This window comes from Oncorhynchus nerka, linkage group LG15 (genome assembly GCF_034236695.1).
Source record: "Oncorhynchus nerka isolate Pitt River linkage group LG15, Oner_Uvic_2.0, whole genome shotgun sequence".
NCBI lineage: Eukaryota > Metazoa > Chordata > Actinopteri > Salmoniformes > Salmonidae > Oncorhynchus > Oncorhynchus nerka.
The window spans coordinates 12,607,967-12,679,224 of NC_088410.1; the positions used below are offsets into that span (position 1 = coordinate 12,607,967).

General features: G+C 46.4%; 2 protein-coding genes and 2 long non-coding RNA genes across 8 annotated transcripts in view; all 4 read left to right on the top strand.

Moving 5' to 3' along the window:
• The window catches only part of akap8l (A kinase (PRKA) anchor protein 8-like), a 19,242-nt gene extending 6,704 nt beyond the window's left edge, over positions 1-12,538 (top strand). For 2 of the 5 annotated variants that reach the window (XM_065001021.1, XM_065001023.1), the window contains exons 5-13: positions 332-458; positions 553-584; positions 1,123-1,153; positions 4,005-4,161; positions 6,235-6,376; positions 6,598-6,703; positions 9,489-9,619; positions 11,249-11,344; positions 11,474-12,538. In XM_065001021.1, the coding sequence (XP_064857093.1) occupies positions 332-458; positions 553-584; positions 1,123-1,153; positions 4,005-4,161; positions 6,235-6,376; positions 6,598-6,703; positions 9,489-9,619; positions 11,249-11,344; positions 11,474-11,995 (1,344 nt within the window). In that variant the 3' untranslated portion in view covers positions 11,996-12,538. The remainder of the gene's footprint in view (positions 1-331; positions 459-552; positions 585-1,122; positions 1,154-4,004; positions 4,162-6,234; positions 6,377-6,597; positions 6,704-9,488; positions 9,620-11,248; positions 11,345-11,473) is intronic. The other 3 variants (XM_065001024.1, XM_065001022.1, XM_065001025.1) reach the window with 3 other exon arrangements.
• LOC135560034 (uncharacterized) lies at positions 7,116-8,770 on the top strand. Its single transcript, XR_010458650.1, has 2 exons — positions 7,116-7,334; positions 7,777-8,770. It is a non-coding gene; the product is annotated as an uncharacterized LOC135560034 (long non-coding RNA).
• A 13,237-nt stretch (positions 12,539-25,775) lies between the features above and the next one.
• On the top strand, positions 25,776-55,713 carry LOC115127586 (bromodomain-containing protein 4-like). The gene is made up of 18 exons (XM_065002194.1): positions 25,776-25,828; positions 26,130-26,355; positions 35,400-35,567; positions 37,717-37,809; positions 38,611-38,748; positions 38,829-38,961; positions 39,884-40,206; positions 40,767-41,006; positions 44,872-45,030; positions 46,395-46,523; positions 47,548-47,823; positions 48,287-48,507; positions 48,950-49,050; positions 49,169-49,429; positions 50,785-50,877; positions 52,181-52,594; positions 53,769-54,850; positions 55,623-55,713. Exons 1-18 carry the CDS (start codon positions 25,776-25,778, stop codon positions 55,629-55,631), a joined length of 4,119 nt encoding a protein of 1,372 aa, XP_064858266.1. The 3' UTR covers positions 55,632-55,713.
• An 11,318-nt stretch (positions 55,714-67,031) lies between these two features.
• LOC135560030 (uncharacterized) lies at positions 67,032-70,909 on the top strand. Its single transcript, XR_010458646.1, has 2 exons — positions 67,032-67,374; positions 68,386-70,909. It is a non-coding gene; the product is annotated as an uncharacterized LOC135560030 (long non-coding RNA).
• The last annotated feature ends 349 nt before the right edge of the window (positions 70,910-71,258 follow it).

The window sequence follows — 71,258 nt, forward strand, 5'->3', positions numbered from 1 at the left end:
GCAGAGATCTGGACCAAACTCCATTATAATGTCCGTTCTCTGGGTTTTAATCTTCTGTTTTTATTTTGCCTGGTTCTGCCCCTGAAGGAGGCCTTATGGTAATAGTGTAGATATGTCAGGGAGTCCACTGAAAGTTCCTTTTGAGAATCTATTGAAAAGTCTATTATAGTAATGGTGAAGGGATCCAAGTTAAAGATGGAAAAAAAGTTATTATTAGTCTCCTGATAGTCCCAAAATGTTTTGCATGTCAGCAATCCCGTTTTGAAGATATTTGACTTTGAAGAAGCAGTGTCACTGGCCACGTCACCAATGTGATGATGATGTCCCCCAGCAGCAGCAGCAGCCTGGTGGTGGTCAGCGTGACGGTCAGAAGAAGAGAAAACAGACTCTGACCGCAGCAGATGAACCAGAGTCCAAGATGAACAAGACAGAGAGCGCAGGTGGAGAGACCGCTGAAGGTACCACACACACACAGAACAGACGACAATGTCCACACACAGTAACTACCCCTATGCACTGTCTGACCGGACTGTCTTTCTGTCTCTCTGACAGAACCAGCAGAGAACAACGGTGAAGAAAATGAGGTGAGGAGCTGCTGTGACTTAACCAACACATCTGTGTGTGTGTGACCATGTGTGTGTGACCATGTGTGTGTGTGACCATGTGTGTGTGTGACCGTGTGTGTGTGTGTGACCGTGTGTGTGACCGTGTGTGTGTGTGACCATGTGTGTGTGTGTGTGACCATGTGTGTGTGTGTGTGTGTGTGTGTGTGACCGTGTGTGTGTGTGTGTGTGTGTGACCGTGTGTGTGTGACCGTGTGTGTGTGTGACCATGTGTGTGTGTGTGACCGTGTGTGTGTGTGTGTGTGTGTGTGTGTGACCATGTGTGTGTGTGTGTGACCATGTGTGTGTGTGTGTGTGTGACCATGTGTGTGTGTGTGTGTGTGACCATGTGTGTGTGTGTGTGTGACCATGTGTGTGTGTGTGACCGTGTGTGTGTGTGTGTGTGTGTGTGTGTGTGTGTGTGTGTGTGACGTGTGTGTGTGTGTGTGTGTGTGTGTGACCGTGTGTGTGTGTGTGACCGTGTGTGTGTCAGTACTCATTTAGTTTCTCTCCTCTCCAGGCAACCAAAGCCCCAGCTGATGGAGAGAAAGGTAAGATGGATTCATCTCCTCTGTTATTAGACCTCCTACTATCCTCTCTTCATCAACTGGCCCCTGTTCTCCTCCTCTTCCTCCTCCCTTCATCATCAGGCCCCTGTTCTCCTCCTCTTCCTCCTCCCTTCATCATCAGGCCCCTGTTCTCCTCCTCTTCCTCCTCCCTTCATCATCAGGCCCCTGTTCTCCTCCTCTTCCTCCTCCCTTCATCATCAGGCCCCTGTTCTCCTCCCCTTCCTCCTCTCATCATCAACTGGCCCCTGTTCTCCTCCCCTTCCTCCTCCCATCATCAACTGGCCCCTGTTCTCCTCCTCTTCCTCCTCCCATCATCAACTGGCCCCTGTTCTCCTCCTCTCTTCATCAACTGGCCCCTGTTCTCCTCCTCTCTTCATCAACTGGCCCCTGTTCTCCTCCTCTCTTCATCAACTGGCCCCTGTTCTCCTCCTCTCTTCATCAACTGGCCCCTGTTCTCCTCTCAACTGGCCCCTGTTCTCCTCCTCTCTTCATCAACTGGCCCCTGTTCTCCTCCTCTCTTCATCAACTGGCCCCTGTTCTCCTCCTCTCTTCATCAACTGGCCCCTGTTCTCCTCCTCCCTTCATCAACTGGCCCCTGTTCTCCTCCTCACAAAACGACTATCAATTGTCTCCATGAACTTGCCCAGTGATTTTAAAGTAATGATAATTAGTGGACATTTAGAAAACATTGTAATGAGATGGGACAGTAGCCTGCTACGGTGCGTTTCCATTGAACTGTGTTGTCATAGAAACAAACAACACATTCCCATCTAGTGTCTTGGAGGTGTTTCCATGATCTATTTAGTCTGCCCTCCCACCTATCTGTTTCATGTCTCAGGTGGGAGGGCAGACAGGCTACCTGTCTGTTTCATGTCTCAGGTGGGAGGGCAGACAGGCTACCTGTCTGTTTCATGTCTCAGGTGGGAGGGCAGACAGGCTACCTGTCTGTTTCATGTCTCAGGTGGGAGGGCAGACCTGTTTCATGTCTCAGGTGGGAGGGCAGGCTACCTGTCTGTTTCATGTCTCAGGTGGGAGGGCAGACAGGCTACCTGTCTGTTTCATGTCTCAGGTGGGAGGGCAGACAGGCTACCTGTCTGTTTCATGTCTCAGGTGGGAGGTCAGACAGGCTACCTGTCTGTTTCATGTCTCAGGTGGGAGGTCAGACAGGCTACCTGTCTGTTTCATGTCTCTCAGGTGGGAGGTCAGACAGGCTACCTGTCTGTTTCATGTCTCTCAGGTGGGAGGGCAGACAGGCTACCTGTCTGTTTCATGTCTCTCAGGTGGGAGGGCAGACAGGCTACCTGTCTGTTTCATGTCTCTCAGGTGGGAGGGCAGACAGGCTACCTGTCTGTTTCATGTCTCTCAGGTGGGAGGGCAGACAGGCTACCTGTCTGTTTCATGTCTCTCAGGTGGGAGGGCAGACAGGCTACCTGTCTGTTTCATGTCTCTCAGGTGGGAGGGCAGACAGGCTACCTGTCTGTTTCATGACTCTCAGGTGGCCTGTGAAAGCCAGCATGGACAGAATGCAATAATTGACTAATGAGCCATATTCTAATAATTCTCATATGCCAAAGTGTTGCCATGGTGAAACTTGCACTACTGTAGATCTGGAATAATTGGATGGTGAAACAGGAAGACCAGAGATGCCTCGTCCCTGATTGGCAGATGAGTGGCAACCCTGATTAGAAGCACCTGCTGCTCATTGGTTGTTCCCTACAAATGCTGTTTTGAAGATTTCTTCTTCTTTTTTTTACCGACACACTGAAGAAGGCTGCAAAAGCGGGAACGTCTGTGTACGCTATCCTTGATGCAGTGAAAATAATAGAAATTGGAACATTTAAGTACGCTTGATTTAACAAGTGTTTAGAATTAAATGTGGCGTCTAGCTTCTAGTTTGCTACGTGATGACATCACATACCTTAAATTATACTTGTGGGAAAGTTTCCTTTTCCGCTGTAAAGAAAGTTGGACTACAGAGAGATTGTTGAGCAGAGAACATTTCTCCTTTCGCTGCCGTTTCTGTATTTGATATTTTGTTTTTGCCAAATGAACCTGGGTCAATGCAAACCTACCGACAGTCTCTCTTTCCTGCTCCGCTCTTCTTTTATTCAAGCTGGGTGACGTTTCACAACTCTAGATGTCATTTTCAATAGACTGCCCCTCTCCTTGCTTCCCTCCCTTGCCTGCTTCCCTGTTACCTCCTCCCCCTCCTCTCTTTCCCAGTCTCCCCCTCCTCTCTTTCCCCGTCTCTCCTCCTCTCTTTCCCCGTCTCCCCTCCTCGCTTTCCGCGTCTCCCCCTCCTCTCTCTCCCCGTCTCCCCCTCCTCGCTTTCCCCGTCTCCCCCTCCTCGCTTTCCCCGTCTCCCCCTCCCTCTTTCCCCGTCTCCCCCTCCTCTCTTTCCCCGTCTCCCCCTCCTCTCTTTCCCCGTCTCCCCCTCCTCTCTTTCCCCCGTCTCCCCCTCCTCTCTTTCCCCGTCTCCCCCTCCTCTCTTTCCCCCGTCTCCCCCCTCCTCTCTTTCCCCGTCTCCCCCTCCTCTCTTTCCCCGTCTCCCCCTCCTCTCTTCCCCCGTCTCCCCCTCCTCTCTTTCCCCCGTCTCCCCCTCCTCTCTTTTCTCCCCTCTCTCCCCCTCCCCCTCTCTTTCCCCGTCTCCCCCTCCTCGCTTTCCCCGTCTCCCCCTCCTCGCTTTCCCCGTCTCCCCTCCTCGCTTTCCCCGTCTCCCCTCCTCCTCTCCCCCCTCTCTCCCTCCTCTCTTGCCCCCGTCTCCCCCTCCTCTCCTTGCCCCCGTCTCTCCATCCGTCTTCATCTCCAACTGTAACCTCTCCTCTCTCCCCAGTGGTGTCAATGCAGGAGGAGATCTCTCAGATGAAGAAGAAGCTCCAGACAGGGAAACAGACTCCTCCCCAGGACAAGGTCCCCAAAAACAGGAGGAAGAGGGGCGGCTTCCTGGAAAGGTCAGGGGTCACACTAACACCCAAAAGTCAAACCCAGAGGTCAGTTATTACAAAATACATCTCTTAATTTCTCTTCTGTCTAATTTTCTTCCTTTTCTGTCTCTCCTTTACATATCTTCTCCTCTCTCTCTTCTCTTTCTCAGAGGTCAGAGTTATTATACAGAATCTTCTTTTCCTAAATACAGTGCCTTCAGAGAGGATTCATACCCTTTGACTTTTTCCACATTCTGTTACAAAGTGGGATTAAAATTGATTTAATTTTTTTTTTTAAATTGTCCATTACATGTTAGAATAACCTTTTGTCAACTTGCTTGTTGATCATTGCTAGACAACCATTTTCAGGTCTTGCCATAGATTTGAAAGCAGATTTGTGTCAAAACTGTGACTCAGGAACATTCACAGTCGTCTTGGTAAGCAACTCCAGTGTATATATGGCCTTGTGTTTTAGGTTATTGTCCTGCTGAGAGGTGATTTCCCAGTCTGTTGGAAGCAGACTGAACCAGGTTTCCCTCGAAGATTTTGCCTGTGCTTATCTCTATTCCGTTTCTTTTTATCCAGAAAAATTCCCCAGTCCTTAATACAAGCATACCCATAACATGATGCAGCCACCACTGTGCTTGACAATATGGAGGGTGGTACTCCATAATGTGTTGCATATGTCCCAAACAACATTGTATTCAGGACCTAAAGTGAAATGCTTTGCCACAATTTTTGCAGTATTACTTTAGTGCCTTGTTGCAAACAGGATGCATATTTTTGGAATATTTTAATTCTGTTCAGGCTTCCTTTTCACTTTTTCAGTTAGGTTAATATTATGGAGTAACGTTCGTTGATCCATACCCGGTTTCCTCTTAAGTTCTGTGACTGTAAAAGTCACCATTGGCCTCATGGTGAAATCCCTGAGCGGTTTCCTTCCTCTCCAGAAACGTTAGGAAGGACGCCTGTATCTTAGTAGTGACTGGATGTATTGATACACCTTCCAAAGTGTAATAACTTCACCCTGTTCAAAGGGATATTCAGCATATGCTTTTTAAAATTATTTTTTATCTACCAATCGGTGCCCTTTGAGGCATTGGAAAACCTCCCTGGTCTTTGTGGTTTAAATTTACTGTGCGATTGAGTGACCTTACAGATACTCCTGAACTTAATTGTACATGTGGGGTACAGCGATGAGGTAGTCATTCAAAATCATTTACTGTGCGATTGAGTGAACTTACAGATAATTGTACATGTGGGGTACAGCGATGAGGTCGTCATTCAAAATCATTTACTGTGCAACAGTATTATTACACACGGAGTCCATGCAAATTATTATGTGACTTGTTAAGCACATTTTTACTCCTGAACTTAATTAGGCTTGACATAACAAAGGGGTTGGATACTTATTGACCGAAGACATTTCAGCTTTCATTTTAAATACATTTGTAAAAATGTCATGAGACATCATTCCACTATGACATTATGGGGCATTGTGTGCAGCAGGCCAGTGACAATAATACATGTCATCCGTTTTAAATTCAGGCTGAAATACAATGTGGAACGAGTCAAGTGGTGAAAACTCTCTGAAAACTCAGTGAGGGCAGAATGACCTGTCTACTCTCCCCTCCCGCTCTCTCCCCCCGCTCTCTCCCCCCCGCTCTCTCCCCTCCCTCCCGCTCTCTCCCCTCCCCCCGCTCTCCCCCCCCCTCTCCTCCCGCTCTCTCTCTCCCGCTCTCTCCCCCCGCTCTCTCCCCTCCCTCCCTCCTCTCTCCCCTCCCTCCCCCTCCCTCCCGCTCTCCCTCCCGCTCTCTCCCTCCCTCCCTCCCGCTCTCTTCCCTCCCTCCCGCTCTCTCCCTCCCTCCCTCCCTCCCTCCCCGCTCTCTCTCCTCCCTCCCCTCGCTCTCCCCTCCCCGCTCTCTCCCTCTGTCTCCTCTCCTTCTTTTCCTAAATATTCTCTGAGGGCAGAACGACCTCCTGTAGTCTTTCCTCTGTCTCTGTGAATGGATGGGGGGATAATGCATTACTCAACACTAACCACTTAGCTGTAGTTTCACTCCCCACACCGTCCAACATATCTGCCTCTGATTGGTCCGGCAGGCTTGTGGTCTGACGGTTGTTCTGTGTGGTCGACAGGGTGACGTTTGCGTGCTCGGTGTGTAAGTTCCGTTCATTCTACCACGAGGACATGGCAGCCCACCTGGAGAGCAAGTTCCACAAAGATCACTTCAAGTTCCTGTCCAGTCAGCTGTCCAAACCCACCACAGACTTCTTACAGGTAGACACACACACACAATCAAAGGCGAACACACAGGCATACACACACACACACACGCACACACGCCGACACACACAAAGGCAGACACACACACACACCCAATCAATCAAAGGTGGACACACACAGGCAGACACATGCAGATGGGAACATTCACTCAATCTTCTGTAAGATTCCCGTGTGTTTTGATCGACCCCCCCCCTTACTGTGTGTGTCCACACCAGGAGTACCTGAACAACAAGTATAAGAAGACAGAGCAGAGGACCAGTCAGATGGAGAACCACTGTGCTGCCATCTGTCAAGTCTACAAGGAACAGGACCTCACCAGGCGTAAGGACAGCAGTGTGTTTGTGGTGTCTACCAGGGTTTCCGTTTGTCGCTAATAGCAGGCTATTGTGACATAATGCATTTGAACTTTCCCACCAAAATACCAGTGGATAAACTGGTGATTTAAGATCAGACGGCTGTTTGTTGTTGCTGATTTAAGATCAGACGGCTGTTTGTTGTTGCTGATTTAAGATCAGACGGCTGTTTGTTGTTGCTGATTTAAGATCAGACGGCTGTTTGTTGTTGCTGATTTAAGATCAGACGGCTGTTTGTTGTTGCTGATTTAAGATCAGACGGCTGTTTGTTGTTGCTGATTTAAGATCAGACGGCTGTTTGTTGTTGCTGATTTAAGATCAGACGGCTGTTTGTTGTTGCTGATTTAAGATTGTTGTTGCTGATTTGAAGATCAGACGGCTGTTTGTTGCTGCTGATTTGAAGGTCAGACGTTTGTTTGTTGTTGCTGACTTTTTAAGATCAGACGGCTGTTTGTTGTTGCTGATTTAAGATCAGACGGCTGTTTGTTGTTGCTGATTTAAGATCAGACGGCTGTTTGTTGTTGCTGATTTTAGATCAGACGGCTGTTTGTTGTTGCTGATTTTAGATCAGACGGCTGTTTGTTGCTGCTGATTTGAAGGTCAGACGGCTGTTTGTTGTTGCTGATTTAAGATCAGACGGCTGTTTGTTGTTGCTGATTTTAAGATCAGACGGCTGTTTGTTTGTTGCTGATTTTAAGATCAGACTGTGTTTTAAGTTTGTTTGTTGCTGCTGATTTTAGATAAGATCTGATTTTAGACGGCTGTTTGTTGCTGCTGATTTTAAGATCAGACGGCTGTTTGTTGCTGCTGATTTTAAGATCAGACGGCTGTTTGTTGTTGCTGATTTTAAGATCAGACGGCTGTTTGTTGCTGATTTAAGATCAGACGGCTGTTTGTTGCTGCTGATTTTAAGATCAGACGGTTGCTGATTTTAAGATCAGACGGCTGTTTGTTTGTTTGTTGCTGCTGATTTTAAGATCAGACGGCTGTTTGTTGTTGCTGATTTTAGATCAGACGGCTGTTTGTTGTTGCTGATTTAAGATCAGACGGCTGTTTGTTGCTGCTGGAGTAAAACATGTCCGTTTGATAAGACCAGTTATTGCGCAACAACAAACTACTTTGTAATGAGCTGGAGGCCGTATGAATATTTTGAAAACATGTACTTCATTCATTCTGTGAAATGTGTTTCACTACATATGGAGGCATGTCTTACCTCGCTTCCAAGTAGCCAGAATCCAACCAAACGTAACAGGCAGTTATGTGATAGACTTCCTATTGCCATTGAAACCAGTAGCCCTTTTCTCCTGTTCTATTGGTTTTCAAATCAACTTTCAGGTTTAAAGTTTGGAGAACATTTTCACCTTTAATTTTTTTTTTTGTGTTACATTTATAACACAACATTCCATGTATTCTCGCATTTGCAGACTAGTGTTTATAGAGCTTATTATTCCTCATGTGGTGATTGGATAGACATCATTTAGCCTAATAGTCGGCCTTAGAGTAGACACAGGCAATATATTACATTTGTTTTCTCTTTTCTTTGCACAGGAAAATGTTGGCCTTTTTTTTTCATAAACACATTTCATGCAATTCTACCAGACTTTAGAGACATTAGCAGAGAGACTGGAGACATTAGCGGAGAGACTGGAGACATTAGCGGAGAGACTGGAGACATTAGCGGAGAGACTGGAGACATTAGCGGAGAGACTGGAGACATTGGCGGAGAGACTGGAGACATTGGCGGAGAGACTGGCGACATTGGCGGAGAGACTGGCGACATTGGCGGAGAGACTGGCGACATTGGCGGAGAGACGGGCGACATTGGCGGAGAGACGGGCGACATTAGCGGAGAGACGGGCGACATTAGCGGAGAGACGGGCGACATTAGCGGAGAGACGGGCGACATTAGCGGAGAGACGGGCGACATTAGCGGAGAGACGGGCGACATTAGCGGAGAGACGGGCGACATTAGCGGAGAGACGGGCGACATTAGCGGAGAGACGGGCGACATTAGCGGAGAGACGGGCGACATTAGCGGAGAGACGGGCGACATTAGCGGAGAGACTGTGTTGTGTACGTACTGTGTGTGTGTTGTGTACGTACTGTGTGTGTGTTGTGTACGTACTGTGTGTGTTGTGTACGTACTAGAAGCACAAGCATTTCGCTACACTCGCATTAACATCTGCTAACCATGTGTATGTGACAAAATACAATTTGATTTGTGTTGTGTACGTACTGTGTGTGTGTTGTGTACGTACTGTGTGTGTGTGTGTGTTGTGTACGTACTGTGTGTGTGTGTGTTGTGTACGTACTGTGTGTGTGTGTGTTGTGTACGTACTGTGTGTGTTGTGTACGTACTGTGTGTGTTGTGTACGTACTGTGTGTGTTGTGTACGTACTGTGTGTGTTGTGTACGTACTGTGTGTGTGGTGTACGTACTGTGTGTGTGTGTTGTGTGTGTGTGTGTGTGTGTGTTGTGTATGTACTGTGTGTGTTGTGTACGTACTGTGTGTGTGTGTTGTGTACGTACTGTGTGTGTTGTGTACGTACTAGAAGCACAAGCATTTCGCTACACTCGCATTAACATCTGCTAACCATGTGTATGTGACAAAATACAATTTGATTTGTGTTGTGTACGTACTGTGTGTGTGTGTGTGCTACTCTTCTGTGGAACAGGGTGGATTTGTAAAGGTTTTCTCTGTGTTTTTCTTCTCTGCTGGTCCAACTGTTTCCCTGTTTCTCCCTCTGTAACAGAGTTGGGTATGGAGCACTTCATGAAGAAGGTGGAGGCAGCACACTGTGCAGCCTGTGACCTCTTCATCCCCATGCAGTTCTACGTCATACAGAAACACCTCAAGTCCCCCGACCACAACTTCAACCGCAAGGTCAGTACACGACACAGCTCAGTGTATAGTGACTGATACCAGGTCAGTACACAGCTCAGTGTATAGTGGCTGATACCAGGTCACTACACAGCTCAGTGTATAGTGACTGATGCCAGGTCACTACACAGCTCAGTGTATAGTGACTGATACCAGGTCACGACACAGCTCAGTGTATAGTGACTGATACCAGGTCAGGTCACGACACAGCTCAGTGTATAGTGACTGATGCCCAGGTCAGCTCAGTGTATAGTGACTGACACAGCACAGCTCAGTGTATAGTGACTGATACCAGGTCAGTACACGACACAGCTCAGTGTATAGTGACTGATACCAGGTCAGTACACGACACAGCTCAGTGTATAGTGACTGATACCAGGTCAGTACACGACACAGCTCAGTGTATAGTGGCTGATACCAGGTCAGTACACGACACAGCTCAGTGTATAGTGGCTGATACCAGGTCAGTACACGACACAGCTCAGTGTATAGTGGCTGATACCAGGTCAGTACGACACAGCTCAGTGTATAGTGACTGATACCAGGTCACGACACAGCTCAGTGTATAGTGACTGATACCAGGTCAGTGACTGATACCGACACAGCTCAGTGTATAGTGGCTGATACCAGGTCAGTACACGACACAGCTCAGTGTATAGTGGCTGATACCAGGTCATACCAGGTCACGACACAGCTCAGTGTATAGTGGCTGATACCAGGTCAGTACACGACACAGCTCAGTGTATAGTGGCTGATACCAGGTCAGTACACGACACAGCTCAGTGTATAGTGGCTGATACCAGGTCAGTACACGACACAGCTCAGTGTATAGTGGCTGATACCAGGTCAGTACACGACACAGCTCAGTGTATAGTGGCTGATACCAGGTCAGTACACGACACAGCTCAGTGTATAGTGGCTGATACCAGGTCAGTACACGACACAGCTCAGTGTATAGTGGCTGATACCAGGTCAGTACACGACACAGCTCAGTGTATAGTGGCTGATACCAGGTCAGTACACGACACAGCTCAGTGTATAGTGGCTGATACCAGGTCAGTACACGACACAGCTCAGTGTATAGTGGCTGATACCAGGTCAGTACACGACACAGCTCAGTGTATAGTGGCTGATACCAGGTCAGTACACGACACAGCTCAGTGTATAGTGGCTGATACCAGGTCAGTACACGACACAGCTCAGTGTATAGTGACTGATACCAGGTCAGTACACGACACAGCTCAGTGTATAGTGACTGATACCAGGTCAGTACACGACACAGCTCAGTGTATAGTGGCTGATACCAGGTCAGTACACGACACAGCTCAGTGTATAGTGGCTGATACCAGGTCAGTACACGACACAGCTCAGTGTATAGTGGCTGATACCAGGTCACTACACAGCTCAGTGTATATTGACTGTAGGGCAGGATGAGACCAGGTCACTACACAGCTCAGTGTATATTGACTGTAGGGCAGGATGAGACCAGGTCACTACACAATATAAACCTGCTTGGTTGGATACAGAAGATTTGGAGGAACAAGTACTTTTTTATTACATTTTTTTGCTCTGCCCTCCCTGACCTTTCCCCCACTGACTCCTGTGTGACCTTTGATTCCTGTGTGACCCCAGGGTATGATGGAGCAGTCTAAGAGGGCCAGTCTGTCAGTGGCTCGCAGCATCCTCAACCACAAAATCATCGGAAAGAAGCTGGAGAGTTACCTCAAGGTACACAAACACCCATCTCACACAGAACCCCCCCCCCCACCACCTTAGAAACACTGACTCACTGTGCCTCACGTACTCGTTCACTCACAATCTCTCTCTGACCCTGCCCTTCCTCTCTCCTCTCTGCAGGGTGAGAACCCCTTCCTCGGTAACCAGGACGACCAGGACCCAGAGGACTCTATGATTATGGAGGTGTCAGAGGCTGAGCTGACCAATGAGAGCCTGGCGGAGACCACCAAGGAAGAGGCGGGGCCAGAGACGACGCAGGAGGCCACCGGGGCTGATGGGGTAGAGGAGGAGAAGATGGAGGAGGGGGGAGTGGCGGTAGCAGACGGAGGGGAGGAAGAGGCGCAAGTAGAGAAGCCAGCGGGAGGAGAGGGGGAGACGCAGGGTGAGGAGGAGACGCAGGGTGAGGAGGAGACGCAGGGTGAGGAGGAGACGCAGGGTGAGGGGGAGGCTGAGGGAGAGCTGGAGCAGGTAGGAGAGGAAGAGGAGGAAGGGTTTGAAGTAGGAGATGAGTTTGGAGAGGAGGATGAGGGAGTGGAAGGAGAGCTGGGAGAGGAAGAGGAGGATGAAGGAGTGGGAGGAGAGGATGAGGGTGTGGCGGTAGAGAAGAAAGACGAGGATGCTGACGTGGTCGTCATAGAGTGACCTTTACCCTCAATGACCCTTTGACCTCTGGACCAATTAATACAGCCCTCTCTCCCCTGTCCAGCCAATCCCACTCTACCCCTTCCACAAACAGCCAATCAGATTCATTCATACTTATCGCCCCCCTCCATTCAGAACTGAGACTCACTAATATACTTCTGATACATCTGTTTTCATATATAGTTTCTCTTCTGTGTAAGTAGACTTTTTTTGTTGTGCCTTTTGAATCTGTCGGTCTGCGTTGGGATATTTTGACAATGTTTCAGTGGGTAGAGGACCGTGAACTTAGTGTTATTGATATGACACACCCCCTACCTGGTATTACTACTGGACACACTCCCTGTCCGTCATAGCTAGATTCCTAGGAAGTCTGAGCTGATTGGTTCGTCTCTTATCGACTCCTCCCAAACGTGCAAAACTTATTTGAAATGTATTTGTTGGTGTGTTTAGATTGAAAGACGGGGCAGGATTTAGTTTTACAGACGGTTGCTGTTGTCATCCATGTTCTTTTTTGGACAGATGAGAATAAATGTTTAAAATGTTTATCTGTTGGTTTGGTTTCTTTGTTGAACTGATTTCTTCTAGCCTGATCTCAGATATTTGTGCTTTTGACAATTCCATTGCTGTTGTCAAGACACAAGACAAAGAATTATAGTCGGCATGATCGCACAAACAGACTGGCTGATGTTCTGGGTTTAGATAAGAATACGGTCAAGGGTCAAATTCTTTCTTTACACACATGGTGAAAAGGCTCAGGACAACCTGAACACGACACTGTAAATCCAATCATTCACATTGAGTGCAGCAGGATGGCGGCAGGCAGTGGTTAGAGCGTTGGGCCAGTAACCCGGAAGGTTGCTGGATCCAATCCCCGAGCTGACAAGGTAAAAATCTGTCTTTCTGCCCCTGAGCAAGACCGTTAACCCACTGTTCCCCGGGCGCTGAAGACGTCGATTTAAGGCAGCCCCCCCACACCTCTCTGATTCAGATGGGTTGGGTTAAATGCGGAAGACATATTTGTTGAATACATAGTTGTTTAACTGACTAGGTATCCCCTTTCCCTGATCAAAGTAGTGTGTTGTTTAAAAGGGCTTTTGGCAGTTACTACATACATTTTTGGACTTCTAAATGAACATGTACCCATTAATTCATGAAGAACATCACTTCTAAATGAACGTGTACCCATTAATTCATGAACATCACTTCTAAATGAACGTGTACCCATTAATTCATGAACATCACTTCTAAATGAACGTGTACCCATTAATTCATGAAGAACATCACTTCTAAATGACCGTGTACCCATTAATTAATGAAGAATATCACTTCTAAATGACCGTGTACCCATTAATTCATGAACATCACTTCTAAATGAACGTGTACCCATTAATTCATGAACATCACTTCTAAATGACCGTGTACCCATTAATTAATGAAGAATATCACTTCTAAATGACCGTGTACCCATTAATTAATGAAGAATATCACTTCTAAATGACCGTGTACCCATTAATTAATGAACATCTCTAAACGCCTCCATGAGCTTTTAGTTCAGTTGTCATACCTCCATGAGCTTTTAGTTCAGTTGTCTGACCTCCATGAGCTTTTAGTTCAGTTGTCATACCTCCATGAGCTTTTAGTTCAGTTGTCATACCTCCATGAGCTTTTAGTTCAGTTGTCTGACCTTATCAGAATCCAAAATATAAGCTTATTTTACTCCAATGTTTAAAACTATCATTTTGATATCATGGATGGTCAGTCCTTGCATCCATTGCTCTATGAATTTGAGTGGTTATATTTCTGCAGTCCCATCCCTTGGCTTTTTACTGAAACAGGAGCAGGCTTTGTTATTTCTGCTACTTTAAGGTCTCGTCTTAATGTAACACTGCATTCTGCATAATACAATCTTGTTGACTGTGAGGACCATGAATCAACTAAAAGGAAGGAACAAGTGGGCTGTATGCATCAGTGAATTTAAAGAAATCCACAGATTAGGGCCGAATGAATTTCACATGACTGGGAATACAGATATACATCTGTTGGTCACAGATACCTTAAGAAAGGTAGGGTTGTAGATCAGAAAACCAGTCCGTATCTGGTGTGACTTCCATTTGCCTCATGCAGCGCAACACATCTCCTTCAAATAGAGGTGATCAGGCTGTTGATTGTGGCCTGAGGAGTGTTGTCCCACTCCTCTTCAATGGTTGTGCGAAGTTGCTGGATATTGGCAGGAACTGGAACACGTCGATCCAGAGCATCCCAAACATGCTCAATGGGTGACATGTCTGGTGAGTATGCAGGCCACGGAAGAACTTGAACATTTTCAGCTTCCGGGAACTGTGAACAGATTCTTGCGACACGAGCCTTGCATTATACTGAAACATGAGGTGATGGCAGCGGATGAATGCCACGACAATGGACCACAGGATCTCATCACGGTATCACTGCATTCAAATTTCCATTGATAAAATGCAATTGTGTTCGTTGTCCATAGCTTATGCCAGCCCATACCATAACCCCACTACCACCACGGGGTGCTCTTTTTTACAACTTTGACATTAAAAAAGGGAGATACTTAAGTCAGTTGTACAACTGAATGCCTTCAACTGAAATGTGTGGTGTTGTCACAAAACTGCACATTTAGAGTGGCCTTTTATTGTCCCCAGCACAAGGTGCACCGGTGTAATGACCATGCTGTTTAATCAGCTTCTTGATATGCCACAGGTGGATGGATTATCTTGGCAAAGTAGAAATGCTCACTAACAGGGATGTAAACCAATTTGTGCACAAAACTTGAGAGATTTAAGCTTTTTGTGCTTATGGAACATTTCTGGGATATTTTATTTCAGCTCAGGTAACATAGGACCAACAATTTACATGTTGCGTTTCTATTTTTGTTCAGTGTAGGATCAGACACCGCCTGTCCCTATAATATAATTTTGATCTAAAAGACCTGAACTCAGAGGATTGATACTACCAAAGATTGTCTATTATATTGACAAGATATTTGAGTGACCGTTTTAAAGATGGAAGACAGGTGGGAAAAGTCGAGATCAGGTGGGAAGGGAAAGGGGGATACCTTGTCAATTGCACAACTGAATGCATTCAACCGAAATGTGTCTTCCGCATTTAACCCAACCCCTCTGAATCAGAGATGTGTGGGGACTTGCCTTAATCGACATCCACGTCCCGGGAGTAGTTGTTGTTGGGGGTTAACCGTCTTGCTCATCGGCAGAACGGCTGATTTTTTTCCACCTTGCCGGCTCTGGGATTCGAACCAGCGACATTTTGGTTGCTGGCCAAACCCTCGTAGCCAACGTCAGGGCAGAAACATGTGTGAACAACAGTCCATAGAGATCGATAGCAGATTCATCATTGTATCTGTGCCACTATAGTGTCTGTGAGGGCATGAGCAGCGCCATTGAGGCCATCTCCATTATGAAGTAGTTATTTTTTTGTTCATTAGCGGACTGCTCCCAATTCATAGGAATCACCCCCCAGGTGGCTTCTTTAAAATGGTGGAAGCCCTCAATGGCAATGCTAAAACGGTTTATATCCATGATGAGTCTTCTATCGCTATGACAACAGGCACAACTCCAATAACAATGTTTTGCCATGTGCGTCCATATCAGTGCATTCATGAACAATTGAACCATTAACAAACTTCTATTTGATCAAATAAGCCTCACGTAGCAAATGAGCAATGACATGTTTTGTTGACCAAATTCGGCACTAATTGACCTCCAAACAAACATTTCTCACTTCGTGGCATTATTTTCGTGTATACATTTTGGGAGGAGTAAAACCTCTCACTTCGCCTTTTCCTCTCTGATACTACCATACTTGTGATTAATTGACCACTAGGTGGGGGGCTCACTCCACTATAGGTGGAATTAATTGCGTTTCTTCAAGGTATAATTTACCATAACATGAGTTTATTATAAGAGTATTAAGAACCTATAGTTTATAAGATTATGTGATTTATAGAAGGTGAAATTATGCAATTGTTACAATATCTATCACAAATGATCCAGTCCATTGACAGTGTGTGGTTACGCGATAATAGGGCAATTAATTGTGATGCTGTGTATGGCCATTTATGCAGACCAGTGTATATTGGGAATTTGTCTATAATATTTTTCAGTGTTTGAAGTTATTGCATGGTATTGCATGTTCCGGGAGACAGAGGTAGGGAGAGGACAGAGGGGATTCGTTCGTGGAGAGGTGACATTCCTCCGAATGACGTCCTGACGTTCCCCCTACGTCTGACGTCACTGACGTCGAACGGGCTGTTTGTTCTGGATTCAGGGGTGAGGAAGACCTGCGCGCGCTGACAACCGACAGAAAAAGGTAAATAAACGTGTTTTGGGGTGTCGCTCCACCGATACCGGTAGGGTAAACGAAGGCATTCAATCTCAGGAATCCGATAAAACACTCAGAACCACACTCGGTCCAGTATTTCGGTTGGTGTCAGTGCGCGAGGTGCCTAGCGGGGCATGGACTGTCTTATCACAGGCCTGTCGCCGGTGCGGGCGCACGGGAAGATGAATATTCTCTGTATTTACGTTACCTGATTTGCAGTTTATTGCACATCTTGTGTTTTCGTTGTCTATGCTCCTTGGTGGTACATTAACGGTGTTTTTCAGGGGCATGGGCACTCCCTGTTGTCATTGCGCACGGTAGTTGGGGGACGGTAGCAGGCTAACTTTAGTAGCTAACTAGGTTGTTTGTTTGTAGCCCCGTAGGCCGTATTCTTGACAGAAGTTACGCCTGGTTTGGGGCGTATTTTACGCTCCGTGGCGCTGAAAGCACGTGAAATACGACGTAGGTTTTTTTTCTAGAATAACGTCACAGTCCAAGTTGTATTCTGAAAGGGTGTTTACGTACGGAGCTGTCAGAAAAAATGCTGACAGCGATCATGACTAGCTGTTGTATCTCTCGACCAGGGGTCCCAAACTTTTGCAGGTTTTAATTTTTATTTCCTGCAATTCTACACATGTTGTCATGGCGTGCAAATAATATTTTGCAGTTGTAATGCACATGTCTTGCCATTCTGTACATATCTAATGTGTATTCATGTGATATTTGAGTGACAAAATATCTATGGGCTAAAAGATCTTTATAAAAATAAAAAAACGTTAGCTGACATGAGCTACTTGATCTGGACATTTCTGACAAGTTATAAATAGTTCTCTAAGGTCTGTAATGACTAACAAGACAAGAGGAACTGATGATGTACTACCCAATTTAGAGATGACCATTTTCAAGAGTAAGTTTAAAGCTGGACTGAGTTCCTAAAATAAATAAATAACCTGTGACGACCCCTCCACAGTTGGGGAACCACGGCCCTAGACAACTTAACCTAATCATCTGCTATGCATATTGCATTTCTAGAAATAGTTTTATTTGAATAAAAGACTGACATATGTGACAAGCACCATTTTCTATATTTACTCTTTGGTTTGGGAACTTATATTCAGGGTGTTTTGACTTTGCATGATCATTTTTCTCACTTCATTATCTAGTCTGATTAATCAGGCTGGAATACACAAGTAATTGGTATAGCTAGACAGCCTTAGACATGATCTAGTCATAAACTCTACCTGTTGTCTGTGTGGTTTGTCCTTCTGGTGCTTGACATTTGAGACAAAATATCCACAGGAAGGTATTGTTTACCCACCTTATTAGAGAGCCCTTAGGTACCGGGGTTAAGTTAGTTTTATATTGGATATTCAGATTTAAATCTTCCCAAAAAATAAAACAAAAGGCATGTATTGTTCTCCATGCTACCTTGACTATTGACAAGAGAACTGAATATCCAATGTAAAACAATTTTTTTTTACCAAAGAACTGAGTAACCAATATAAATCTATCTTTACCACGTTACCAACCAAATACTGAACCCAAAAAGTCAGTTAAACAGTCATTTACTGTGGATATTTTGTCTCAAATTTCGGGCAGCAGAAGGACAACTGCACAGACAAACGGTAGAGTAAGTTTAAATGTAATTTTATTCAATATCCTGAAACATTTACACAGGATTTTTCACATATGTCTTAGGCTGTTTATACCAATTAATTGTGTATTACAGCCTGATTAATCAGACTATTGGTTATCTAGCTAGTTAAAACTCTTTAAAGTTCATGTTATTTGAGGGTAGAGGCCTATATGGTCTGGAGAAATGTGCGTAGCTAAAATGACCCACTTGCTGTGAGATTGGGTTCCAATGTTTTGACAGTGTTGGGTTCGTTGTTGTTGTCAATTATCGTGTGTGTGTGTGTGTGTGTGTGTGTGTGTGTGTTTTCCTCCAATAACATAAGCAGTAAAACATCATGCTTTACTCCACAGGTGTCAGTCATTCCACGGAGGGCCGAGTGTCTGTGGGGTTTTTGCTCCTCCCTTGTACTTGATTGATGAATTAAGGTCACTGATTAGTAAGGAACTCTCCCTCACCTGGTTGTTTTGGTCTTAATTGAAAGGAAAAAAACAAACCCCAGCAGACACTAGACTCTCCATGGAATGAGTTTGACTCCCCTGCTTTACCCTGTCTGTCTCTCTCTGCTGTGGGTAGAGACTTAGACAAAGGCTCTCATTTACAATGATTGTTAGTCACATGGAGACATGACTACTTGTTTTCACTGTTTCATCACAACAGACAGACGCTCTGCATCTTGTTGTCTTTGCCTATGCAAACATACAGTGCAGTCAGAAAGGATTCAGGCTCCTTGACTTTTTCCACATTTTGTTACGTTACAGCCTTTTTCAAAAATTGATTAAATATTTTTTTCTCCTTGTCAATCTACACACAATACCTCATAATGACAAAGCAAAACAGTTTTTTTATAGAAATGTTAGCAAATTGATAAAAAAAAAAACTGAAATATCACATTATTCAGACCCTTTACTCAGTACTTTGTTGAAGCTCCTTTGGCAGCGATTACAGCCTTGAGTCTTCTTGGGTATGACGCTACAAGCTTGGCACACCTGTATTTGGGGAGTTTCTCACATACTTCTCTGCATTTATTCTCAAGCTCTGTCAGGTTGGATGGGGAGCGTCACTGCACATTTATTTTCAGGTCTCTCCAGAGATGTTCGATTGGGTTCAAGTCTGGGCTTTGGTTGGGTTACTCAAGGACATTGAGACATGTCCCAAAGTCACTCCTGCGTTATCTTGGCTGTGTGCTTAGGGTCGTTCGTCCCAGTCTGAGGTTCTGAGCACCCTGGAGCAGGTTTTCATCAAGGATCTCTCTGTACTTTGCTCCATTCATCTTGCCCACAATCCTGACTAGTCTCCTATTCCCTGCCGCTGAAAAACATCCCAACAGCATGATGCTGCCACCGCCATGCTTCACCGTAGGGATGGTGCCAGGTTTCCTCAAGACGTGACGCTTGGCATTCACGCCAAAGAGTTCAGTCTTGGTTTCATCAGACCAGAGAATCTTGTTTCTAATGGTCTGAGAGTTCTTTGGGTGCCTTTTGGCAAACTCCAAGCGGGCTGTCATGAGCATTTTACTGAGGAGTAGCTTCTATCTGGCCACTCTACCATAAAGGCCCTGACTGGTAGGATGCTGCAGAGATGGTTGTCCTTCTAGAAGGTTCTCCCATCTCCACAGAGGAACTCAGGAGCTCTGTTAGAGTGACCATCGGGTTCTTGGTCACGTCGCTGACCAAGGCCCTTCTCCCCTGATTGCTCAGTTTGGCCGGGCGGCCAGCTCTAGGAAGAGTCTTGGTGGTTCCAAACTTCTTACATTTTAGGAATGATGGAGGCCACTGTGTTCTTGGGGACCCTCAATGTTGCTGAAATGTTTTGGTACCCTTCCCCAGATCTGTGCCCCTACATAATCTGTCTCTGAGTTCTATGGACAATTCCTTCGACCTCGTGGCTTGGTTGTTGCTCTGACATGCACTGTCAGCTGTGGGATCTTTATATAGACAGTTGTGTGCCTTTCCAAATCATGTCCAATCAATTGAATTTACCACAAGACAATCAATGGAAACCTGAGCTCAATTTCGAGTCTCATAGCAAACGGTTTGACTACTTATGTAAATAAGGTATTTCTGTATTTTTAACAAATTGTCTAAAAACCTGTTTGCTTCTGTCATTATGAGGTATAGTGTGTAGATTGCAGAGGATTTTTATTTATTTATTTAATACATTTTAGAATAAGGCTGTAACAAAATGTGGAAAAGACAAGGGGTCTGAATACTTTCCAAAATGCACCGTACACTACGCCTTCTAGACACACCACACACGCGGCTGACATTCAGTCACACTACAACCCTTCTCTTCTCTATATTCACCCCCCCACCAGTGTTGTGATTCCTTGTCCTTCTACAGCTCTCTCTGACCCCCTCTACTCCCCTCGTCAACCAACCGAAGACTGGTCGGTCTCTCTGTTTCTCTCTCTCTCCACCAGTGTTGTGATTGCTTGTCCCTCTACATTTCTCTCTCTCGCTCGCTCTCAGACCCCCTCTACCCCCCTCGTCAACCAACAAACCAAAGGAAGTCTAGCCACTCTTTCCTGCCCCCCCTCCAGGTCACTACTCCACCCCTCTCATCAACCAACCAACCAAAGGAAGACTGGCCCCTCTCTCCTGCCCCCCTCCAGGTCACTACTCTACCTCTCCATTCTGAGAGATGACACTCCCTCTGGACTAGACCAAGCCTGCACCACAACAGACAAACATGTAAGTCCAGCTGTAAGCTAGCAGCCTGTGTGTGTGTGTTCTAGACTAATGAACAACCTACTAGGACTAAACATCATCATTAGGGAAAGGGGGAGACCTAGTCAGTTGCACAACTGAATGCATTCCAAAAAAATGTGTCTTCTGTATTTGAACCAAACCCCTCTGAATGGGCTCTGGATTCAAACCTGTCTTAAAGGTTGGTAGGTGTATTTATGTCAGGCTAATGAGTAAACGACTACTACACATAATCATTAGATAGTGATGGGGGGGACTGATGCAGTTAAATATTTTTAAGATGTATCCTAACGTTTTGACAGTATCCTAATATTAGTTTTGTGCTAGTTGGCTGTGCCTGCACCAAAACTCCAGTATTTTTCCTTCGTAGCTTTGTTCTTCATCTTCTTTTTACGTTGGCAGTCAATTAGTTTTCAGCACTTTTATTTCCATGACTGATCAACACTTGGCTCGTTCTTGTCTTTCTGCAGCAGACATATGGTGAGCAATATGTTTGGAACATCAAATCGCAATAAAATCCCAGTATTGAATCACAATACATATAGAATCCTGAGAATCACAATACATATAGAATCACTATACGTATAGAATCCTGAGAATCACAATACATATAGAATCACTATACGTATAGAATCCTGAGAATCACAATACATATAGAATCCTGAGAATCACAATACGTATAGAATCACTATACGTATAGAATCCTGAGAATCACAATACATATAGAATCCTGAGAATCACAATACGTATAGAATCACTAGAATACGTATAGAATCCTGAGAATCACAATACATATAGAATCCTGAGAATCACAATACATATAGAATCCTGAGAATCACAATACATATAGAATCCTGAGAATCACAATACATATAGAATCCTGAGAATCACAATACATATAGAATCACTATACGTATAGAATCCTGAGAATCACAATACATATAGAATCCTGAGAATCACAATACATATAGAATCACTATACGTATAGAATCCTGAGAATCACAATACATATAGAATCCTGAGAATCACAATACATATAGAATCACAATACGTATAGAATCCTGAGAATCACAATACCTGAGAATATAGAATCCTGAGAATCACAATACATATAGAATCACTATAGAATCAGAATATGAGAATCACAATACATATAGAATCCTGAGAATCACAATACATATAGAATCACTATGTATAGAATCTGAGAACAATACATATAGAATCCTGAGAATCATAGAATCCTGAGAATCACAATACGTATAGAATCCTGAGAATCACAATACATATAGAATCACTATACGTATAGAATCCTGAGAATCACAATACATATAGAATCCTGAGAATCACAATACATATAGAATCCTGAGAATCACAATGCGTATAGAATCCTGAGAATCACAATACATATAGAATCCTGAGAATCACAATACGTATAGAATCACTATACGTATAGAATCCTGAGAATCACAATACATATAGAATCTTGAGAATCACGATACGTATAGAATCCTGAGAATCACAATACATATAGAATCCTGAGAATCACAATGCGTATAGAATCACTATACGTATAGAATCCTGAGAATCACAATACATATAGAATCCTGAGAATCACAATACGTATAGAATCACGATACGTATAGAATCCTGAGAATCACAATACATATAGAATCCTGAGAATCACAATACATATAGAATCTTGAGAATCACAATACGTATAGAATCCTGAGAATCACAATACATATAGAATCCTGAGAATCACAATACATATAGAATCCTGAGAATCACAATACGTATAGAATCACGATACGTATAGAATCCTGAGAATAACAATACATATAGAATCCTGAGAATCACAATACATATAGAATCCTGAGAATCACAATACATATAGAATCCTGAGAATCACAATGCGTATAGAATCACGATACGTATAGAATCCTGAGAATAACAATACATATAGAATCCTGAGAATCACAATACATATAGAATCCTGAGAATCACAATACATATAGAATCCTGAGAATAACAATACGTATAGAATCCTGAGAATCACAATACATATAGAATCCTGAGAATCACAATACATATAGAATCCTGAGAATCACAATACATATAGAATCCTGAGAATCACAATACATATAGAATCCTGAGAATCACAATACATATAGAATCCTGAGAATCTGAGAATCACAATACGTATAGAATCAATACATATAGAATCCTGAGAATCACAATACATATAGAATCCTGAGAATCACAATACATATAGAATCCTGAGAATCACAATACATATAGAATCCTGAGAATAACAATACATATAGAATCCTGAGAATCACAATACATATAGAATCCTGAGAATCACAATACATATAGAATCCTGAGAATCACAATGCGTATAGAATCACTATATGTATAGAATCACGATATGTATAGAATCCAGAGTGTCCTGAGAATCTCAGTATAAATCGTATCGTGACAATATTGTATCTTGAGGTTCTTGGCCATTTCCAGCCCTGTTGGTACTACTACTACACAACTACTACTACACATCATCATTACATAGTCTTATTGGTTGGTAGGAGTGTTAATAATTCAACTACTACTACACATCATCATTACATAGTCTTATTGGTTGGTAGGAGTGTTAATAATTCAACTACTACTACACATCATCATTACATAGTCTTATTGGTTGGTAGGAGTGTTAATAATTCAACTACTACTACACATCATCATTACATAGTCTTATTGGTTGGTAGGAGTGTTAATAATTCAACTACTACTACACATCATCATTACATAGTCTTATTGGTTGGTAGGAGTGTTAATAATTCAACTACTACTACACATCATCATTAGATAATCTTATTGGATTGGCCGGCATGTTATTAAACTAGATATCTACCTCAAAGGACTTCCCTGATGAAATGAGGATGTATTGTGTTATGTTGGGGTTTTGGTTCTATTTTTAGTCTTCATTTAATTAGACAAGTCAGTTAAGAACAAATACTTATTTACAATGACGGCCTACCGGGGAACAGTGGGTTAACTGCCTAGTTCAGGGGCAGAACGAGAGATATTTACCATGTCAACTTGGGGATTCGATCCAGCAACCTTTTGGTTACTGCCCCAACACTCTAACCACTAGGCTACCTGCCGCCCCAATTTTTTGTTGTCTATTGAATGGAAAAGTCCATCATCATCGGTTTGCTTCCTCTACATGGTGTGTTTTTTTGTGCACGCCTGAGTGTGTGTACTTGTGCATGTTGGGTGTGTGTGGGGGCATCCGTGTTTGAGCAAGCTGCCTCAGGCTAGTGCTGGGAAAAGGGGGGCGGAGTGAGTGGGCGAGAAAACGGAGGGATGGGTGGAAGGAGGTGTGGCGCTTTAAAGTATGACCAACCAGAAAGAGACAGGCATTCTGTCTGAGAGAGGGAGAGGAAAATAAAAGAAAGATCTAGAATGAGATTCCTCTCTCGTTATTCCTTCACCTCCTTTTCTCTTTCTTTCCCCTCTATCTCTCTTTTTGTTTCACTGTTTCCTTCCCTCCATCCCTCTCTTTCTGTGCTCTGGGATCATGGAGAGAGGAAGGGCAGGATGAATAGGAGGAGAGATGTGGTCTTTCTCTTTCTATCGCACTGTTGGAACTGGAACCAGCTCGTCTTCAGACTCTTCTGTTCCTAATGAACACGAGGAATCCTTTCTCCTGCTCTTCACTCTTCTGTTTCTAAAGAACACGAGGAATCCTTTCTCCTGCTCTTCACTCTTCTGTTCCTAAAGAACACGAGGAATCCTTTCTCCTCACTCTTCTTCACTCTTTTCTGTTCTCTTAAAGAACACGAGGAATCCTTTTCCTGCTCTTCACTCTTCTGTTCCTAAAGAACACGAGGAATCCTTTCTCCTGCTCTTCACTCTTCAGTTCCTAAAGAACACGAGGAATCCTTTCTCCTGCTCTTCACTCTTCAGTTCCTAAAGAACACGAGGAATCCTTTCTCCTACTCTTCACTCTTCTGTTCCTAAAGAACACGAGGAATCCTTTCTCCTGCTCTTCACTCTTCAGTTCCTAAAGAACACGAGGAATCCTTTCTCCTGCTCTTCACTCTTCAGTTCCTAAAGAACACGAGGAATCCTTTCTCCTGCTCTTCACTCTTCAGTTCCTAAAGAACACGAGGAATCCTTTCTCCTGCTCTTCACTCTTCAGTTCCTAAAGAACACGAGGAATCCTTTCTCCTGCTACTCTTCAATCTTCAGTTCTAAAGAACACGAGGAATCCTTTCTCCTGCTCTTCACTCTTCAGTTCCTAAAGAACACGAGGAATCCTTTCTCCTGCTCTTCACTCTTCTGTTCCTAAAGAACACGAGGAATCCTTTCTCCTGCTCTTCACTCTTCTGTTCCTAAAGAACACGAGGAATCCTTTCTCCTGCTCTTCACTCTTCAGTTCCTAAAGAACACGAGGAATCCTTTCTCCTGCTCTTCACTCTTCTGTTCCTAAAGAACACGAGGAATCCTTTCTCCTGCTCTTCACTCTTCTGTTCCTAAAGAACACGAGGAATCCTTTCTCCTGCTCTTCACTCTTCTGTTCCTAAAGAACACGAGGAATCCTTTCTCCTGCTCTTCACTCTTCAGTTCCTAAAGAACACGAGGAATCCTTTCTCCTGCTCTTCACTCTTCTGTTCCTAAAGAACACGAGGAATCCTTTCTCCTGCTCTTCACTCTTCTGTTCCTAAAGAACACGAGGAATCCTTTCTCCTGCTCTTCACTCTTCTGTTCCTAAAGAACACGAGGAATCCTTTCTCCTGCTCTTCACTCTTCTGTTCCTAAAGAACACGAGGAATCCTTTCTCCTGCTCTTCTCTCTTCTGTTCCTAAAGAACACGAGGAATCCTTTTCCCTGCTTCACTATTCTGTTCCTAAAGAACACGAGGAATCCTTTCTCCTGCTCTTCCAGAACTCCTGTTAGTCTGAATTACTTCTGACTCTCTCCTGACCGTGTGTGTGTGTGTGTGTGTGTGTGTGTGTGTGTGTGTGTGTGTGTGTGTGTGTGTTGGGATTGTTCCGAGGTTTGTTTAAGACTTTCTATGGACTTTAAGATGCAGTCTAGATCTAACAGTCTGCTGGACTTCCAGACACGGTATCTCTTCCCGGAGAAGATAGCACGTTACTGTGAGGAGGTAACTCTCACACACACCCCCTCACTCACGTGGTTGTCCTTGATTGGTGTCTGTCCTTTTCTTCAGTCTCTTCCTGGTTTCCACTTGTGCGTTATCTTGGTTTCCATGTAAACTCTTGTTTTTGTTATGGAGTACTAGCATGAGGTATTACGTCAGTGTTCTGGTGATGTCCGAGGATGGCTTAACTCTTTCTCTGTCAGTGTTCTGGTAATGTACTCTATACTCCTCTGTAAACTGTCCAAACTGCCCCCGGCCCTGCAGCCCCCGGCCCTGCAGCCCCCGGCCCTACAGCCCCCGGCCCTGCAGCCCCCGGCCCTGCAGCCCCCGGCCCTGCAGCCCCCGGCCCTACAGCCCCCAGCCCTGTAGCCCCCAGCCCTGCAGCCCCCAGCCCCGGCCCTGCAGCCCCCGGCCCTACAGCCCCCGTCCCTGCAGCCCCCGGCCCTGCAGCCCCCAGCCCCTGGCCCTGCAGGGGGCCTTTTGCCTCTTGGTAGGCCGTCTTTGTGAATAAGAAGTGGTCCTTAATTGATTTGCCTCGTTAACCTCTCTAGGGTATGTAGGGACGCGTCCCACCTGGCCAACATCCAGTGAGATTGCAGAGCGCCAAATTCAAATACAGAAATACTCATTATAAAAATTCTGAAAACAAAACATATTTTACAGGTTTAAAGATTAACTTCTTGTGAATCCAACCACGGTGTCAGATTTAAAAAATGCTTTACGGCGAAAGCATACCTTACGATTATTTGAGAACATAGCCCAGCAGACAAATCATTACAAACAGTAACCAGCCAAGCAGAAGAGTTACACAAGTCAGAATTAGAGATAAAATGAATCCCTTACCTTTTGATGATCTTCATATGGTTGCACTCAGAAGACATTCATTTACTCAACATATGTTCCTTTTGTTCGATAGTCTCTTTATATCCAAAAACCTCAGTTTTGGTTTTTGCATTTTCTTCAGTAATCCACAGGCTCAAACACAGTCAAAACAGGTAGACAAAAAAATCTAAATTGTATCTGTAAAGTTCATAGAAACATGTCAAACAATGTTTATATTCAATCCTCAGGTTGTTTTTAGCCTAAAAATCGATAATATTTCAACCGGACAATAACGTTGTCAATATAAAAGGTAAACAAGAAATGCACTCTCTCGGGATTGCGCATCATAAAGCTCTGTGACACGGTAGGGTCCACTCATTCAGATTGGTCTTACTCCCTCATTTATAAGAATACAAGCCTGAAACAATTTCTAAAGACTGTTGACATCTAGTGGAAGGCAGAGGATCTGCAAATGGAGTCCTAAGTCAATTGGTACTGTAATGGCATTGAATAGAAAACTTCAAAACCAACAAAAAAAACTACTTCCTGAATGGATTTTTCTCAGGTCTTCCCCTGCCAAATCAGTTCTGTTATGCGCAGACACTATTTTAACAGTTTTGGAAACTTTGGAGTGTTTTCTATCCAAATCTACCAGTTATATGCATATCATGTCTTCTGGGCCCGAGTAGCAGGCAGTTTTAATTTGGGCATGCTTTTCATCCAAAATTCCTAATGCTGCCCCCTACCCTAGAGAAGTTAAATCAAACCATGTTAGAGGACCTTTCACCTTTTATCTGTTAGACTATGTCTGTGTTTACTGTGTGTGTGTGTGTGTGGTAGCGCAGTGTGTGTGTGTGGTCGCGCAGTGTGTGTGTGTGGTAGCGCAGTGTGTGTGTGGTAGCGTGTGTGTGTGTGTGTGTGTGTGTAGCGTGTGTGTGTGTGTGGTAGCGTGTGTGTGTGTGGTAGCGTGTGTGTGTGTGGTAGCGTGTGTGTGTGTGTGGTAGCGCAGTGTGTGTGGTAGGCCAGTGTGTGTGGTAGCGCAGTGTGTGTGTGTGGTAGCGCAGTGTGTGTGTGGTAGCGCAGTGTGTGTGTGGTAGCGTGTGTGTGTGTGTGTGTGTGTGGTAGCGTGTGGTAGCGTGTGTGTGTGTGGTAGCGCAGTGTGTGTGGTAGCGCAGTGTGTGTGTTGGAAAGTTTGGGAAAGTCCAGTTCTGTTGATTAGTCACTGAGACGGTGGGCTGATATGCCTGTGTATAGGTCTGTGTTTATATAGTGGGGTCAGTGTATAGGACTGTGTTTATATAGTGGGGTCAGTGTATAGGACTGTGTTTATATAGTGGGGTCAGTGTATAGGACTGTGTTTATATAGTGGGGTCAGTGTATAGGACTGTGTTTATGTAGTGGGGTCAGTGTATAGGACTGTGTTTATATAGTGGGGTCAGTGTATAGGACTGTGTTTATATAGTGGGGTCAGTGTATAGGACTGTGTTTATATAGTGGGGTCAGTGTATAGGACTGTGTTTATGTAGTGGGGTCAGTGTATAGGACTGTGTTTATATAGTGGGGTCAGTGTATAGGACTGTTATTTTGGTTATTGGGTTTCAGTGTATAGGACTGTGTTTATGTAGTGGGGTCAGTGTATAGGACTGTGTTTATGTAGTGGGGTCAGTGTATAGGACTGTGTTTATATAGTGGGGTCAGTGTATAGGACTGTGTTTATATAGTGGGGTCAGTGTATAGGACTGTGTTTATGTAGTGGGGTCAGTGTATAGGACTGTGTTTATGTAGTGGGGTCAGTGTATAGGACTGTGTTTATATAGTGGGGTCAGTGTATAGGACTGTGTTTATATAGTGGGGTCAGTGTATAGGACTGTGTTTATATAGTGGGGTCAGTGTATAGGACTGTGTTTATATAGTGGGGTCAGTGTATAGGACTGTGTTTATATAGTGGGGTCAGTGTCTAGGACTGTGTTTATATAGTGGGGTCAGTGTATAGGACTGTGTTTATATAGTGGGGTCAGTGTATAGGACTGTGTTTATATAGTGGGGTCAGTGTATAGGACTGTGTTTATATAGTGGGGTCAGTGTATAGGACTGTGTTTATATAGTGGGGTCAGTGTATAGGACTGTGTTTATGTAGTGGGGTCAGTGTATAGGACTGTGTTTATGTAGTGGGGTCAGTGTATAGGACTGTGTTTATGTAGTGGGGTCAGTGTTTAGGACTGTGTTTATGTAGTGGGGTCAGTGTATAGGACTGTGTTTATATAGTGGGGTCAGTGTATAGGACTGTGTTTATATAGTGGGGTCAGTGTATAGGACTGTGTTTATATAGTGGGGTCAGTGTATAGGACTGTGTTTATATAGTGGGGTCAGTGTCTAGGACTGTGTTTATATAGTGGGGTCAGTGTTTAGGACTGTGTTTATATAGTGGGGTCAGTGTATAGGACTGTGTTTATATAGTGGGGTCAGTGTATAGGACTGTGTTTATATAGTGGGGTCAGTGTATAGGACTGTGTTTATATAGTGGGGTCAGTGTATAGGACTGTGTTTATATAGTGGGGTCAGTGTATAGGACTGTGTTTATATAGTGGGGTCAGTGTATAGGACTGTGTTTATGTAGTGGGGTCAGTGTTTAGGACTGTGTTTATATAGTGGGGTCAGTGTTTAGGACTGTGTTTATATAGTGGGGTCAGTGTATAGGACTGTGTTTATATAGTGGGGTCAGTGTATAGGACTGTGTTTATATAGTGGGGTCAGTGTCTAGGACTGTGTTTATATAGTGGGGTCAGTGTTTAGGACTGTGTTTATATAGTGGGGTCAGTGTTTAGGACTGTGTTTATATAGTGGGGTCAGTGTATAGGACTGTGTTTATATAGTGGGGTCAGTGTATAGGACTGTGTTTATATAGTGGGGTCAGTGTATAGGACTGTGTTTATATAGTGGGGTCAGTGTATAGGACTGTGTTTATATAGTGGGGTCAGTGTATAGGACTGTGTTTATATAGTGGGGTCAGTGTATAGGACTGTGTTTATGTAGTGGGGTCAGTGTATAGGACTGTGTTTATGTAGTGGGGTCAGTGTTTAGGACTGTGTTTATATAGTGGGGTCAGTGTATAGGACTGTGTTTATATAGTGGGGTCAGTGTATAGGACTGTGTTTATATAGTGGGGTCAGTGTATAGGACTGTGTTTATATAGTGGGGTCAGTGTCTAGGACTGTGTTTATATAGTGGGGTCAGTGTCTAGGACTGTGTTTATATAGTGGGGTCAGTGTATAGGACTGTGTTTATATAGTGGGGTCAGTGTATAGGACTGTGTTTATATAGTGGGGTCAGTGTATAGGACTGTGTTTATATAGTGGGGTCAGTGTATAGGACTGTGTTTATGTAGTGGGGTCAGTGTATAGGACTGTGTTTATGTAGTGGGGTCAGTGTTTAGGACTGTGTTTATATAGTGGGGTCAGTGTTTAGGACTGTGTTTATATAGTGGGGTCAGTGTATAGGACTGTGTTTATATAGTGGGGTCAGTGTATAGGACTGTGTTTATATAGTGGGGTCAGTGTATAGGACTGTGTTTATATAGTGGGGTCAGTGTATAGGACTGTGTTTATATAGTGGGGTCAGTGTATAGGACTGTGTTTATATAGTGGGGTCAGTGTATAGGACTGTGTTTATATAGTGGGGTCAGTGTATAGGACTGTGTTTATATAGTGGGGTCAGTGTATAGGACTGTGTTTATATAGTGGGGTCAGTGTATAGGACTGTGTTTATGTAGTGGGGTCAGTGTGTAGGACTGTGTTTATGTAGTGGGGTCAGTGTATAGGACTGTGTTTATATAGTGGGGTCAGTGTATAGGACTGTGTTTATATAGTGGGGTCAGTGTATAGGACTGTGTTTGTATAGGACTGTGTTTATGTAGTGGGGTCAGTGTATAGGACTGTGTTTATATAGTGGGGTCAGTGTATAGGACTGTTATTTTGGTTATTGGGTTTCAGTGTATAGGACTGTGTTTATGTAGTGGGGTCAGTGTATAGGACTGTGTTTATGTAGTGGGGTCAGTGTATAGGACTGTGTTTATATAGTGGGGTCAGTGTATAGGACTGTGTTTATATAGTGGGGTCAGTGTATAGGACTGTGTTTATGTAGTGGGGTCAGTGTATAGGACTGTGTTTATGTAGTGGGGTCAGTGTATAGGACTGTGTTTATATAGTGGGGTCAGTGTATAGGACTGTGTTTATATAGTGGGGTCAGTGTATAGGACTGTGTTTATATAGTGGGGTCAGTGTATAGGACTGTGTTTATATAGTGGGGTCAGTGTCTAGGACTGTGTTTATATAGTGGGGTCAGTGTTTAGGACTGTGTTTATATAGTGGGGTCAGTGTATAGGACTGTGTTTATATAGTGGGGTCAGTGTATAGGACTGTGTTTATATAGTGGGGTCAGTGTATAGGACTGTGTTTATATAGTGGGGTCAGTGTTTAGGACTGTGTTTATATAGTGGGGTCAGTGTATAGGACTGTGTTTATATAGTGGGGTCAGTGTATAGGACTGTGTTTATATAGTGGGGTCAGTGTATAGGACTGTGTTTATGTAGTGGGGTCAGTGTTTAGGACTGTGTTTATATAGTGGGGTCAGTGTATAGGACTGTGTTTATATAGTGGGGTCAGTGTATAGGACTGTGTTTATATAGTGGGGTCAGTGTTTAGGACTGTGTTTATATAGTGGGGTCAGTGTATAGGACTGTGTTTATATAGTGTGGGGTCAGTGTTTAGGACTGTGTTTATATAGTGGGGTCAGTGTTTAGGACTGTGTTTATATAGTGGGGTCAGTGTATAGGACTGTGTTTATATAGTGGGGTCAGTGTATAGGACTGTGTTTATATAGTGGGGTCAGTGTATAGGACTGTGTTTATATAGTGGGGTCAGTGTATAGGACTGTGTTTATATAGTGGGGTCAGTGTATAGGACTGTGTTTATATAGTGGGGTCAGTGTATAGGACTGTGTTTATATAGTGGGGTCAGTGTTTAGGACTGTGTTTATATAGTGGGGTCAGTGTATAGGACTGTGTTTATATAGTGGGGTCAGTGTATAGGACTGTGTTTATATAGTGGGGTCAGTGTATAGGACTGTGTTTATATAGTGGGGTCAGTGTCTAGGACTGTGTTTATATAGTGGGGTCAGTGTTTAGGACTGTGTTTATATAGTGGGGTCAGTGTATAGGACTGTGTTTATATAGTGGGGTCAGTGTATAGGACTGTGTTTATATAGTGGGGTCAGTGTATAGGACTGTGTTTATATAGTGGGGTCAGTGTATAGGACTGTGTTTATATAGTGGGGTCAGTGTATAGGACTGTGTTTATATAGTGGGGTCAGTGTATAGGACTGTGTTTATATAGTGGGGTCAGTGTATAGGACTGTGTTTATGTAGTGGGGTCAGTGTATAGGACTGTGTTTATGTAGTGGGGTCAGTGTATAGGACTGTGTTTATATAGTGGGGTCAGTGTATAGGACTGTGTTTATATAGTGGGGTCAGTGTATAGGACTGTGTTTATATAGTGGGGTCAGTGTATAGGACTGTGTTTATATAGTGGGGTCAGTGTCTAGGACTGTGTTTATATAGTGGGGTCAGTGTTTAGGACTGTGTTTATATAGTGGGGTCAGTGTATAGGACTGTGTTTATATAGTGGGGTCAGTGTATAGGACTGTGTTTATATAGTGGGGTCAGTGTATAGGACTGTGTTTATATAGTGGGGTCAGTGTATAGGACTGTGTTTATATAGTGGGGTCAGTGTATAGGACTGTGTTTATGTAGTGGGGTCAGTGTATAGGACTGTGTTTATGTAGTGGGGTCAGTGTATAGGACTGTGTTTATGTAGTGGGGTCAGTGTTTAGGACTGTGTTTATATAGTGGGGTCAGTGTATAGGACTGTGTTTATATAGTGGGGTCAGTGTATAGGACTGTGTTTATATAGTGGGGTCAGTGTATAGGACTGTGTTTATATAGTGGGGTCAGTGTATAGGACTGTGTTTATATAGTGGGGTCAGTGTATAGGACTGTGTTTATATAGTGGGGTCAGTGTTTAGGACTGTGTTTATATAGTGGGGTCAGTGTATAGGACTGTGTTTATGTAGTGGGGTCAGTGTATAGGACTGTGTTTATATAGTGGGGTCAGTGTATAGGACTGTGTTTATATAGTGGGGTCAGTGTATAGGACTGTGTTTATATAGTCGGGTCAGTGTATAGGACTGTGTTTATGTAGTGGGGTCAGTGTATAGGACTGTGTTTATGTAGTGGGGTCAGTGTATAGGACTGTGTTTATGTAGTGGGGTCAGTGTATAGGACTGTGTTTATATAGTGGGGTCAGTGTATAGGACTGTGTTTATATAGTGGGGTCAGTGTATAGGACTGTGTTTATATAGTGGGGTCAGTGTATAGGACTGTGTTTATATAGTGGGGTCAGTGTATAGGACTGTGTTTATATAGTGGGGTCAGTGTATAGGACTGTGTTTATATAGTGGGGTCAGTGTATAGGACTGTGTTTATATAGTGGGGTCAGTGTATAGGACTGTGTTTATATAGTGGGGTCAGTGTATAGGACTGTGTTTATATAGTGGGGTCAGTGTATAGGACTGTGTTTATATAGTGGGGTCAGTGTATAGGACTGTGTTTATGTAGTGGGGTCAGTGTATAGGACTGTGTTTATGTAGTGGGGTCAGTGTTTAGGACTGTGTTTATATAGTGGGGTCAGTGTATAGGACTGTGTTTATATAGTGGGGTCAGTGTATAGGACTGTGTTTATATAGTGGGGTCAGTGTATAGGACTGTGTTTATATAGTGGGGTCAGTGTATAGGACTGTGTTTATATAGTGGGGTCAGTGTATAGGACTGTGTTTATATAGTGGGGTCAGTGTATAGGACTGTGTTTATATAGTGGGGTCAGTGTATAGGACTGTGTTTATATAGTGGGGTCAGTGTATAGGACTGTGTTTATGTAGTGGGGTCAGTGTATAGGACTGTGTTTATATAGTGGGGTCAGTGTATAGGACTGTGTTTATATAGTGGGGTCAGTGTATAGGACTGTGTTTATATAGTGGGGTCAGTGTATAGGACTGTGTTTATGTAGTGGGGTCAGTGTATAGGACTGTGTTTATGTAGTGGGGTCAGTGTATAGGACTGTGTTTATATAGTGGGGTCAGTGTATAGGACTGTGTTTATATAGTGGGGTCAGTGTATAGGACTGTGTTTATATAGTGGGGTCAGTGTATAGGACTGTGTTTATATAGTGGGGTCAGTGTATAGGACTGTGTTTATATAGTGGGGTCAGTGTATAGGACTGTGTTTATATAGTGGGGTCAGTGTATAGGACTGTGTTTTATGTAGTGGGGTCAGTGTATAGGACTGTGTTTATATAGTGGGGTCAGTGTATAGGACTGTGTTTATATAGTGGGGTCAGTGTATAGGACTGTGTTTTATAGTGGGGTCAGTGTATAGGACTGTGTTTATGTAGTGGGGTCAGTGTATAGGACTGTGTTTATGTAGTGGGGTCAGTGTATAGGACTGTGTTTATGTAGTGGGGTCAGTGTATAGGACTGTGTTTATGTAGTGGGGTCAGTGTATAGGACTGTGTTTATGTAGTGGGGTCAGTGTATAGGACTGTGTTTATGTAGTGGGGTCAGTGTATAGGACTGTGTTTATATAGTGGGGTCAGTGTATAGGACTGTGTTTATATAGTGGGGTCAGTGTATAGGACTGTGTTTATGTAGTGGGGTCAGTGTATAGGACTGTGTTTATATAGTGGGGTCAGTGTATAGGACTGTGTTTATATAGTGGGGTCAGTGTATAGGACTGTGTTTATATAGTGGGGTCAGTGTATAGGACTGTGTTTATATAGTGGGGTCAGTGTATAGGACTGTGTTTATATAGTGGGGTCAGTGTATAGGACTGTGTTTATATAGTGGGGTCAGTGTATAGGACTGTGTTTATATAGTGGGGTCAGTGTATAGGACTGTGTTTATGTAGTGGGGTCAGTGTATAGGACTGTGTTTATGTAGTGGGGTCAGTGTATAGGACTGTGTTTATGTAGTGGGGTCAGTGTGTAGGACTGTGTTTATGTAGTGGGGTCAGTGTATAGGACTGTGTTTATATAGTGGGGTCAGTGTATAGGACTGTGTTTATATAGTGGGGTAAGTGTATAGGACTGTGTTTATGTAGTGGGGTCAGTGTATAGGACTGTGTTTATGTAGTGGGGTCAGTGTATAGGACTGTGTTTATATAGTGGGGTCAGTGTATAGGACTGTGTTTATATAGTGGGGTCAGTGTATAGGACTGTGTTTATATAGCTGTGATGACGTTACTCTTCCTCCTCGAGAATCCAGTGGGCTGTGATGACGATGATGACGTTACTCTTCCTCCCCCTCCTAGAGAATCCAGTGGCTGTGATGATGATGATGTTACTCTTCCTCCCCTCCTAAAGAATCCAATGGGCTGTGATGATGACTATGATGACGTTACTCCCCCCCCCCCTCCTAGAGAATCCAGTGGTCTCTGATGATGATGAAGTTACTCTTCCTCCCCCCTAGAGAATCCAGTGGGCTGTGATGATGACGATGATGACGTTACTCTTCCTCCTCCCTTCAGAGAGTCCAGCGTTTTGTGTGATGGCCTGAGAGGGCTTCCCAGTCTAGCCTGCCTGCCTCTCCCGGGTCCAAACTGTCTGACTGGGACTCCCCCCCTCCCCGCCTGCTACGCCCTGCCTCCGTCGCCATGGGAGACGGCCTGGAGGCGGGCAGCAGTCTAGACCCCGCCCCCGCTCCCTCTCCTGTAACCCCCCGCCCCCCGAGACATGGAACCCCTCGAGGCCCAAACGACAGACCAACCAGCTACAGGTAGTGTGTGTGTGTCGAACCACAGAACAACAAGCTTTGACTACTGATACTGTACTGTTTGATGGGTCGGTTGGGGCCATATAAAATAATATAAAATGTTTATATATTTTTTTGCCTGATTCCGTGGAGTTTTTTCAGGTTTCCGTTTTTCTCAGTTTTCATTCTCAAACTCACACTTTTTTTTTTATAGAACAAAATTTGATATTCAGTCCACATCAATTCTTAAACCACATCATGACTAGACGTCGACCGATTATGATTTTTCAACGCCGATACCGATTAATCGACCGATTATGATTTTTCAACGCCGATGAAGATTAATCGACCGATTATGATTTTTCAACGCCGATACCGATTAATCGACCGATTATGATTTTTCAACGCCGATACCGATTAATCGACCGATTATGATTTTTCAACGCCGATACCGATTAATCGGCCTTTATATCTAATGAATATTTGTGATAATGACTATAACTGAATGAACACTTTTATTTTAACTTAATACAATACATCAATAAAATCAATTTAATCTCAATTAAATAATGAAACATGTTCAATTTGGTTTAAATAACTCAAAAAACAAAGTGTTGGAGAAGAAAGTAAAAGTGCAATATTTGGCATGTACAAAACTACTGCATATACCCAGACTCTGCTTGCACAGAACGCAGGATAAGTGACACAATTTCCCTAGTTAAAAGAAATTCATGTTAGCAGGCAATATGAACTAAATATGCAGGTTTAAAAATATATACTTGTGTATTGATTTTAACCTCTTACCTCTACCTGGGACGCTTGCGTCCCAACTAGAGCTCTGGAAATGCAAATGCACTACGCTAAATGCTAATAGTATTAGTTAAAACTCAAAAGTTCATTAAAATACACATGCAGGGTATCAAATTAAAGCTACACTCGTTGTGAATCCAGGCAACAAGTCAGATTTTTTAAATGCTTTTCGGCGACAGCATGAGAAGCTATTATCTGATAGCATGCACCAATACACTACAACAGAAAAGCACAGCAGGGGACGTAAACAAAATAATTAGCATTTCGGCGTTACACAAACCGCACAATAAAATAGAAAACAGTCATTACCTTTCACCATCTTCTTTGTTGGCACTCCTAGATGTCCCATAAACACTATTGGGTCTTTATTTCGATTAAATCGGGCCATATAAAGCCAAGATATCGTTATATGTAGACTGTGTGATAAACGAAAAAAACAGCGATTTCACAACGTAACGTCATTTTTAAAATTCAAAAGTAGACGATAAACTTTCACAAAACACTTGAAATACGTTTGTAATGCTACTTTAGGTATTAGTAAACGTTAATAAGCGATAAAAATCATCCGTAGGCGATGTACATATCATTAGCTGTCGTCTTGGAAAAATTTCAGGAGAGAGCTCTTCCGGAATGATCTGGGCGGAGACCGGAGGTACGTCGTGCCCCTCTTTCGGTTCAACCAAGAATCAAAGAGGATTAAATTCACAAGATACTCGACTGCATGGGGATGCTGTGGGAGTTGAATGCTCGGTCTTATCTAATTCGGCTCACTGTTAACAATTGCTGGAAGTGGCGCAATGATATTTATTTCCATTTTCTGTGATCAGGTTTTCCTGCGCTTTCCGATGTAACGCACGTTATGTAATAGCCACAGTCGTGATTTAACCAGTTTTAAAAACGTCCGAGGGTTTCCTATACACACATTCTAACCATATGAACGTACTATATTCCTGGCATGAGTAGCAGGGCGCTGAAATGTTGCGCGATTTTTAACAAAATGTTCAAAAAAGTAGAGGGTAGGAGCAACTAGTTAAGGAAGGCATTGATGTGGGGGGAGAGAGGGGGAGAGAGGAGGGAGAGGGGAGAGAGAGGGAGGGAGAGAGGGAGAGAATCACTGATGCATTTTGAAGTTCAACATTTAGTTGATTTCCTACTGAGTTCTTCAATAAAAAAAATGATATTGTTGAATTCCGTTTTAATATCTGGATTCCATGATTCTGTCCGTGTTCTCGCCATTGCAGATCTATAGGGCCCTAGTTGGTTGATTGATGGGTTGATTGATGGGTTTGTTGATTGAGTGGTGGGTTGATTGATGGGTTGATTGATTGAGTGGTGGGTTGGTAATAGGTTTCTTGTGTTGCAGTACCTGTTGAAGGTGCTGCTGAAGACGCTGTGGAAACATCACTTCTCATGGCCCTTCCAGGCTCCCGTAGATGCCATCAAACTCGGCCTGCCTGTAAGTAGTGTGTGTGTGTGTGGGGGGAGAATCACTTCTCATGGCCCTTCCAGGCTCCCGGAGATGCCATCAAACTCGGCCTGCCTATAAGTAGTGTATGTGTGTGGCGGAGAATCACTTATCATGGCCCTTCCAGGCTCCCGTAGATGCCATCAAACTCTGCCTGCCTGTAAGTAGTGTGTGTGTGTGTGTGTGTGTGTGTGTGTGGGGGGGGAGAATCACTTCTCATCGCCCCTCCAGGCTCCAGTAGAGCAGGAGAGAGATGGAGGTGAGAGGGAGACATGGGGGAGAGAGAGTTGAGGGAGAGAGACTTTCTTTCCCTCTCTATCTCTCCATCCCTCTCTCCTCCCTCCCTCTAACCCCTCTCTCCTCCCTCCCTCTAACCTCTCTATCTCTCTCTCTTTCTCTCTCTTCTCTCTTCTCTCTCTCTCTCTTTCTCTCTCTTCTCTCTCTCTCCTCTCTCTCTCTCCTTTCTCTCTCTCTTCTCCCTCCTCTCTCTTCTCTCTCTCTCTTTCTCTCTCTTCTCTCTTCTCTCTCTCTCTCTCTCCTTTCTCTCTCTCTTCTCCCTCTCTCCCCCTCTTCCTCTGTCCTCTCTCTCTTCTCTCTTCTCTCTTCTCTCCTCTCTCTCTCTCTTCTCTCTCTCTTCTCCCTCTCTCTCCCCCTCTTCCTCTGTCCTCTCTCTCCCCCTCTTCCTCTGTCCTCTCTCTCCCCCTCTTCCTCTGTCCTCTCTCTCCCCCCTTCCTCTGTCCTCTCTCTCCCCCCCTTCCTCTGTCCTCTCTCTCTCCCTCCTCCCCTCTCCAGGATTACTATCAGATCATCAAGGTTCCTATGGACATGGGGACCATCAAGAAGAGACTGGAGAACAGCTACTATTGGAACGCCCAGGAATGTATACAGGACTTCAACACCATGTTCACCAACTGTTACATCTACAACAAGGTACAGTACACACACACACACACAGACATAAATCTGATAGTAGGGCTAGGGTTAACTGACGTGTGTGTGTGTGTGTGCAGCCTGGTGATGACATAGTGTTGATGGCAGAGTCTCTAGAGAAGATGTTTCTTCAGAAGATCTCTGAGATGCCCCAAGAGGAGACTGAGATCGCCATGGTTACCAAGGGGCGGAGGGCGGGACAGAGAGAAGCAGGTATGGTGTAGGGAGAGTGGCGTTTAGTTCCAACGGTCTGATTTGTTCTGATGGGAAGATTCAGATCACTGTTGTCATTACTGATGGAGGGATTCAGATCACTGTTGTCATTACTGATGGACGGATTCAGATCACTGTTGTCATTACTGATGGAGGGATTCAGATCACTGTTGTCATTACTGATGGAGGGATTCAGATCACTGTTGTCATTACTGATGGAGGGATTCAGATCACTGTTGTCATTACTGATGGAGGGATTCAGATCACTGTTGTCATTACTGATGGAGGGGGTTCAGATCACTGTTGTCATTACTGATGGAGGGGTTCAGATCACTGTTGTCATTACTGATGGAGGGATTCAGATCACTGTTGTCATTACTGATGGAGGGATTGATGTCATTACTGATGGACGGGATTCAGATCACTGTTGTCATTACTGATGGAGGGATTCAGATCACTGTTGTCATTACTGATGGATGGATTCAGATCACTGTTGTCATTACTGATGGAGGGATTCAGATCACTGTTGTCATTACTGATGGAGGGATTCAGATCACTGTTGTATTACTGATGGATGGGATTCAGATCACTGTTGTCATTACTGATGGACGGGATTCAGATCACTGTTGTATTACTGATGGAGGGATTTCTCTTCTCTCCTCTTCTGTTCCTTTCTTGTCTTCTATTTTACTCTGGGTGGACTTCCACCCCTCTCTCTCTTTCCATCCCCCCGCTCTCTTTCCATCCCCCTCTCTCTCTCTTTCCATCCCCCTCTCTCTCTCTTTCCATCCCCCTCTCTCTCTCTTTCCATCCCCCTCTCTCTCTCTTTCCATCCCCCTCTCTCTCTCTTTCCATCCCCCTCTCTCTCTCTTTCCATCCCCCCCTGTCTCTCTCTACCCCCTGTCTCTCTCCTCCTCTCCAGGTCTCCTGTCTAAGTCGGACTCCGGCCAGGACTCATCTCCCTCCTCCACCCCCCACACCCGAGGTTTCTCCTCCCCGTCGCCGGGCCCTCAGACTCGGGGTCTCCCCGTATCCCAGGAGCCCCCACCCTCCCCCTTGCCCTCCCCCTCAGCCCCAGCCCCCTCGCGTTCCCCCCACCCCTCCCTCCCACGCCCCCAGCTGGGACCACCCTTCCCCATCAGCCCTCTGGATATCCTGGCCCAGGGCCTCACCTCCGTACCCCACCACCCCCCAGCCCACCCTGCTGCCCCACCCATCCCCCAGAGCATCGCACCCCCAGCTAAGGTGAGGAGACCAGAGGGAGAAAAGAAGGGGTGGGGGTACGGGAGTTTGAAAGTGTGTGGTCGAGCGGAACGAGGAGACAAACCTATATTAATTGACGTCTGATATAGGAAGTCTCTCTCTTTCCTCCAGTCATTCCTCCGCGGGGCGGCAGGGTAGCCTAGTGGTTAGAGCGTTGGACTAGTAACCGAAAGGTTGCAAGTTCAAATCCCCGAGCTGACAAGGTACAAATCTGTCGTTCTGCCCCTGAACAGGCAGTTAACCCACTGTTCCTAGGCCGTCATTGAAAATAAGAATTTGTTCTTAACTGACTTGCCTAGTTAAATAAAGGTAAAATAGAAAAAAATTAAAAATTAAATTAAATGCCCTGAGATGTTCCCAAGTACCGTCATTATCTTCCTGGTAGTTGAATGTCTCTTCATTCCCTGGGGATCCAGCTGGGACCATGTTTACTTTTCTACTTTTAGCACATCGACTTATCCACTCATCATGTGTCATGCTGAGGGAATGTGTGGTGTTGTCTTGACCTCTAGCCCCTGACCTTTAACCCCCCCCACCTGCAGCAGAGGAAGAGCCAGAAGAGGAAGGCTGACACCACCACACCCACCGCCAACGACCAGCTCAGCGAGTCGTCTCCCGTGGCGACGGAGCCCCCCCGACCCCGCCGTGAGAGCAGCAGCCGCCCGCTGAAGCAGCCCAAACGAGACCCCGCCCAGCCCGACTCCCAGCACCACCTGGGGCTAGGCGGGGGGGTTCCCGGGGGCGGAGCGTTAACAAGTCACGGCGGGAGCCCCAAACGACAGGTATTATTCTCCTAATACAACAAGAGGTTAAAACAGTGGAGAATCTGTCTGTCTGTCTGTACAGGGTTAGGGTTGTCTGTCTGTCTGTATAGGGTTAGGGTTGTCTGTCTGTCTGTACAGGGTTAGGGTTGTCTGTCTGTCTGTACAGGGTTAGGGTTGTCTGTCTGTCTGTATAGGGTTAGGGTTGTCTGTCTGTCTGTCTGTCTGTCTGTCTGTATAGGGTTAGGGTTGTCTGTCTGTCTGTCTGTATAGGGTTAGGGTTGTCTCTGTCTGTCTGTCTGTATAGGGTTAGGGTTGTCTGTCTGTCTGTCTGTTTGTATAGGGTTAGGGTTGTCTGTCTGTCTGTATAGGGTTAGGGTTGTCTGTCTGTCTGTCTGTCTGTACAGGGTTAGGGTTGTCTGTCTGTCTGTCTGTCTGTATAGGGTTAGGGTTGTCTGTTTGTCTGTCTGTCTGTATAGGGTTAGGGTTGTCTGTCTGTCTGTCTGTATAGGGTTAGGGCTGTCTGTCTGTATAGGGTTAGGGTTGTCTGTCTGTCTGTCTGTCTGTCTGTCTGTATAGGGTTATGGTTGTCTGTCTGTCTGTATAGGGTTAGGGTTGTCTGTCTGTCTGTCTGTATAGGGTTAGGGTTGTCTGTCTGTCTGTCTGTATAGGGTTAGGGTTGTCTGTCTGTCTGTCTGTCTGTCTGTATAGGGTTAGGGTTGTCTGTCTGTACAGGGTTAGGGTTGTCTGTCTGTGTCTGTTGTCTGTCTGTCTGTCTGTACAGGGTTAGGGTTGTCTGTCTGTGTCTGTCTGTCTGTCTGTCTGTCTGTACAGGGTTAGGGTTGTCTGTCTGTACAGGGTTAGAGTTGTCTGTCTGTCTGTGTCTGTCTGTCTGTCTGTCTGTCTGTCTGTCTGTCTGTATAGGGTTAGGGTTGTCTGTCTGTACAGGGTTAGAGTTGTCTGTCTGTCTGTCTGTACAGGGTTAGGGTTGTCTGTCTGTCTGTCTGTCTGTACAGGGTTAGGGTTGTCTGTCTGTCTGTCTGTCTGTCTGTCTGTATAGGGTTAGGGTTGTCTGTCTGTACAGGGTTAGAGTTGTCTGTCTGTCTGTCTGTACAGGGTTAGGGTTGTCTGTCTGTATATCAGAGTGGTTGGGTTGTCTGTCTGTATATCAGAGTGGTTGGGTTGTCTGTCTGTCTGTACAGGGTTAGGGTTGTCTGTCTGTATATCAGAGTGGTTGGGTTGTCTGTCTGTATATCAGAGTGGTTGGGTTGTCTGTCTGTATATCAGAGTGGTTGGGTTGTCTGTCTGTATATCAGAGTGGTTGGATTGTCTGTCTGTATATCAGAGTGGTTGGATTGTCTGTCTGTATATCAGAGTGGTTGGGTTGTCTGTCTGTATATCAAAGTGGTTGGGTTGTCTGTCTGTATATCAGAGTGGTTGGGTTGTCTGTCTGTATATCAGAGTGGTTGGATTGTCTGTCTGTATATCAGAGTGGTTGGGTTGTCTGTCTGTATATCAGAGTGGTTGGGTTGTCTGTCTGTATATCAGAGTGGTTGGATTGTCTGTCTGTATATCAGAGTGGTTGGGTTGTCTGTCTGTATATCAGAGTGGTTGGGTTGTCTGTCTGTATATCAGAGTGGTTGGGTTGTCTGTCTGTATATCAGAGTGGTTGGGTTACAGCTGACAACACATTTCTCATATGGATTAATAAAGTCTTCTTTCGTCGGCCTTCCCTTTCCTTCCTTTTTCCTCTTTCCCTCTGTCTCCCTCTCTTCTGTCTCCCTCTCCTCCCCTCTTCCCGTCTCCTCTGTCTCCCTCTCCTCTGTCTCCGTCTCCCTCTCCTCCTCTGTCTCCCTCTCCTCTGTCTCCCTCTCCTCTGTCTCCGTCTCCCTCTCCTCCCCTCTTCCCCTTTCCTCTGTCTCCGTCTCTCTGTCTCCCTCTCCTCTGTCTCCCTCTCCTCTGTCTCCCTCTCTTCCCCTCTCCTCTGTCACCCTCTCTCTGTCTCCCTCTCCCTCTCCTCCCCTCTCCTCTGTCTCTGTCTCCCTCTCCTCTGTCTCCCTCTCCCTCTCCTCCCCTCTCCTCTGTCTCCGTCTCCCTCTCCTCCCCTCTTCCCGTCTCCTCTGTCTCCCTCTCCTCTGTCTCCGTCTCCCTCTCCTCCCCTCTTCCCCTCTCCTCTGTCTCCCTCTCCTCTGTCTCCCCCTCCCTCTGTCTCCCTCTCCTCTGTCTCCGTCTCCCTCTCCCCCTCTCCTCTGTCTCCGTCTCCCTCTCCTCCCCTCTTCCCGTCTCCTCTGTCTCCCTCTCCTCTGTCTCCGTCTCCCTCTCCTCCCCTCTTCCCCTCTCCTCTGTCTCCCTGTCTCCCTCTCCTCTGTCTCCGTCTCCCTCTCCTCTGTCTCCGTCTCCCTCTCTCCCCCTCTCCCTCTCTGTCTCCCTCTCCCCTCTGTCTCCCTGTCTCTCCTCTCCTCTCCCTCTCCTCCCCTCTCCTCTGTCTCCCTGTCTCCGTCTCCCTCTCCTCCCCTCTTCCCTCTCCTCTGTCTCCGTCTCCCTCTCCTCCCCTCTTCCCTCTCCTCTGTCTCCGTCTCCCTCTCCTCCCCTCTTCCCCTCTCCTCTGTCTCCCTCTCCTCTGTCTCCCTCTCCTCTGTCTCCGTCTCCCTCTCCTCCCCTCTTCCCCTCTCCTCTGTCTCCGTCTCCCTCTGTCTCCCTCTCCTCTGTCTCCCTCTCCTCTGTCTCCCTCTCCTCTGTCTCCCTCTCCTCTGTCTCCGTCTCCCTCTCTTCCCCTCTCCTCTGTCACCCTCTCCTCTGTCTCCCTCTCCCTCTCCTCCCCTCTCCTCTGTCTCTGTCTCCCTCTCCTCTGTCTCCCTCTCCTCCCTCTCCCTCTCCTCCCCTCTCCTCTGTCTCCGTCTCCCTCTCCTCCCCTCTTCCCGTCTCCTCTGTCTCCCTCTCCTCTGTCTCCGTCTCCCTCTCCTCTGTCTCCGTCTCCCTCTCCTCCCCTCTTCCCCCCCTCTTCCCCTCTCCTCTGTCTCCCTCTCCTCTGTCTCTGTCTCCCTCTCCCTCTCCTCCCCTCTCCCTCTCCTCTGTCTCCGTCTCCCTCTCCTCTCTCCCTCTGTCTCCGTCTCCCTCTCCTCCCCTCTTCCCGTCTCCTCTGTCTCCCTCTCCTCTGTCTCCCCGTCTCCCTCTCTCCCCTCTCCTCTCTCCTCTGTCTCCCTCTCCTCTGTCTCTCCCTCTCCTCTGTCTCCGTCTCCCTCTCCTCCCCTCCCCCTCTCCTCTCTCCCTCTCCTCTGTCTCCGTCTCCCTCTCCTCCCCTCTCTGTCTCCGTCTCCCTCTCCTCTGTCTCCCCTCTCTCCCTCTCCTCTGTCTCCCCTCTCCTCCCTCTGTCTCCTCTCCCTCTCCTCTGTCTCCGTCTCCCTCTCCTCCCCTCTTCCCCTCTCCTCTGTCTCCGTCTCCCTCTCCTCCCCTCTTCCCCTCTCCTCTGTCTCCCTCTCCTCTGTCTCCGTCTCCCTCTCCTCCCCTCTTCCCCTCTCCTCTGTCTCCGTCTCCCTCTCCTCCCCTCTTCTCTGTCTCGGTCTCCCTCTCCTCCCCTCTTCCCGTCTCCTCTGTCTCCGTCTCCCTCTCCTCCCCTGTCTCCTTCTCCTCTGTCTCCCTCTCCTCTGTCTCCGTCTCCCTCTCCTCCCCTCTTCCCCTCTTCTCTGTCTCCCTCCCCTCTTCTCTGTCTCCGTCACCCTCTCCTCCCCTCTTCCCCTCTCCTCTGTCTCCGTCTCCCTCTCCTCTCTTCTCTGTCTCCGTCTCTCCCTCTCTCCTCCCCTGTCTCCTTCTCCTCTGTCTCCCTCTCCTCTGTCTCCCTCTCCTCCGTCTCCCTCTGCTCCCCTCTTCCCCTCTCCTCCTCTTCTAGGAGCAGCTGCTGTTCTGTGGCGGTCTTATCAGAGACATGTTGTCTAAGAAACACATTGCGTACGCGTGGCCCTTCTACAAGCCTGTCGACGCGCACGCCCTCGGCCTCCACGACTACCACCACATCATCAAACACCCTATGGACCTCGGAACCGTCAAGGTGAGCTCATCAAAAGTGGACCCTCACTCACTCATTGTTCATTTAGATGAGTGATGATGTCATCAGCAGTGGACCTCCCAGCTGTCTGAGAGGAAGACCAGACAGACCGTAGAGGAACTTCTATCTGCTCCTCCTATAGATCTGAATACCAGGGGGTTCTGGGTAATACATTGAAGGTGTAGCACTAGGGGGTTCTGGGTAATACATTGAAGGTGTAGCACCAGGGGGTTCTGGGTAATACATTGAAGGTGTAGCACTAGGGGGTTCTGGGTAATACATTGAAGGTGTAGCACCAGGGGGTTCTGGGTAATACATTGAAGGTGAAGCATCAGGGGGTTCTGGGTAATACATTGAAGGTGTAGCACCAGGGGGTTCTGGGTAATACATTGAAGGTGTAGCACCAGGGGGTTCTGGGTAATACATTGAAGATGTAGCATCAGGGGGTTATTGGGTAATACATTGAAGGTGTAGCACCAGGGGGTTCTGGGTAATACATTGAAGGTGAAGAATCAGGGGGTTCTGGGTAATACATTGAAGGTGTAGCACCAGGGGGTTCTGGGTAATACATTGAAGGTGTAGCACCAGGGGGTTATTGGGTAATACATTGAAGGTGTAGCACCAGGCGGTTATTGGGTAATACATTGAAGGTGTAGGATCAGGGGGTTATTGGGTAATACATTGAAGGTGTAGCACCAGGGGGTTCTGGGTAATACATTGAAGGTGTAGCACCAGGGGGTTATTGGGTAATACATTGAAGGTGTAGCACCAGGGGGTTCTGGGTAATACATTGAAGGTGTAGCATCAGGGGGTTATTGGGTAATACATTGAAGGTGTAGCACCAGGGGGTTCTGGGTAATACATTGAAGGTGTAGGATCAGGGGGTTATTGGGTAATACATTGAAGGTGTAGCACCAGGGGGTTCTGGGTAATACATTGAAGGTGTAGCATCAGGGGGTTATTGGGTAATACATTGAAGGTGTAGCACCAGGGGGTTCTGGGTAATACATTGAAGGTGAGGCATCAGGGGGTTCTGGGTAATACATTGAAGGTGTAGCACCAGGGGGTTCTGGGTAATACATTGAAGGTGTAGCATCAGGGGGTGTTTATGTTTTCACCAGGCGTATCGGAGAAGGACACATGTTCTGTTAGATGAATTACCGTAATCTAAATGTGATTTGTGTCATTCTGAGCACCGTGGCTGGACGACCTAATGGGTTATACACCCAATGCATATGGATCCGGCACCACATTTTCCTAACTGAAGCCCTGCTTCTCACATCCTGGTTGTGTTAATTGGTAACATCCTGGTTGTAATTGGTAACCGTGTCTCTGTCGCCTCACCGTGTGAGTGTTTGTTCCCTCAGGATAAGCTGGACAGCAGGCAGTACAGAGATGCTCAGCACTTTGCTGCTGATGTCCGGTTGATGTTCTCCAACTGTTACAAATACAACCCCCCAGACCATGACGTGGTCAATATGGCACGCAAACTACAGGTAAACTACACCGCGTGGTTGCTATGGCACGCAAACTACAGGTAAACTACACAGCATGGTTGCTATGGCACGTAAACTACAGGTAAACTACACAGCATGGTTGCTATGGCACGCAAACTACAGGTAAACTACACAGCGTGGTTGCTATGGCACGTAAACTACAGGTAAACTACACAGCATGGTTGCTATGGCACGCAAACTACAGGTAAACTACACAGCATGGTTGCTATGGCACGTAAACTACAGGTAAACTACACAGCATGGTTGCTATGGCACGCAAACTACAGGTAAACTACACAGCATGGTTGCTATGGCACGTAAACTACACAGTATGGTTGCTATAGCACACAAACTACAGGTAAACTACACAACATGGTTGCTATGGCACGTAAACTACACAGTATGGTTGCTATGGCACACAAACTACAGGTAAACTACACAACATGGTTGCTATGGCACGTAAACTACACAGTATGGTTGCTATGTCACACAAACTACATGTAAACTACACAGCATGGTTGCTATGGCACGCAAACTACAGGTAAACTACACAGCATGGTTGCTATGGCACGCAAACTACACAGTATGGTTGCTATAGCACACAAACTACAGGTAAACTACACAACGTGGTTGCTATGGCACGTAAACTACACAGCATGGTTGTTATGGCATGCAAACTACAGGTAAACTACACAACATGGTTGCTATGGCACACAAGCTACAGGTATAATGCAACACAACAGATACACAACTAAACAAACTACAGTTGAACAACTACAACACATCTGACAATCATAACAAACAAAAAATACAACCAACCAACAGCACTTTCAGACAAATGACAGGTGTCAACATAAACAGTGTTGAATGGATGAATGATGAACTACAAATCTCATAGTGCCACGGACTAAAGTTCTCATGGTTCATAGCTCTGACCGCTCTCAATTCAATTCAAGGGGCTTTGTTGGCATGGGAAACATATGTTAACATTGACAAAGCTCTCTCTTTCTCTCTCTCTCTACAGGACGTGTTTGAGATGCGCTTTGCCAAAATGCCAGACGAGCTTGAGGAGACGGCCCCCTTCCCCTCCCCAGCCCTCAAACCCCTCCCCACCATCTCTGCCCTCCAACCCCTCCCTGTCCCCACCCTCCACCCCCTCCCCACCCCCTCGGCCAGACAGCCCCCTGCTCCCCGACCCCCTTCCTCCTCCGATGACAGCTCCTCCTCGTCGGAATCAGAATCCTCTGAGGGAGGTTTGGAACACGAGAGATCACAGAGACTGGCTGAACTACAGGAACAGGTGAGGAGGAGAAGGGGCCTCCCGAGGGTGAAGGGGCCTCCCGAGGGTGAAGGGGCCTCCCGAGGTTGAAGGGGCCTCCCGAGGGTGAAGGGGTAAAGAAAGTGTAGGAAGGATAAAACACTGTGTTGACACTGACTCACCCAAAGAGAAAGAATAAAATAAGAAAGAAAGGGGTTAGGAAAAGAAGAGAAGAGAGGCAGAAGGAGAGGAGAGAGAGAGAGAGAGCAAGGGATTTTCACCTGAACACAGAACCGGTAAAAGAAGAGAGGAAGGAAAGGGGGTGGAGAGAGAGAGAGAGGAAGGAAGGGGGTGGAGAGAGAGAGAGAGGAAGGAAGGGGGTGGAGAGAGAGAGGGGAAGGAAGGGGGTGGAGAGAGAGAGGGGAAGGAAGGGGGTGGAGAGAGAGAGAGAGAGAGGAAGCTGTGTTTCTCTCTTAACATCCTCCTGTGTGTGTGTGTCCTACAGCTCAAAGCTGTTCACGAACAGCTGGCCGCTCTGTCCACGCCCCAGGCCACCAAGCCCAAGAGAAAAGAGAGGGAGAAGGAGAAGAATAAAGACAAGTTCAAGAAGAAGATAGGAGGGGAGGAGCCACCGGAGATCCCGCCCCCTGCCGTCCTCCAGCCAATCAGAAAGAGCAAAAACAGCAAGGAGCTGGTGACCACGCCCAAGAAGATCAAGAAGCCCAGGTAGGATGGATGGCTGGAGAGAAGCCCAGGTAGGATGGATGGATGGAGAGAAGCCCAGGTAGGATGGATGGAGAGAAGCCCAGGTAGGATGGCTGGAGAGAAGCCCAGGTAGGATGGCTGGAGAGAAGCCCAGGTAGGATGGATTGAGAGAAGCCCAGGTAGGATTGAATTGAGAGAAGCCCAAGTAGGATGGATTGAGAGAAGCCCAGGTAGGATGGATTGAGAGAAGCCCAAGTAGGATGGATGGAGAGAAGCCCAGGGAGAGAAATCTGGGTAGGATGGCTGGAGAGAAGCCCAGGTAGGATGGATGGAGAGAGGCCCAGGTAGAGAAATCTGGGTAGGATGGATAAACCCAGGATGGACAATGGAGATTTCTGATTGATTAATAATTTCTCTCTGACACGCTCTGTCAACTCGCTCTCAACTCTCTCTTTCTCCGCAGTAAGAAAGGAAGTATGAAGAGCAGTCGTCTGGGCGCCCCACATCAGACCGGCTCCACCCCCCTTGCCCCCTCAGCCTCGCTGGAGGCAGGAGATGACATGAGTGAGTGTGAGTGAGTGAGTGAGTGAGAGAGAGAGAGAGAGAGAGAGAGATTTTGTAAGATATATAAAAAAATAGATATATATTTTCAAAAATGTTAATGTATTTGTCTGTGTCCCAGGTGTGTTTGTGGGCGGGGCAGCTGACAGGTGTAAGCCAATGTCCTACGAGGAGAAACGCCAGCTCAGTCTGGACATCAATAAACTGCCCGGCGACAAGCTTGGCCGCGTCGTCCACATCATCCAATCACGAGAGCCATCGCTCAAGAACACCAACCCAGACGAGATAGAGATCGACTTTGAGACGCTGAAACCCTCGACGCTCCGAGAGCTGGAGACATATGTCTGGACCAGCCTTAGAAAGAAGAAGAAATCACAGCCAGGTAAGAGAGGTGGGGAGGGAGAGAGAGAAGGAGAAATCACAGCCAGGTAAGAGAGTTGGGGAGGGAGAGAGAGAAGGAGAAATCACAACCAGGTAAGAGAGGTGGGGAGGGAGAGAGAGAAGGAGAAATCACAGCCAGGTAAGAGAGGTGGGGAGGGAGAGAGAGAAGGAGAAATCACAGCCAGGTAAGAGGAGAGGTAAGGGGTGGGGAGAGAGAGAGAAGGAGAAATCACAGCCAGGTAAGAGAGGTGGGGAGGGAGAGAGAGAGAAGGAGAAATCACAGCCAGGTAAGAGAGGTGGGGAGGGAGAGAGAGAAGGAGAAATCACAGCCAGGTAAGAGAGGTGGGGAGGGAGAGAGAGAAGGAGAAATCACAGCCAGGTAAGAGAGGTGGGGAGGGAGAGAGAGAAGGAGAAATCACAGCCAGGTAAGAGAGGTGGGGAGGAGAGAGAGAGAGAGGAGAAATCACAGCCAGGTAAGAGAGGTGGGGAGGGGGAGAGGAGGAGAAATCACAGCCAGGTAAGAGAGGTGGGGAGGGAGAGAGAGAAGGAGAAATCACAGCCAGGTAAGAGAGGGGAGGGGGAGGGAGGAGAAATCACAGCCAGGAGAGGTGGGGAGGGAGAGGAGAAATCACAGCCAGGTAAGAGAGGTGGGGAGGGAGAGAGAGAAGGAGAAATCACAGCCAGGTAAGAGAGGTGGGGAGGGAGAGAGAGAGAGAAGGAGAAATCACAGCCAGGTAAGAGAGGTGGGGAGGGAGAGAGAGAAGGAGAAATCACAGCCAGGTAAGAGAGGTGGGGAGAGAGAGAGAGAAGGAGAAATCACAGCCAGGTAAGAGAGGTGGGGAGAGAGTGTTAACCCATCCAGGGAGAGAGTGTTAACCCATCCAGGGAGAGAGTGTTACCCCATCCAGGGAGAGAGTGTTAACCCATCCAGGGAGAGAGTGTTAACCCATCCAGGGAGAGAGTGTTAACCCATCCAGGGAGAGAGTGTTAACCCATCCAGGGAGAGAGTGTTAACCCATCCAGGGAGAGAGTGTTAACCCATCCAGGGAGAGAGAGTTAACCCATCCAGGGAGATAGTGTTAACCCATCCAGGGAGATAGTGTTAACCCATCCAGGGAGAGAGTGTTAACCCATCCAGGGAGAGAGTGTTAACCCATCCAGGGAGAGAGTGTTAACCCATCCAGGGAGAGAGTGTTAACCCATCCAGGGAGAGAGTGTTAACCCATCCAGGGAGAGAGAGTTAACCCATCCAGGGAGAGAGAGTTAACCCATCCAGGGAGAGAGAGCTAACCCATCCAGGGAGAGAGAGTTAACCCATCCAGGGAGAGAGAGTTAACCCATCCTGTGTGTGTGAAGCAGTAGAGAAGGCTCTGGAGGTGACCAGTGTGATGAAGATGAAGACAGGATCTTCATCAGGCAGCAGTGACTCCTCTGACAGCGACGACACAGGTAACACACACGACACTGCACACACACGGCTCATAATACATAGTGGGGTATCACGTCGGGCAGCAAGAGTGTCAGCTCTCAGTCAACTGGTTGTGAAGCAGCTCTCAGTCAACTGGCTGTGAAGCAGCTCTCAGTCAACTGGCTGTGAAGCAGCTCTCAGTCAACTGGCTGTGAAGCAGCTCTCAGTCAACTGGCTGTGAAGCAGCTCTCAGTCAACTGGCTGTGAAGCAGCTCTCAGTCAACTGGCTGTGAAGCAGCTCTCAGTCAACTGGTTGTGAAGCAGCTCTCCGTCAACTGGCTGTGAAGCAGCTCTCCGTCAACTGGCTGTGAAGCATGCCTCAGTCAACTGGCTGTGAAGCAGCTCTCAGTCAACTGGCTGTGAAGCAGCTCTCAGTCAACTGGTTGAAGCAGCTCTCAGTCAACTGGCTGTGAAGCAGCTCTCAGTCAACTGGTTGTGAAGCAGCTCTCAGTCAACTGGTTGTGAAGCAGCTCTCAGTCAACTGGCTGTGAAGCAGCTCTCAGTCAACTGGCTGTGAAGCAGCTCTCAGTCAACTGGCTGTGAAGCAGCTCTCAGTCAACTGGCTGTGAAGCAGCTCTCAGTCAACTGGCTGTGAAGCAGCTCTCAGTCATCTGGCTGTGAAGCAGCTCTCAGTCATCTGGTTGTGAAGCAGCTCTCAGTCATCTGGTTGTGAAGCAGCTCTCAGTAGAACGACAGAATGCATCAGGGATTTGTGCATCTTTCTGAAGAAGTAAAGCCTGTTTCTGTGGGCCTGTTGTTGTGTAGCTAGTTAGCGTGGAGGAGATGGGTAGCGTGGGGGAGATGGGTAGCGTGGGGGAGACGGGTAGCGTGGAGGAGACGGGTAGCGTGGAGGAGACGGGTAGCGTGGAGGAGACGGGTAGCGTGGAGGAGACTGGTAGCGTGGAGGAGACGGGTAGCGTGGAGGAGACGGGTAGCGTGGAGGAGACGGGTAGCGTGGCTAGTAGCTTTCAGTTGGCACTGGCCCGGTGTGCCGCTGGGAAATAGACCTAAATGTCAAGCCCTGTACACACATCATTTTCATTATGTTGTCTCTCTCTCTCCCGCTCTCTCCTGCTGTCTCCTGCCCTCTCTCCTGCTCTCTCTCTCTCTCTCTATCTCTCTCTCTCTGCCCTCTCTCCTTCCCTCTCTCTCCTGCTCTCTCTCTCTATCTCTCTATCTCTCTCTCTCCTGCTGTCTCCTGCCCTCTCTCCTTCCCTCTCTCTCCTGCTCTCTCTCTCTATCTATCTCTCTATCTCTCTCTCTCCTCTCTCTCTTCTCTCTTAGGGCTGGCCCCCCAGCAGCAAAAGTCCTCCTCTAACAATATATACTGTAAGAGACCCCACCAGTCCAGCAGGGGCGGGGTCAGCATCACTGCCCCTCTGGACCCCTCCTCCCCCAGACCCCCTAGTTCAGTCCAAACCCCCAGCAGCAGCATCAACACCCCTTCGCCCCCCCCTCCTCCTCCCTCCATCCCCACTGTCCCTGTGACCTCTCTGGACTCCTCTTTGACCTTTGACCCCCTAGCTCACTTCCTGGCCCCCCATCTGAACCAGCAGGTGGGGGAGCCCCCCCGTAATGAACTGGGGGCCCCTGCCGCCGGACCCCCCCACCTCAACGCTACCAACACACACACCTCTGAGAGCACACAGCCCTTCCTCAACCAGCAGGCCGTCATTCCCTCCGTCATGCTCTCCCCAGGTATGTGGATGAACACATTTCTACACTTCTACACTACCCTTTTCTACACACTTTCTACACATTTCTACACTTCATTGTGTCGAGGGGTTTTGGTTTTAATGAAACATTTAGATTTTTAGAAATATAATTTATTTCTGTACTTTTTTGTCTTTTTGTCCCTCTCCCCCCATTCTCATCTCTTTCTCTCCTCCCTCCCTTCTCTCTCCTCCCTCGCTCCTCTCTCTCCTCCCTCCCTTCTTTCTCCTCCCTCGCTCCTCTCTCTCCTCCCTCGCTCCTCTCTCTCCCTCGCTCCTCTCTCTCCTCCCTCGCTCCTCTCTCTCTCCTCCCTCGCTCCTCTCTCTCTCCTCCCTCGCTCCTCTCTCTCTCCTCCCTCGCTCCTCTCTCCCTCCTCCCTCGCTCCTCTCTCTCCTCCCTCGCTCCTCTCTCTCTCCTCACACGCTCCTCTTTCTCTCCTCTCTCTCTCCTCCTCGCTCCTCTCTCTCTCCTCCCTCGCTCCTCTCCCTCCTCTCTCTCTCTCCTCCCTCTCTCCTCCCTCCTCCTCTCTCTCTCTCTCTCTCCTCTCTCTCTCCTCTCTCGCTCCTCTCTCTCCTCCTCCCTCCTCTCTCCTCTCTCCTCTCTCCCTCCTCTCTCTCTCTCTCCTCTCTCTCTCTCTCTCCTCCCTCCCTCCCCCTCTCTCTCTCTCTCTCTCCCTCCTCTCTCTCCTCCCTCCTCTCCTCTCTCCTCCTCCTCCTCTCTCCTTCCTCCCTCCTCCTCCTCTCTCCTCTCCTCCCCCTCCTCTCTCTCTCCCTCCCTCCTCTCTCTCTCCTCCTCCCCTCTCTCCTCCCTCCCTCCTCTCTCTCTCTCGCCTCCTCCCTCCCTCCTCTCTCCTCCTCCCTCTCCTCCCTCCTCTCCCTCCTCCCTCCTCCTCCCTCTCTCCTCTCTCTCCTCCCTCCTCTCTCTCTCCTCTCCTCTCTCTCTCTCCTCCCTCCCTCTCTCTCTCTCTCTCCTCCCTCCCTCCTCTCTCTCTCTCCTCCCTCCCTCCCTCTCTCTCTCCTCCCTCCCTCCCTCCCTCTCTCTCTCTCTCCCTCCCTCCTCTCTCTCTCTCTCTCCTCCCTCCTCTCCTCTCCTCTCTCTCTCTCCTCCCTCCCTCCTCTCTCTCCTCCCTCCTCTCTCTCCCCCTCCCTCCTCTCTGTAGCACTCCACAACGCTCTCCCTCAGCAGCCGTCCCGCCCCAGCAACCGAGCGGCCCCCAAACCCCCTCAGCCTCCCCCTCCTCCCTCTCCACCCCCTCCACTCCTCCTCCCCCCCAGCCCTCCCTCCACATTCCCCAACCGTCCTTCCCCGCCCTTGTGTCCCCTCTCCCCCCACCCCCCACGGAATCCTGGGGGTCTCGGCCCAACCCCTCAAGCGCTATTTGAGGACGACGAGGAGGCGTGCCCACTAACTCTGAAACCCCTCCCCTCCCGCTCAGCCAGGTGCACATGTACCTGCAGTCGTCTCGGCCCCCGGCACACATACACCCCCACACACAGTCTCCTGTGCGGGTCCAGTCTCAGCTCATGTCCCGGCCCCCGGCCCACACACAGTCTCCTGGGGGGGTCCAGTCCCGGGCCCCGGCCCACATACAGTCTCCTGGGCGGGTCCAGTCTCAGCTCATGTCCCGGCCTCCGGCCCACACACAGTCTCCTGGGCGGGTCCAGTCCCGGGCCCCGGCCCACATACAGTCTCCTGGGCGGGTCCAGTCCCGGGCGCCGGCCCACATACAGTCTCCTGGGCGGGTTCAGTCTCGGCCCCCGGCCCACACACAGTCTCCTGGGCGGGTCCAGTCTCAGCTCATGTCCCGGCCCCCGGCCCACACACAGTCTCCTGGGCGGGTCCAGTCTCGGCCCCCGGCCCACACACAGTCTCCTGGGGGGGTCCAGTCTCGGCCCCCGGCCCACACACAGTCTCCTGGGGGGGTCCAGTCTCGGCCCCCGGCCCACACACAGTCTCCTGGGCGGGTCCATTCTCAGCTCATGCAGGCCATGCAGACTCAGTCACAGGCAGCGGCCGCTCCAACCCAGCAACAGCAGAGGCTCGCAACACATTCTCACTCACACCCTCCCACACACCCTCACTCACACCCTCACTCACACACTCACGCACACATGCAGCAGGCGGGACAGGGGATGTCGTTCCCCCAGCAACAGAGCACCATGCACCTGGCACAGAAAGGGATCAAGCAGATACTACATCCACAACCATCACCACGGATCAAAACTGAGCCTTTCAACACAGGTAGGAGAGATAATACACACACAGGTAGGCAGGCAGACAGACAGACAGACAGACAGACAGACAGACAGACAGACAGACAGACAGACAGATAGTACATCCACAACCATCACCACGGATCACAACTGAGCCTTTCAACACAGGTAGGAGAGATAATACACACACAGGCAGATAGACAGGCAGATAGACAGGCAGACAGACAGGCAACCCTAACCCTGTACAGACAGACAGACAGGCAGGCAGACAACCCTAACCCTGTACAGACAAACAGACAGACAGACAGACAGACAACCCTAACCCTGTACAGACAGACAGACAGGCAGGCAGGCAGACACCCACTAGAGGGATTCTTGGATCCCGAAAAAGGAAGATCTGAACCGAATTGCATCCGTGAAATGTCCCGTTCGACACAGACAGGATATATCCAAGTCGATTCGGATCCGAGGTGGACCAGATCCGACCCAAAGCATGTCGAGATGAGGGAGAATCGGATCCAAATTGGGTCGGATCTGTATCAGATAAAACATGGGTCTTTATTGCTGCTCAAAGCCACAGAACTGTTTTGACGTCATGATTTCTGCTTTTGACTGAACCAACTGCCACATGTACCAAATGTGATATATAGAGGATATTTATTTATCCAATATAATATTGGATCTGGTCGGTATTTGACATATTTTCAGACTGTTTGGATCTCAGGTAATCAGGTTCGGGAATATCTGAGAAGACCTCTACCCCACTCATTTTCATACTGGTGTTTCTCCCGTTGTGATAGGTCCTCTGAGGGAGAGCCCCTCCCCTCTGATGATACATTCTCCCCAGATGCCTCAGTTCCCACCAATGAGACAGTCCCCTTCCCAGCCCAAGAAACCTGTGAGTACACAAAGAGAGTGTGTGTGTACAGTGTTTGTTTGTGTACTGTACATTGTGTGTGTGTGTTAACCCTGTGTGTTCACTGCAGAACCAAAGGGTGAAAGAGGAGAAGCCGCTCCCCTCCCCGGTGCCGCCCCCCTCCCCTTTCAGCCCCACCCAGCGACATCACAAACCACAAGACAACAAACACACACACAGTGAGTACACACACCTGGCTCTGTAAGAAGCGTTAGGGAGAGAGCGGGAGAGATTTGTCTGTGTCTCTCTGCCTCGACGGTAGAGTGTCTCTATTTTAGAGTTTCTTCACAGTCAATAGGTCACCTGAATCAACCGATTAATTGACTCCTGCAGGATCAGATGTGAAGCTATTGGACAGTTCTCGTCCTGGGCTCCGCCTCCCGGACTCCCCGGCCCCTCCCCCTTCCCATCAGGACAACAAACTGAAGCAGGAGGCTAAAACACCCATCACCGCCAAGAAGACACAGGTGAGAGTCAGAATCATACTAGAACAAAGCATCTAGATTCAGTACTTCATTTAAAGGAGAGGTTTCCTTTTTTAGAACCAAATCTCACATTTGTTTTATATGTAAATGGGATGTTATAGAAGGGTCCATGTGATTTCACGTGTTTTTGAGAAACCTGAGCAGATCACTTCCTCGTCCTCGTTGTGTAGTATGGGAGCTCTGATAAACATGAACAAAGGCTCCAAAAACACCCAAACATGTCCTTTAATAAAAGGACAAAGCTCTCAGTATTGTAATGCAGGTCTGTAGATATATACATGATGTTGTGTCATTCTCAACTTCAGCCACAATGTTGTGTTCTATTTTGTTCAACTGAAGAGATTTCTATGTATTTCTATGTAAACACAGCTGGGAGTTACTAATCTACAATAAGGTGTCTGCTACCATCACTCATTCATATATCTTTATGTACATATTCTTTATCCCTTTACACTTACTAATCTACAATAAGGTGTCTGCTATAAACACACAGCTGGGGGTTACTAATCTACAATAAGGTGTCTGCTATAAACACACAGCTGGGGGTTACTAATCTACAATAAGGTGTCTGCTGTAAACATACAGCTGGGGGTTACTAATCTACAATAAGGTGTCTGCTATAAACACACAGCTGGGGGTTACTAAGCTACAATAAGGTGTCTGCTGTAAACACACAGCTGGGGGTTACTAATCTACAATAAGGTGTCTGCTGTAAACACACAGCTGGTGGTTACTAATCTACAATAAGGTGTCTGCTATAAACACACAGCTGGGGGTTACTAATCTACAATAAAGTGTCTGCTGTAAACATACAGCTGGGGGTTACTAATCTACAGTAAGGTGTCTGCTATAAACACACAGCTGGGGGTTACTAATCTACAATAAGGTGTCTGCTGTAAACACACAGCTGGGGGTTACTAATCTACAATAAGGTGTCTGCTGTAAACACACAGCTGGGGGTTACTAATCTACAATAAGGTGTCTGCTATAAACACACAGCTGGGGGTTACTAATCTACAATAAGGTGTCTGCTGTAAACATACAGCTGGGGGTTACTAATCTACAATAAGGTGTCTGCTGTAAACACACAGCTGGTGGTTACTAATCTACAATAAGGTGTCTGCTATAAACACACAGCTGGGGGTTACTAATCTACAATAAAGTGTCTGCTGTAAACATACAGCTGGGGGTTACTAATCTACAGTAAGGTGTCTGCTATAAACACACAGCTGGGGGTTACTAATCTACAATAAGGTGTCTGCTGTAAACATACAGCTGGGGGTTACTAATCTACAATAAGGTGTCTGCTGTAAACATACAGCTGGGGGTTACTAATCTACAATAAGGTGTCTGCTGTAAACACACAGCTGGGGGTTACTAATCTACAATAAGGTGTCTGCTATAAACACACAGCTGGGGGTTACTAATCTACAATAAGGTGTCTGCTGTAAACACACAGCTGGGGTTACTAATCTACAATAAGGTGTCTGCTGTAAACACACAGCTGGGGTTACTAATCTACAATAAGGTGTCTGCTGTAAACACACAGCTGGGGGTTACTAATCTACAATAAGGTGTCTGCTGTAAACACACAGCTGGGGGTTACTAATCTACAATAAGGTGTCTGCTGTAAACACACAGCTGGGGGTTACTAATCTACAATAAGGTGTCTGCTATAAACACACAGCTGGGGGTTACTAATCTACAATAAGGTGTCTGCTGTAAACACACAGCTGGGGTTACTAACTAATCTACAATAAGGTGTCTGCTGTAAACACACAGCTGGGGGTTACTAATCTACAATAAGGTGTCTGCTGTAAACACACAGCTGGGGTTACTAATCTACAATAAGGTGTCTGCTATAAACACACAGCTGGGGTTACTAATCTACAATAAGGTGTCTGCTGTAAACACACAGCTGGGGGTTACTAATCTACAATAAGGTGTCTGCTATAAACACACAGCTGGGGGTTACTAATCTACAATAAGGTGTCTGCTGTAAACACACAGCTGGGGTTACTAATCTACAATAAGGTGTCTGCTGTAAACACACAGCTGGGGGTTACTAATCTACAATAAGGTGTCTGCTGTAAACACACAGCTGGGGGTTACTAATCTACAATAAGGTGTCTGCTGTAAACACACAGCTGGGGGTTACTAATCTACAATAAGGTGTCTGCTGTAAACACACAGCTGGGGGTTACTAATCTACAATAAGGTGTCTGCTATAAACACACAGCTGGGGGTTACTAATCTACAATAAGGTGTCTGCTGTAAACACACAGCTGGGGGTTACTAATCTACAATAAGGTGTCTGCTGTGAACACACAGCTGGGGGTTACTAATCTACAATAAGGTGTCTGCTATAAACACACAGCTGGGGGTTACTAATCTACAATAAGGTGTCTGCTATAAACACACAGCTGGGGGTTACTAATCTACAATAAGGTGTCTGCTATAAACACACAGCTGGGGGTTACTAATCTACAATAAGGTGTCTGCTGTAAACACACAGCTGGGGGTTACTAATCTACAATAAGGTGTCTGCTATAAACACACAGCTGGGGGTTACTAATCTACAATAAGGTGTCTGCTGTAAACACACAGCTGGGGGTTACTAATCTACAATAAGGTGTCTGCTGTAAACACACAGCTGGGGGTTACTAATCTACAATAAGGTGTCTGCTATAAACACACAGCTGGGGGTTACTAATCTACAATAAGGTGTCTGCTGTAAACACACAGCTGGGGGTTACTAATCTACAATAAGGTGTCTGCTGTAAACACACAGCTGGGGGTTACTAATCTACAATAAGGTGTCTGCTGTAAACACACAGCTGGGGGGTTACTAATCTACAATAAGGTGTCTGCTATAAACACACAGCTGGGGGGTTACTAATCTACAATAAGGTGTCTGCTGTAAACACACAGCTGGGGGTTACTAATCTACAATAAGGTGTCTGCTGTAAACACACAGCTGGGGGTTACTAATCTACAATAAGGTGTCTGCTGTAAACACACAGCTGGGGGTTACTAATCTACAATAAGGTGTCTGCTGTAAACACACAGCTGGGGGTTACTAATCTACAATAAGGTGTCTGCTATAAACACACAGCTGGGGGTTACTAATCTACAATAAGGTGTCTGCTATAATGGGGGTTACTAATCTACAATAAGGTGTCTGCTGTAAACACACAGCTGGGGGTTACTAATCTACAATAAGGTGTCTGCTGTGAACACACAGCTGGGGGTTACTAATCTACAATAAGGTGTCTGCTATAAACACACAGCTGGGGGTTACTAATCTACAATAAGGTGTCTGCTATAAACACACAGCTGGGGGTTACTAATCTACAATAAGGTGTCTGCTATAAACACACAGCTGGGGGTTACTAATCTACAATAAGGTGTCTGCTATAAACACACAGCTGGGGGTTACTAATCTACAATAAGGTGTCTGCTGTAAACACACAGCTGGGGGTTACTAATCTACAATAAGTGTGTCTGCTGTCTAAACACACAGCTGGGGGTTACTAATCTACAATAAGGTGTCTGCTGTGAACACACAGCTGGGGGTTACTAATCTACAATAAGGTGTCTGCTATAAACACACAGCTGGGGGTTACTAATCTACAATAAGGTGTCTGCTATAAACACACAGCTGGGGGTTACTAATCTACAATAAGGTGTCTGCTGTAAACACACAGCTGGGGGTTACTAATCTACAATAAGGTGTCTGCTGTGAACACACAGCTGGGGGTTACTAATCTACAATAAGGTGTCTGCTATAAACACACAGCTGGGGGTTACTAATCTACAATAAGGTGTCTGCTGTAAACACACAGCTGGGGGTTACTAATCTACAATAAGGTGTCTGCTATAAACACACAGCTGGGGGTTACTAATCTACAATAAGGTGTCTGCTATAAACACACAGCTGGGGTTACTAATCTACAATAAGGTGTCTGCTATAAACACACAGCTGGGGGTTACTAATCTACAATAAGGTGTCTGCTATAAACACACAGCTGGGGGTTACTAATCTACAATAAGGTGTCTGCTGTGAACACACAGCTGGGGTTACTAATCTACAATAAGGTGTCTGCTATAAACACACAGCTGGGGGTTACTAATCTACAATAAGGTGTCTGCTATAAACACACAGCTGGGGGTTACTAATCTACAATAAGGTGTCTGCTATAAACACACAGCTGGGGGTTACTAATCTACAATAAGGTGTACAATAATGGGGTGATACATGACAGCCTGCTATAAACACACAGCTGGGGGTTATTAATCTGGACAATAAGGTGTCTGGAGGAAACACACAGCTGGGGTTACTAATCTACAATAAGGTGTCTGCTGTGAACACACAGCTGGGGGTTACTAATCTACAATAAGGTGTCTGCTATAAACACACAGCTGGGGGTTACTAATCTACAATAAGGTGTCTGCTATAAACACACAGCTGGGGGTTACTAATCTACAATAAGGTGTCTGCTATAAACACACAGCTGGGGGTTACTAATCTACAATAAGGTGTCTGCTATAAACACACAGCTAGATGGGGGTTACTAATCTACAATAAGGTGTCTGCTAGTAAACACACAGCTGGGGGTTACTAATCTACAATAAGGTGTCTGCATATTAAACATGGACACAGCTGGGGGTTACATAATCTACAATAAGGTGTCTGCTGTAAACACACAGCTGGGGGTTACTAATCTACAATAAGGTGTCTGCTATAAACACACAGCTGGGGGTTACTAATCTACAATAAGGTGTCTGCTGTAAACACACAGTATCAGTTCAGTATCATGGACTAAATGGTAGATGGGAGGATACATATTGACGGTACATGGACTAAATGGTAGATGGGAGGATACATATTGACAGTATCATGGACTAAATGGTAGATGGGAGGATACATATTGACAGTAGCATGGACTACATGGTAGATGGGAGGATACATATTGATAGTAGCATGGACTACATGGTAGATGGGAGGATACATATTGATAGTAGCATGGACTACATGGTGGATGGGAGGATACATATTGACAGTAACATGGACTACATGGTAGATGGGAGGATACATATTGACAGTAGCATGGACTACATGGTAGATGGGAGGATACATATTGATAGTAGCATGGACTACATGGTAGATGGGAGGATACATATTGATAGTAGCATGGACTACATGGTGGATGGGAGGATACATATTGACAGTAACATGGACTACATGGTAGATGGGAGGATACATATTGACAGTGTCATGGACTACATGGTAGATGGGAGGATACATATTGACAGTAACATGGACTACATGGTAGATGGGAGGATACATATTGACAGTAACATGGACTACATGGTAGATGGGAGGATACATATTGACAGTAACATGGACTACATGGTAGATGGGAGGATACATATTGACAGTAACATGGACTATGGGAGGATACATATTGACAGTAACATGGACTATGGGAGGATACATATTGACAGTAACATGGACTATGGGAGGATACATATTGACAGTAACATGGACTATGGGAGGATACATATTGACAGTAACATGGACTATGGGAGGATACATATTGACAGTAACATGGACTATGGGAGGATACATATTGACAGTAACATGGACTATGGGAGGATAAAGTGGATGGATTTAAATAGTAAAATATATAATCAAGCGTACAGTAGGTACATAGTTGTTATTGCAGGGTGTGGTGCATTAGAGGTGTGTGTGTGTGTGTGTGTGTGTGTGTGTGTGTGTGTGTGTGTGTGTGTGTGTGTGTGTGTGTGTAAGCCTGTGTTTCCCAACTCCAGTCCTCAACAACCCCCAACAGTACACATTTCTATTGTAACCCTGGACAAGCACACCTGATTTAACTTCTCATTTAATCACCAGGCCCTCAATGAGTTGAATCAGGTGAGTTGAATCAAATGAGTTGAATCAAATGAGTTGAATCAAATGAGTTGAATCAATGAGTTGAATCAATGAGTTGAATCAATGAGTTGAATCAGGTGAGTTTGTCTGTGGCAACAACAACCATGTGTGCTGTTGGGGGTACTGGTGTAACAGACACTGCTTCAATCTTGACAATAGGCAATCTTTCACTCCCAATTAAAGTTCAGCTCTCTCGATCAGCCCAGTCCTTCTAGAATGCTCCACAGATAAGACATTGTTGTCTTGGCCCCAATCACCGTTGGAGCCTGGGACCCTGAGATGGGCCGTTAAGCATCATTGTTCTGTAAATCAAGGTTACTGACCCAACTCCGGCAGTCTCCTGTGAATAATGTGTGCCCCATTTTGCTTTGAGTGGTTTGCTATTATTCTGTAAATCAAGACATATGGCCTAAACTGGTTTTGAGATGACCATTTGGGTGGTGGCTGTGAAATGGCTTCTCAAAACCAGTTTAGGTCAATTTGAACATAATGTCCTGATTTTACAGAACAATAGCAAACGCCTCTCTCTTCCTCTCTCGTCTTACAGCGATGACTTTTCTTCTCTGTGGTGGTTTTACTCATCATCAGAAAAACGCTCCCTGCAGACCAGTAGATTCAACGTGCGAAGTCTGTAGACGGGAGTGTTTATGCGTCTGTACAGAACAACTAGCCAAAGCCTCATTAGATATCAGTCATCCACAGGAAGTCTGTAGACGGGAGTGTTTATGCGTCTGTACAGAACAACTAGCCGAAGCCTCATTAGATATCAGTCATCCACAGGAAGTCTGTAGACGGGAGTGTTTATGCATCTGTACAGAACAACTAGCCAAAGCCTCATTAGATAGCCAAAGCCTCATTAGATATCAGTCATCCACAGGAAGTCTGTAGACGGGAGTGTTTATGCATCTGTACAGAACAACTAGCCAAAGCCTCATTAGATATTAGTCATCCACAGGAAGTCTGTAGACGGGAGTGTTTATGCATCTGTACAGAAACAAAGCCAAACAGGAAGTTAGTGTTTATGCATCTAGCCAAAGCCTCATTAGATATCAGTCATCCACAGGAAGTCTGTAGACGGGAGTGTTTATGCATCTGTACAGAACAACTAGCCAAAGCCTCATTAGATATCAGTCATCCACAGGAAGTCTGTAGACGGGAGTGTTTATGCGTCTGTACAGAACAACTAGCCAAAGCCTCATTAGATATCAAATCTGGACCCCTACAAATCAGCCGGGCTAGACAATCTGGACCCTTTCTTTCTAAAATTATCTGCCAAAATTGTTGCCACCCCTATTACTAGCCTGTTCAACCTCTCTTTCGTGTCGTCTGAGATTCCCAATGATTGGAAAGCAGCTGCGGTCATCCCCCTCTTCAAAGGGGGGGACACTCTTGACCCAAACTGCAACAGACCTATATCTATCCTACCATGCCTTTCTAAGGTCTTCGAAAGCCAAGTCAACAAACAGATTACCGACCATTTCGAATCTCACCATACCTTCTCCGCTATGCAATCTGGTTTCAGAGCTGGTCATGGGTGCACCTCAGCCACGCTCAAGGTCCTAAACGATATCATAACCGCCATCGAAAAGAGACATTACTGTGTAGCCGTATTCATTGATCTGGCCAAGGCTTTCGACTCTGTCAATCACCACATCCTCATCGGCAGACTCGACAGCCTTGGTTTCTCAAATGATTGTTGCCTCTGAAAAGTTATATTACTATGGTTTTTTTTCTTGCGTTCCTGTGTTTTTTGGGGATTTTGCACATCTGTGAACCATTTTCAGCAATATTCAGCAAACCGAACAACTAAAACTACTTTGGTTCGTCGTTTCCTTTCTCGTCTGTTTTCTGGTGAGTTACTGACATCATAAGGAAAGCTGTACCTTACCCATGTCGGTAGCACTCCCCCCCCCCCCCCATTTAGCCCTAAATAAAACATTGTAAGGAAAGCTGTACCCCCCCATTTAGCCTAAATAAAACATTGTAAGGAAAGCTGTACCTTACCCATGTCGGTAGTACCCACCCCACCCCCATTTAGCCTAAATAAAACATTGTAAGGAAAGCACCACCCATGTCGGTAGCACCCCCCCATTTAGCCTAAATAAAACATTGTAAGGAAAGCTGTACCTTACCCATGTCGGTAGCACCCCCCATTTAGCCTAAATAAAACATTGTAAGGAAAGCTGAAAGCTGTACCTTACCCATGTGTGAGCACCTTCACCCCCATTTAGCCTAAATTAAACATTGTGAAAGCTGTACCTTACCCATGTTGTAGCACCCCCTTTTAGCCTAAATAAAACATTGTAAGGAAGCTGTACCTTACCCATGTCAGCACCTCCCCCCATTTAGCCTAAATAAAACATTGTAAGGAAAGCTGTACCTTACCCATGTCGGTAGCACCTCCCCCCTCATTTAGCCTAAATAAAACATTGTAAGGAAAGCTGTACCTTTTGGAGCACCTCCCCCATTTAGCCTAAATAAAACATTGTAAGGAAAGCTGTACCTTACCCATGTCGGTAGCACCTCCACCCTAATTTAGCCTACATGCACACAGTAGGATTTGGGAACGAGGAAGTACACCCATGCACGCCAATATGCACGTGCATAAAATTGTTTGAGTTCAACCAAATGGAATACAGAGTTGTGGCTGAAGTTGAGAATGACACAACATCATGTATATATCTACAGACCTGCATTACAATACTGAGAGCTTTGTCCTTTTATTAAAGGACATGTTTGGGTGTTTTTGGAGCCTTTGTTTGTGGGTTTTTTGGGACCCCCCATATACTATCACAACGAGGATGAGGAAGTGATCTGTTTCCTATTTGGGTGTTTTTGGAGCCTTTGTTCATGTTTATCAGAGCTCCCATACTACAAAACGAGGATGAGGAAGTGATTTGCTCAGGTTTCTCAAAAACATGATTTGCTGGTTGGTGTAAGTTTCTCAAAAGCATGTGGAATCACACAAAAAGAGTCTGGGACCCTTCCTGTGAAATTCCACTTCCATAAATAAAATAGATTTAGTTGTACATTTTTTTTTATTCCTGCAAGGTGTTATTGTTATTAAAATGATGGAGGTGAAATGTCTTTTAAAAAGTGGGTGTTAACGAAATGTCTGTCGCACTCTCTTCCCCCTCCCACTACACTCTCTTCCCCCTCCCACTACACTCTCTTCCCCCTCCCACTACACTCTCTTCCCCCTCCCACTACACTCTCTTCCCCCTCCCACTACACTCTCTTCCCCCTCCCACTACACTCTCTTCCCCCTCCCACTACACTCTCTTCCCCCTCCCCTACACTCTCTTCCCCCTCCCACTCACTCTCTCCCCCTCCCACTACACTCTCTCCCCCTCCCACTACACTCTCTTCCCCCTCCCACTACACTCTCTTCCCCCTCCCACTACACTCTCTTCCCTCCCACTTTCTCCCTCACCTCCCACTACACTCTCTTCCCCCTCCCTCTTTCTCCCTCCCCTCTCACTTTCTCCCTCCCCTCTCACTTTCTCCCTCCCCTGCCACTACACTCTCTTCCCCCTCCCACTACACTCTCTTCCCCTCCCACTACACTCTCTTCCCCCTCCCACTACACTCTCTTCCCCCTCCCACTACACTCTCTTCCCCCTCCCTCTTTCTCCCTCCCCTCTCACTTTCTCCCTCCCCTCTCACTTTCTCCCTCCCCTCCCACTACACTCTCTTCCTCCCTCCCCTACACTCTCTTCCCCCCTCCCACTACACTCTCTTCCCCCTCCCACTACACTCTCTTCCCCCTCCCACTTTCTCCCTCCCAGGATGTGAAGTTAAAGAACATGGGTTCCTGGGCCAGCTTGGCCCAGCGTTCTCAGTCCACCCCCACCTCCGCTGTCCGCTCCTCTAGCGACAGCTTCGAACAGTTCCGTCGCGCCGCCCGAGAGAAGGAGAGAGAGAAACAGCTAAAAGCACAGGCCGAGCAGGCCAGGAGAGAGCAGGAGAAACTACGGTACGATGGAGGGAGGGAAAGGGCAGAGAGATAGTGGAGGAGAGAGAGAGAACTGAAATCACAGGCCGAGCAGGAGAAACTATGGTAAGAAGGGAAGAGCGAGATGGAGGAGAGGGAGAAGACCTCTCAGCCGAGGTAGAAACTATGGTAAGAAGGGAATAGAGAGATGGAGGAGAGGGAGAAGACCTCTCAGCCGAGGTAGAAACTATGGTGAGAAGGGAATAGCGAGATGGAGGAGAGGGAGAAGACCTATCAGCCGAGGTAGAAACTATGGTAAGAAGGGAAGAGAGAGATGGAGGAGAGGGAGAAGACCTCTCAGCCGAGGTAGAAACTATGGTAAGAAGGGAGGAGACGGAGGAGACCTCTCAGCCGAGGTAGAAACTATGGTGAGAAGGGAAGAGAGAGATGGAGGAGAGGGAGAAGACCTCTCAGCCGAGGTAGAAACTATGGTGAGAAGGGAAGAGAGAGATGGAGGAGAGGGAGAAGACCTCTCAGCCGAGGTAGAAACTATTGTGAGAAAAAAGGGCAGGATGGATGGAGGGATAGAGGGAGAAGTAAGCTCATTCTTGCACCCCAGCTAAGCTCCTCCCCCTCTGACACACGCTTTCTCTTCTCCAGTAGCCGTGACGACGAGGACTCTGTGGAACAGCAGGGGAGGGTGCGTGTCCAGGACTCTCGCCGTCGCCAGGAGCAACTTTCGCCTCAAGCCCCCACGCCCCCTGCCTCAACCCCTCCCGCCGTCTCCCCACAGGCCCCTCCCACGGAACAGGCCACACCCCCACCCTCGGCCGCAGCACAGAATGCCATGGACCAGCAGAGGGAGCTGGCAAGACGCCGCGAGCAGGAAAGGAGGAGGAGAGAGGCGGTAATACTTTATAGCAGTTATACTACTGTAATACTAACATGATATACTAGTATAGTAGGAGAGGGGTGGTAATACTTTATAGCGGTTATACTACTATAATACTAACATGATATACTAGTATAGCAGGAGAGAGGTGGTAATACTTTATAGCAGTTATACTACTGTAATACTAAGATGATATACTAGTATAGTAGGAGAGGGGTGGTAATACTTTATTGCAGTTATTCTACTGTAATACTAACATGATATACTAGTATAGTAGGAGAGGGGTGGTAATACTTTATAGCAGTTATACTACTGTAATACTAAGATGATATACTAGGATAGCAGGAGAGGAGGAGGAGGAGAGAGGCGGTAATACTTTATAGCAGTTATACTACTATAATACTAACATGATATACTAGTATAGTAGGAGAGGGGTGGTAATACTTTATAGCAGTTATACTACTATAATACTAACATGATATACTAGTATAGCAGGAGAGGAGGAGAGGGGTGGTAATACTTTATAGCAGTTATTCTACTGTAATACTAACATGATATACTAGTATAGCAGAGAGGTGGTAATACTTTATAGCAGTTATTCTACTGTAATACTAACATGATATACTAGTATAGCAGAGAGGTGGTAATACTTTATAGCAGTTATTCTACTGTAATACTAACATGATATACTAGTATAGCAGAGAGGTGGTAATACTTTATAGCAGTTATTATACTATAATACTAACATGATATACTAGTAGAGGAGAGAGGTGGTAATCATCATAAAGATACTAGTTAATATATGTATATTCTGCAGTTATAGTGCGATAATACAGAGGAGAGGTGTAGATGGGAAAGATTTACACTGCATCTAATGCCTCTCTCTCTCATCCCCCCCTCTCTCTCTCATCCCCCTCTCTCTCTCATCCCCCTCTCTCATCCCCCTCTCTCTCTCATCCCCCCCTCTCTCATCCCCCTCATCCCCTCTCATCCCCCTCTCTCTCTCATCCCCCTCTCTCTCTCATCCCCCCTCTCTCTCTCATCCCCCTCTCTCTCTCATCCCCCTCTCTCTCTCATCCCCCTCTCTCTCTCATCCCCCCTCTCTCTCTCATCCCCCCTCTCTCTCCCCCCCCCCTCTCTCTCATCACCCCCTCTCTCTCTCATCCCCCTCTCTCTCTCATCCCCCCTCTCTCTCTCATCCCCCCTCTCTCTCATCCCCCCTCTCTCTCTCTCATCCCCTCTCTCTCTCTCTCTCTCATCCCCCTCTCTCTCTCTCTCATCCCCCCCTCTCTCTCTCTCTCATCCCCCCCTCTCTCTCTCTCTCTCATCCCCCTTTCTCTCTCTCTGTCATCCCTCGCTCTCATCCCCCTCTCTCTACAGATGGCGGACACCATTGACATCAACTTCCAGAGCGACCTGATGGCCATCTTTGAAGAGAACCTGTTCTGAGAGAGAGATTGAGAAAGGAGGAGAGGGAGACAAATGAACTCTACCTTATCCCACCGGGGATTTCACACACAACACCCCCCACTTTGATTAGAGACCTCAGACCAGGATGTGAGCTCCAGAGACTTGACGGAGACTGAGGTGAGGTACAGTAATAAGGTGGAGCCCCCCCAGCGGTGGGGACCGGGAGTACAACTTCCTCTTTTTGCAATTTCAGATGCGTTTTTTGTGTCTAACTGCCCGTTTATCGTTGATGATTGGTTGTTGCCGTGGGCAACGGTGAAACCGGACACCTATCGATAAACAGATATTTGAACTCCTCTTGTATTCTGAAAGGAAACCGAGGGAGGAGGGGAGGACTGATAACTATTACCTGAAAATAAAGAAGAGGGGAAAAAAGAGGGTTTAATGGTAGAAAGAAGATGATGATCACCTTGTGTTCTTCTGACGTGAGAGAGAGGGAGGGAGGGAGGGGCGGGCGAACGAGAGGACGGACAGACTTCTTTCTCTTTGATTCATTTCTCTCTTAATCTACTATTTTTCTCACCCTGTTTTCTGATGTTGGGTTTTAAGCGGGGTGGGTGAGGGGTTGGGGAGGAGATGGGGAGGAGGTTGGGGAGGGGTTGGGGAAGAGGTTAGGGAGGGAGAAGTGAGCGGGCTGTGTGCGTTATCATGTTTGCGTCCCAAAAGGACACCCTATTCCCTTCATATAGTGCACTACTTGTGTCCAGGGCCCATGGGGATCTGATCAAAGGTGGTACACTATATAGGGAGTAGAGTGCCATTTGGGACATATCCCCCTGAGATGGGTTCAGTTTCTCTCCGGACAGCGGGATGAACACCGGGGTCACACCCCAACACTATAAAGAGGCACCCTTCCTTCCTTCTCACTCTCCTTGGTCTTTGTGACATCACTGACTTGACACAAGTTGAAAGTGTAAAAGCTTGAACTCCATTTTTTTCAGTCGTGTCTGATTCATTGATTATTTCAAGAAAGGAGGGAGAGAGGGAAGAAAGGAGGGAGAGAGGGAAGAAAGGAGGGAGAGAGGGAAGAAAGGAGGGAGAGAGGGAAGAAAGGAGGGAGAGAGGGAAGAAAGGAGGGAAAGCAGGAAGGATGAGTGAAGAAAGGAGGGAGAGAGAGGATGGAAGGGAGGGAGGGGTACATTTTAAAGGTGTTGGAATGTGGCTCTTGCCTTACAGCTCTGACCTGTAAATGAACACACGCCACAGATTATACATATATATATATATATAAATAGATGCATAAATATATATTATATACGATGAAAAGTCCCTAAAAATAATTGGATGATGTTGTTGGGAGGGAGAATGACTTATCTGCCTTGTGCTCAATTCCCTTTTGGTTTTTTAGAGAAGTGACTGTAAGAAAAACAACTTTTTTATGATGCTATAAAAAAATAGTTTGTCTTGTTCATAACCTCCTTTCTCTCATCCTGTTTTTCTCTGTATCAAGTTCAGATATTCAAGAGTTTTAAAGGCCTCTGTTTTTATTTAAATATCAAATCATTTCTGGGTAATAATTAGGTACGTTACTGTGATTTGTTTTCAGTTGAAATGGCCCAAAATAAACAAAAAATAGATTCTTAGCAAAGAGCAATTTCTCAAGCAAGAATTTTGCTAGGACTGTCTGGGAGTGGTCTGAGTGGGGAGGTGGAAACTGAAAAGTAGCTGTTAATGGCAGAGAGATTTGGAACTCTTTCTTATTGGTCGATCAACTCCAGGCAGGCCAAAACTCCACCCAGCAAAACAGGCTGATTTTCTTTTCAAACAGCTCCTACACTAAAATGGTATTATCATCATTTTCACAATTGAACAGTATTATTCCAGCCTTATAGTGTGGAAATAGATATATAAACACAGGAAAATCACTCTTTTGAGGCACTGGCCTGTAACTACTTAACTTTGTTCTACTGTTCTGTAGCTACATCCACCTGCTACTACACTTCCTCTCTTTTCTTCTTTAGCTTCTTACTCATTTTCTTTTTTATATTCATGTCCATCTGTTAATCTCTCTCTCCTGTCATCATCTTCTTCCTCTACCATCTGTATCATAGCTTTTATTGACTTGTTATTCCCTTCCTGTTTTCTGGTTACATTTTTCTGCTCTGTTTTTAGTTTCCGTGGTAACAGTCGGGGTTGTTGTCATGTGCCATAGCTCTAAGTGTTCTGGCTGCGTGGCCTGTGGTGTTGTCATGTCCAGATATACATCAAACCCCTGTATTCTTTTTGGGATGTTTTTTTATTTCATTTAGCCTTTCTTTTCATATTTGATGGTTGTTTGTTTTTGTTTTGTTTCTTGTCATTGTTTTGTTTTGAATCACCGGTTGGTTTGTTGATGAGTGAGGTGTTAAGGTCGATGGATACATTCTGTTCTGATTATGGAGTAAAACATCTTCTTCTTTTTTAAAGAAAAGTATTAAAATGATATAAAAAATGACACTGTGTTGTGTTTGGTTGGCTGGAGTCACTGAGTGGGACATGCCTGGGTCCACACAAACAATTGCCTTGTTACCAGCTTTCCCATTGGAGGAGGAGGTCTGAGGAGAGGTGACCTTGGACCTTCTCCTTCAATACAGTTGAGAAGGAGGTGAGGACATAGGATGTGAGGAATCGAGGAAATGTGACTTGAGAGAGCCCTATAATGAGGTTCAGTATAATAGGTATTTACCCTGCAGTTCTGGTGGTACACAGCAGAGGCTGTGTGTTTTGTTAAGAGGTCAAAGGTTATTTTGTCTATTCCCTTCATAGTGCACTACTTGAGTCCAGGGCCCATAGGGATCTGGTCA

Bases quoted from the DNA above. Each gene is read 5' to 3' on its own strand.
- LOC115127586 (XM_065002194.1), top strand. From the start codon at position 25,776: ATGGACTTTAAGATGCAGTCTAGATCTAACAGTCTGCTGGACTTCCAG. The intron at 45,031-46,394 runs GTGAGCTCATCA...TTGTTCCCTCAG, and splicing joins TGGACCTCGGAACCGTCAAG to GATAAGCTGGACAGCAGGCA. The intron at 46,524-47,547 runs GTAAACTACACC...CTCTCTCTACAG, and splicing joins ATATGGCACGCAAACTACAG to GACGTGTTTGAGATGCGCTT.